The 72,089-nt window shown below is 42.3% G+C and overlaps 1 protein-coding gene across 1 annotated transcript; it reads right to left on the minus strand.

The window, feature by feature from the left end:
* Positions 1–21,741: 21,741 nt before the first annotated feature.
* CD4 (CD4 molecule) lies at positions 21,742–58,206 on the minus strand. Its single transcript, XM_077257027.1, has 10 exons — positions 57,837–58,206; positions 43,897–44,020; positions 40,380–40,538; positions 37,330–37,467; positions 36,323–36,550; positions 35,330–35,674; positions 29,562–29,828; positions 25,224–25,348; positions 24,457–24,524; positions 21,742–22,463 (listed from the first exon to the last, which is right to left on the minus strand). The coding sequence occupies exons 1-10, from the start codon at positions 57,882–57,884 to the stop codon at positions 22,421–22,423; spliced, it is 1,545 nt and encodes a 514-aa protein (XP_077113142.1). The 5' UTR covers positions 57,885–58,206; the 3' UTR covers positions 21,742–22,420.
* Between the last annotated feature and the right edge of the window lie 13,883 nt (positions 58,207–72,089).

A 72,089-nucleotide genomic window follows, 5' to 3' on the forward strand; every position in this document is an offset into this window, starting at 1 on the left:
ATCTGGTGGCCAGGTCCTTTTGGTGGCCTTCCTTGTCTAGAGATGTGCGGTCATTTGTGCAGTCTTGTGGTACTTGTGCTCGAGCTAAGCCTTGCTGTTCTCGTGCCAGCGGGTTGCTCTTGCCCTTGCCTGTCCCGAAGAGACCTTGGACACACATCTCTATGGATTTCATTTCGGATCTTCCGGTGTCTCAGGGCATGTCTGTCATCTGGGTGATATGTGATCGTTTCTCCAAGATGGTCCATCTGGTTCCTTTGCCCAAACTGCCTTCCTCTTCTGATCTGGTTCCTGTGTTCTTCCAGAACGTGGTTCGTTTGCACGGCATTCCTGAGAATATTGTGTCGGACAGAGGATCCCAGTTTGTTTCCAGGTTCTGGCGATCCTTTTGTGGTAGGATGGGCATAGATTTGTCGTTTTCGTCCGCTTTTCATCCACAGACTAACGGACAAACGGAACGAACTAATCAGACTCTGGAGGCGTATTTGAGGTGTTTTGTCTCTTCTGATCAGGATGATTGGGTGACCTTCTTGCCGTTGGCTGAATTTGCCCTTAATAATCGGGCTAGTTCTGCCACCTTGGTTTCGCCATTTTTCTGCAACTCTGGTTTCCACCCTCGTTTTTCCTCGGGACATGTGGAGCCTTCTGACTGTCCTGGGGTGGATTCTGTGGTGGATAGGTTGCAGCGGATCTGGAATCATGTGGTGGACAACTTGAAGTTGTCACAGGAGAAGGCTCAGCGTTTTGCCAACCGCCGCCGCGGTGTGGGTCCCCGACTTTGTGTTGGGGATTTGGTATGGCTGTCTTCTCGATTTGTTCCTATGAAGGTCTCCTCTCCCAAATTTAAGCCTCGCTTCATTGGTCCTTACAAGATATTGGAGATCCTTAATCCTGTATCCTTTCGCCTGGATCTTCCGGTGTCGTTTGCCATTCACAACGTATTTCATAGGTCCTTGTTGCGGCGGTACGTTGTGCCTGTGGTTCCTTCTGCTGAGCCTCCTGCTCCGGTGTTGGTTGAGGGAGAGTTGGAGTACGTGGTGGAGAAGATCTTAGATTCTCGTCTCTCCAGGCGGAGGCTTCAGTACCTGGTCAAGTGGAAGGGCTATGGTCAGGAGGATAATTCCTGGGTGGTTGCCTCTGATGTGCATGCGGCCGATTTAGTTCGTGCCTTTCACGCCGCTCATCCTGATCGCCCTGGTGGTCTTGGTGAGGGTTCGGTGACCCCTCACTAAGGGGGGGGTACTGTTGTGAATTTACTTTTTGGCTCCCTCTAGTGGCTACTAGTGATTTGACTCTGGGGTTGTCAGTCATTCCTTTTATGCTCACCTGGGTCGTTAGGTCAGGGGTGTTGCTATATAAGCTCCCTGGACCTTCAGTTCAATGCCTGGCAACGTTGATATCAGAGCTAATCTGTAGTGCTCTTGTCTACTCATCCTGGTTCCTGCTTGATTAAGCTAAGTCTGCTTTTTTGCTTTTTGCAATTCGTTTTTGTTTGCATTTTTTGTCCAGCTTGTATATTATCTGTATCCTTACCTTGCTGGAAGCTCTAGGGCGGCTGGTGTTCTCCCCCCGGGCCGTTAGACGGTTCAGGGGTTCTTGAATCTCCAGCGTGGATTTTTGATAGGGTTTTTGTTGACCATATAAGTTATCTTACTATATTCTGCTATTAGTAAGTGGGCCTCTCTGTGCTAAACCTAGTTCATCTCTGTGTTTGTCATTTCCTCTTACCTCACCGTTATTATTTGTGGGGGGCTTGTATCCTACTTTTGGGGTCCTTTCTCTGGAGGCAAGAGAGGTCTTTGTTTTCCTGTTCTAGGGGTAGTTAGCTCTCCGGCTGGCGCGAGACATCTAGCGACCAACGTAGGCATGTTCCCCGGCTACTTCTAGGGTTGGCGTTAGGAGTAGATATATGGTCAACCCAGTTACCACTGCCCTATGAGCTGGATTTTTGTACTTTGCAGACTTGCTGATATCTCTGAGACCCTCGCCATTGGGGTCATAACACTGTTTGTCCCGGATAGATGGACCAGTAGAGTTATTTCCGAGGTTCATTCTTCGGTGTTGGCGGGTCATCCTGGGATTTTTGGTACCAGGGATCTGGTGGCCAGATCCTTTTGGTGGCCTTCCTTGTCGCGTGATGTGCGTTCCTTTGTGCAGTCCTGTGGGATTTGTGCTCGGGCCAAGCCTTGCTGTTCTCGTGCCAGTGGATTGCTTTTGCCTTTGCCTGTCCCGAAGAGGCCTTGGACGCATATTTCCAAGGATTTTATTTCGTATCTTCCAGTCTCTCAGAGGATGTCTGTCATCTGGGTGGTTTGTGATCGTTTTTCTAAAATGGTCCATTTGGTGCCTTTGCCTAAGTTGCCCTCCTCCTCTGATTTGGTTCCGCTGTTTTTTCAGAATGTGGTTCGTTTGCATGGTATTCCGGAACATTGTGTCTGACAGAGGATCCCAGTTTGTGTCCAGATTTTGGCGGTCCTTTTGTGCTAAGATGGGCATTGATTTGTCTTTTTCTTCGGCCTTCCATCCTCAGACAAATGGCCAAACTGAACGAACTAATCAGACCTTGGAAGCTTATCTGAGATGTTTTGTTTCGGCTGATCAGGATGATTGGGTGACTTTTTTGCCATTGGCTGAGTTCGCCCTCAATAATCGGGCTAGTTCTGCTACTTTGGTTTCGCCTTTTTTTTGTAATTCTGGTTTTCATCCTCGTTTTTCCTCAGGTCAGGTTGAGCCTTCTGACTGTCCTGGGGTGGATTCTGTGGTGGATAGGTTGCAGCAGATTTGGAACCACGTAGTGGACAATTTGACGTTGTCACAGGAGAAGGCTCAGCGCTTTGCTAATCGCCGTCGCTGTGTGGGTCCCCGACTTCGTGTGGGGGATTTGGTATGGTTGTCATCTCGTTACATTCCTATGAAGGTTTCCTCTCCTAAGTTTAAACCTCGTTTCATCGGTCCTTATAAGATTTCAGAAATCCTCAATCCTGTGTCATTTCGTTTGGACCTCCCAGCATCTTTTGCCATTCATAATGTGTTCCATAGGTCATTGTTGCGGAGGTATGTGGTGCCTGTGGTTCCTTCTGTTGATCCTCCTGCTCCGGTGTTGGTCGAGGGAGAATTGGAGTATGTGGTGGAGAAGATCTTGGATTCTCGTATTTCGAGACGGAAGCTTCAGTACTTGGTTAAATGGAAGGGTTATGGTCAGGAGGATAATTCCTGGGTTGTTGCCTCTGATGTCCATGCTGCCGATTTGGTTCGTGCCTTTCATTTGGCTCGTCCTGATCGGCCTGGGGGCTCTGGTGAGGGTTCGGTGACCCCTCCTCAAGGGGGGGGGTACTGTTGTGAATTCTGTTCTCGGGCTCCCTCCTGTGGTCATGAGTGGTACTTTGTGAGTTCTGTTGTTGGGCTCCCTCTGGTGGCTTTGAGTGTTACGGCTGGCTTTAGCTGGACCCCAGCTGCCTCGTTTCCTGCTAGGCTTGCTGCCTATTTAACTCCACCTGGACCTTTACTTGTTGCCTGCTGTCGTTGTATTCAGTACTGGTTCAGATCTCTCTGGGACTTCCCTTGTGACCTGTCTCCTCGTGGAGAAGCTAAGTTTCATGCTAGTCTATTTTTGTTCATTGCTATTTGAAAATGTTTCTCATTATATGATGAGTTCAGTCCAGCTTGCTTATATGCTATTTGATTGGTAGCTGGAAGCTCTGGGGTGCGGAGTTGCGCCCCTCACATCGTGAGTCGGTGTGGGGGTCTTTTTGTATCCTCTGCGTGGATAATTTTTGTAGTATTTTATACTGACCGCACAGATTCCTTGCTATCCTCTTACTATTTAGTTATTAGCGGGCCTCATTTGCTAAAACCTATTTTCATTTCTATGTCTGTGTTTTCCTCTTAACTCACCGTCATTATTTGTGGGGGCTGCTCTCACTTTGGGGAAAATTTCTCTGAGGCAAGTGAGGCTTTGTTTCTCTCTAGGGGTAGCTAGTTTCTCAGGCTGTGCAGAGGCGTCTAGGCCGAGTTAGGAACGCTCCACGGCTGCCTATAGTGTGTGTTGATAGGATCAGGATTGCGGTCAGTAAAGTTCCCACATCCCCAGAGCTTGTCCTATGTTTTGGTTTACCTATCAGGTCAGTTCATGTGTTCTTACCACCAGAACCATAACACATCTCCGTGTGCGGTTCAATCATTACTCCAAAGCAAGATGCCCGCTGCCTTGGGGTCATCCTTGATTCTGAGCTTTCATTCACCCCCCACATCCGATCACTGGCTCGCTCTTCTTATCTGCATCTCAAAAACATTTCTAGAATTCGCCCTTTTCTTACTTTCGACTCTGCAAAAACTCTTACTGTTTCTCTTATTCATTCCCGTCTGGACTATTGTAACTCTCTACTAATCGGCCTCCCTCTTACCTCCCTCTTACCAAACTCTCCCCGCTCCAATCTGTCCTGAATGCTGCTGCCAGGATCATATTCCTCACCAACCGTTACACCGATGCCTCTACCTTGTGCCAGTCATTACACTGGCTACCCATCCACTCCAGAATCCAGTACAAAACTACTACCCTCATCCACAAAGCACTCCATGGCTCAGCACCACCCTACATCTCCTCTCTGGTCTCAGTCTACCACCCTACCCGTGCCCTCCGCTCCGCTAATGACCTCATGTTAGCATCCTCAATAATCAGAACCTCCCACTCCCGTCTCCAAGACTTTACACGTGCTGCGCCGATTCTTTGGAATGCACTACCTAGGTTAATCCCCACAGTTTTAAGCGTGCCCTAAAAACGCATTTGTTCAGACTGGCCTACCGCCTCAATGCATTAACCTAACTATCCCTGTGTGGCCTATTAAAAATAGAAAAAAAAAAACAGGAGGAGGAAACTCGAGCATCTTGTCTCAACTGGAGGTAGCCGCGATGAGATCTCCAGAGTGAAATCTTTGCTTATGAGGTGTCAGTACGATAGACACGCATCTTTGGTTTTTGAGAGGGATTACGGGAAGTACCGCTCGCCCGACCCTTACAGAAACTGCAAGATGTCAGTGAATAGTAAAGTAGTTACAGGACTGGTCGACACTATGGGCTCCCTGAGACGATCCAGATCAGGGATCCTGGAGGTTGTCAGATCCTTCTACTCGCACCTCTTGGGGAAGAGGGATCTTGATTGGGATGAGATGCCGGCTTTCCTGGCTGAAGCAGTCCCCGAACCAGGGGTAGACCCCTCTCTTGACGTTTTGACAGAAATGATCAGGGAAGAGGAAGTTCAGTTGGCGATTGAAGGGCTTGCCCCAAAAAAATCGCCTGGTCCAGATGGCTTAACATCTGAATTCTATAAGACCTTTAAGGACGTTTTGGTTCCCCTCTTGACTGAGGTATTCAATGAGTGTCTTTCCGCGGGCACTCTGCCGAAGTCAATGAGGAGGTCTGCTCTGATCATCCTGTCAAAGGGTAAGGACCCATTTTGCACTGAGAATTGGCATCCCATAGCGCTTCTCAATGCAGACAGGAAGGTTCTGGCAAAGGTGCTGTTTAATCGGCTGGTGAAATTTGCACCCCGACTCCTTTCGGAGGCCCAGCATTGCTCTGTTCCAGGCCGCAGCACATTTAGTGCTGTGCTCTGTGTCCGAGACGCAGTGGAGCAGGGTAGGGCTGGTCACTGGAAGGGGTATATGCTGTCACTGGACCAGGCAAAAGCGTTTGATCGGGTTAATCACGAGTACCTCTGGTCCGTCCTTCTGAGATATGGCCTGCCGGGGGGGTTTGTTGATTGGCTTAAGACCTTGTACAGTGGGGCAGAGAGTTTCCCGCTTGTGAATGGTTGGATTGGCAGCTCTTTTGAGGCTGGGTCCGGTGTTCGCCAGGGTTGTCCCTTGAGCCCGCTGCTGTACGTGTTTGCGATTGACCCTCTTCTTAGGAGGGTGGAGCGTGGACCGTTGGCCGGGATCGGGATGGACCAGGCAGCACCGGAATCCACTCTGAGGGTGGTGGCGTATGCCGATGATGTCACTGTGTTTGTTTCCTCTCACGAGGAGGCAGGGTGGCTGATGTCAGAGGTAGATCGCTACTCAGAGGCATCCGGGTCCAAGATCAACCGGGATAAGTGTGAGAGTCTCTGGCTGGGAGGAGGAGATCCTAGTTTTGATCTCCCGGACACCCTTCCAGGACCCAAAGTCTCTGCAAAAGTCCTTGGCATCGAATTTGTCCAGGGGGATTACCCCAAACAAAATTGGGACAGCAGGCTAGAGATCGCCACTCAGAAGGTGAACCAATGGAAGGGTTGGTCTTTGACCCTAAGGGAAAGGGTAAACCTGATCAAAACTTACCTGCTCCCTTTACTGATTTATCTGGGCAGTGTGTGCATCTTGCCGGAATCTCTCTGGACTCGGGTCTACAGTTTGTTCTTCCAACTGTTATGGGGGAATAGACTGAACCTGGTCAAGAGGGAGGTTACTTACCGTACGAGGAGAAAAGGGGGGAGGTGGGTTTATCTTGTGGGACTATGGGACACTGGGTTGTTTGGGGGAAAAACTGGCACTGCCTGATCTGGCCTATGGACGTTGGACATGAACTGAGGCATGAGACGCAGGACAAGCTCTCAGGTCAGTGCGGGGGGTTGGGAATGGTGCGCTTGAGTGTGGGGTGGTGGTTAGCTTAGTATTGTATGTATTTGCATAGTTTTTGGTTATTTTATTTTTAAAAAATAAATAAAATAATAAAAAATAAATAACAATAAAAAAAAATAAAATAAAAAAATAAATAATAATAATAATAAAAAAAATATGTATGTGTATATAGTCTTTGTTTCCTATTGTTTATATTGTTTGCTATTATTTAGTTTGGTGACCGAACCAGAAGGTGTAAGTACTTAATGTTAGTTATTATTAGTTATTATTCTGTATATATAATATGTGTGAGAGGAGTGGATGAGCGGCTGGACCAGTGTTCATTATACTGATTATTTTCTGGCTGATATTTCTGTTTTGTTTCTGTTATTATTATTGTTATGTTTTTCATTTTTATAATAAAAGATCTACAGGATGTAACTCAGGATCAGTAATGTAATGTATGTACACAGTGACTGCACCAGCAGAATAGTGAGTGCAGCTCTGGGGTATAATACAGGATGTAACTCAGGATCAGTAATGTACAGTATATATATAAAGTATCTGATGAGCTTGTGAAGGTGATGCCTTGAGGGTTTTACTTTCAGATAACATACATTACTATAAAATACATTTAACCACTTGGGGTGTCAGAGAGTAGATCACCTCCACCATTCCTACAATTCCATGAACTGAACAAAATAATCTGGAGTAATGTGCATCACTGTTTTAACCATATCAATGAAATTAAGTTTTCACCCCTCTCAGTTTTTTCTCTCACTCTGCAGTTTTGGTCTCTTCACTCCTTGTTGTCGGGCATTAGATTGTGAACAAAAAGATAATCTCATTCTTTCTTTTCTCATGTCCTCCTCCCCTAACCTGCAGGCAGAGAAAATCTATCTATCTATCTATCTATCTATCTATCTATCTATCTATCTATCTATCTATCTATCTATTATCTATCTATCCATCTATTATCTATCTAGCTATCTAATATCTATCTATTATCTATCTATTTATCTATTATCTATCTATTATCTATCTAATATCTAGCTATTATATATCTAGCTATCTAATATCTATCTATTATCTATCTATCTATCTATCTATCTATCTATCTATTATCTATCTAGCTATCTAATATCTATCTATTATCTATCCATCTATTATCTATCTATCTATTATCTATCTATTATCTATCTACTATCTATTATCTATTTATTACCTATCTATCTATAGGAGGGACGTAAACATTGATATACTATCATCAGTAATGCAACAGTATGTATCAAACCTCCCACCTTCGCATTTACGGAAACCACCAAAAACACATCATGTCTCACCTCATAGTGTTCAGTGATGAGCAAAAACAGAATTTCACTTTTACGTAAGGGAGGAAAACACGCTGCAGGGGTTCCTCCACATGACTACAGCCAATGTGTAAAGCTCAAGGAGATTCCTCTGGGGCTGCAGTTTAGCGTAGACAGGGTTAATTGTAACGACCGGCCCAGATTAGGGAGGGGGAACTGAGTGAGTGCCTAGTTTAGGAAGTGTCAAGTTCAGTTGGAGAAAGTGTGGTGAAGTGACAGCAGTGGTCATAGACAATAGGCTGCTAGGGACAATGTCAGCCTGTTACTCGGGGCAGTGGATTGCCATAGAACCCTTCTGTGCAAATCTGTCTCACCTGGGAACCTCCAGGTGGACTTTGGGGCCCTTAGGCGCAATTAGCGCTCAGAGTTGTAGGGAAATATGGATTCAAACTCTCAGAGTCAGGAGGTGATGGAATCCGGGTGCACTGCTTGTGGCGGAGAAGAATTTCTAGTGCTAGAGAAGTTAGTAAGAGGGAAGCTCTACCCATACCGAGAACTAGAGCTGAAGTTATCTCTGGTACCCGTGGAAAAGGCTGTAACCCATTGTGCCCTATCCTATATGCCTGATTGTAATAACCGTAAGCTGCCAAGTCAACATTTGACTGTTTTAACGAATTTAGTGTCCCCTGGATTGTTTGCTGCTAAGGTTCTGGAAGGTGAAAGCCTGGAGCCAGTGGAGGCCTATGGGCCACAAGTCCGTGTGATGCACCCCACACACAGTAGCACGCCGGGACAGGGACACATTTTGTCTGTAGAGTGTCAGAGAGCGAAGAAGCAGCAGCTGCCCATGACTTCCTCTCCCAGGTACCTTACAGATTATCACCTGAATGTTGGAAGTGCTTTGTGAACAGTGGGCACGTGGGTTGTCTGAGGTGATGTGTGGACTATACAGTGTGTTGCCTCTTCCCCAGGTGGAGACAGAATATAAGGAGGAAGCTTTCATAGTAATTAGTGAGTGGATATGCTGCAGAGTGTGACACAACCATTGCATACCGGCGCTTGTGCAGTTAGAGGTTCTATGGTTGGCCATGGCCATGTCAAGAGGAGTAGTGACTCTGTAAGCCGATGGAATGATGGCGGTCCTCTATGTACAGCTTTGGACTGCAATGTATATTGGACCTGCTAGCGTCAATGCTCTGGAGCAGAAGCTGCCCAGGATACTGTGAGTGGTAGACGACCACATTCTGTGATGGGCATCTTTGCCTGGTACAAGGCAGAACTCAATGGAGAAGTAATTACAGGTTATGAGCTCGCCAACCACCTGCAATAACTAGTGAGTATGTAATACTGTAATCTGTACTAAACATGCTGAGTTATACACAGAAACTGTTGTGGGTAGCTACCACCTTCTGTGCATTATTCTAGAAAGCTATTTTTGTTGTTAATGCCATGCTACCTGCCTTTACTCAGATGTATAATCGATGTGTAACCATTAAGGTCTGTACCTCTACTTTGATGTGTAACTGCCAAGCTGTGTGCCCTAAAGTCTTTTATATATATCAGCGCGACAAGGAGACAATGATGGGAGCTGTATTCAGCATCAGCTGTGTAACTCCTGTGTAATAAAAAAATTAAATTAAATAAAACTGTGTGGCTTCCGATCAATTTTCATAATCAGCAGGGGAAAACCCAGGGCTGGGGGCTGATGTTAATAATCTGGGAAAAGATGGAATAATACCCCATAAGGTTCACAGGCTATTAATAAAAGCTCACAGGTGTTTGCTTAACCTTTACTGGTGAATTTACGGGGGACCACAGAAAAAAAATCACGTAGTATCCCCCTATAAATTCAAACCAGCAAAGGATAAATACACAGCAGTGGGTTGATATTTAAAGACTGGGAAGTGGTCAGAGATATTGCTCCCCCTCTCCCAGGATACTAACATGGGCCATCAGCTGCCCCAGAAATGTCACATCCATAAGATGCCCCACTTGCCCTGTGGTGGTGGCAAGTGGGGTAATATTTGTGGGGTTGATGTCAACTTTGTATTGTCAGGTGACACCAAGCCCAAGGGTTAGTAATGGAGAGGCGTCTATAAGATGCACACATTACTAACCCTGTAGTAAGTATTGAAATAAACACAGAGCAAGAATAAAATTCTTTATTGGAAATAAAACAAAACACCCTGCCTTACACATTTATTTAAAAAACAAAGACAAAGTTCTACTCACATTATGCCTATTCCATTGAAGCCCTTGTCCCCTGTAAAAAAAACAAAACAGAAAATAATAAACATCCATTATTCTCACCTTACACCTAATCTACCAATACTCATTCCCCAAGTAAGAAAAACATAAATAATAAACAACAAACCAGGATAGCGAACATATATACCAGGATGAGGGACAAATATACCAGGTTGTGCCCCAGGATGGGGAACATATATATCAGGATTGAGGTCAAGTATACCAGGATGGTGGACATATATAGCAGGATGGGGCCCAGGATAAGGGGCATATATTCCAGGATGGGGAACATATATACCAGCATGTGTCGAAGATGTGGGACACCAGGACGGGGAACATATATGCCATGATAGAAGGTATATACCAAGATTGTGAACATATATACCAGGATGGGGAACATATATAGCATGATGGGACCAAGATGAGGTTCATAAAGTGAGGAAAATAAGTATTTGATACACTGCTGACTTTGCAAGTTTTCACCCCTACAAAGAATGGAGCGGTCTGTAATTTTTATCGTAGGTACAATTCAACTGTGAAAGACAGAATCTAAAAAAATTCCAGGAAATCACACTGTATAATTTTTACATGCCGTAATTAATTTGAATTTTATTGCATGAAATAATTAATAAGTATTTGATACAATAGAAAAACAGAAGGTACAGAAACGTTTGTTTGTAATTGCAGAGGTCAGACGTTTCCTGTAGTTCTTGACCAGGTTTGCACACACTGCAGCAGAGATTTTGCCCCACACCTGCAGATCATCTCCAGATCTTTCAGGTTTCGGGGTTGTCGCTGGGCAACATTGAGTTTCAGCTCCCTCCAAAGATTTCCTATTGGGTTCAGGTCTGGAGACTGGCTAGGACACTCCAGGACCTTGAGTTGCTTCTTACGGAGCCACTCCTGAGTTGCGCTGACTGTGTTTTGGCTCATTGTCAGGCTGAAAGACCCAGTTACGACCCATCATCAATGCTCTTACTGAGGGAAGGAGGTTTTAGTTCAAAATCTCGTGATACATGACCCCATCCATGCTTCCTTAAATACGGTGCAGACGTCCTGTCCCCTTTGGAGAAAAGCACTCCCCCAAAGTATGATGTTTCCCCCACCATGCTTCATGGTTGGGACGTTGTTCTTAGGGTTGTACTCATCCTTATTCCTTCAAACACGTCGAGTGGACTTGATACCAATAAGTTCTATTTTGGTCTCATCTGACAACATGACCTTTTCGCATGCCTCCTCTGGATCAACCAGATGGTCATTGGCGAACTTCAAAAAGGCCTGATCATGTGCTGGTGTGAGCAGGGGGATCTTGTGTGCCCTGCAGGATTTTAATCCATGACAGCATAGTGTGTTACTAACAGTAATGTTTGGCTGTGATCCCAGCTCTCTTCAAGTCATTGACAAGGTCCTACTGTGTAGTTCTGGGCTGATTGTCCCTGGTGTCATTAGACAGCTCTTTGGTCTTGGCCATGGTGGAGAGGTTGGAGTGTGATTGATTGTGTGGACAGGTGTATTTTATACAGGTAACGAGGTCAAACAGGAGCAATTAATACAGGTAATTAGTGCAGAGTAGGAGGCTTCTTAAAGAAAAACTAACAGGTCTGTGAGAGACAATTCTTGCTGGTTGGTCAGTGATCAAATATTTATTTCATGCAATAAAATGCAAATTAATTATGTAAAAATCATAGAATGTGATTTTCAGGATTTTATTTTTAGATTCTGTCTCATAGGTGAAGTGTACGATACGATAAAAATTACAGACCTCTGTATTCTTTGTAGGTGGGAAAACTTGCAAAATCAGATCAAATATATTTTCCCCACTATATTTACCAGGATGGATGATATATATATAAATATATATATATACATATATATATATATATATATATATATATATATATATATATATATATATATATATATATACAGGTCCTTCTCGAAAAATTAGCATATAGTGTTACATTTCATTATTTACCATAATGTAATGATTACAATTAAACTTTCATATATTATAGATTCATTATCCACCAACTGAAATTTGTCAGGTCTTTTATTGTTTTAATACTGATGATTTTGGCATACAACTCCTGATAACCCAAAAAACCTGTCTCAATAAATTAGCATATCAAGAAAAGGTTCTCTGTTGTGAATTTATCTGTTTGGCTCCCTCTGGTGGTTACTAGTGATTTGACTCTGGGAATGTCTGCCATCCCTTGTATGCTCACCTGGGTCGTTAGGTCAGGGGTGTTGCTATATAAGCTCCCTGGACCTTCAGTTCAATGCCTGGCAACGTTGTAATCAGAGCTAATCTGTTGTGCTCTTGTCTACTGATCCTGGTTCCTGCTAAATTAAGCTAAGTCTGCTTTCTTGCTTTTTGCTATTTGTTTTTGTTTGCATTTTTGTCCAGCTTGTACACAATCTGTATCCTAACCTTGCTGGAAGCTCTAGGGAGGCTGGAGTTCTCCCCCCGGGCCGTTAGACGGTTCGGGGGTTCTTGAATCTCCAGTGTGGATTTTTGTTAGGGTTTTCGTTGACCATATAAGTTATCTTACTACATTCTACTATTAGTCAGTGGGCCTCTCTTTGCTAAACCTAGTTCATCTCTGTGTTTGTCATTTCCTCTTACCTCACCGTTATTATTTGTGGGGGGCTTGTATCCTACTTTTGGGGTCTATTCTCTGGAGGCAAGAGAGGTCTTTGTTTTTCTCTTCTAGGGGTAGTTAGTCCTCCGGCTGGCGCGAGACATCTAGCGACCAACGTAGGCATGTTCCCCGGCTACTTCTAGTGTTGGCGTTAGGAGTAGATATATGGTCAACCCAGTTACCACTGCCCTATGAGCTGGATTTTTGTACGTCGCAGACTTACTTGTTTCTCTGAGACCCTCGCCATTGGGGTCATAACAGTTCTCTAAACGACCTATTACCCTAATCTTCTGAATCAACTAATTAACTCTAAACACATGCAAAAGATACCCGAGGCTTTTAAAAACTCCCTGCCTGGTTCATTACTCAAAACCCCCATCATGGGTAAGACTAGCGACCTGACAGATGTCAAGAAGGCCATCATTGACACCCTCAAGCAAGAGGGTAAGACCCAGAAAGAAATTTCTCAACAAATAGGCTGTTCCCAGAGTGCTGTATCAAGGCACCTCAATGGTAAGTCTGTTGGAAGGAAACAATGTGGCAGAAAACGCTGTACAACGAGAAGAGGTGACCGGACCCTGAGGAAGATTGTGGACTGAGTCTGGTGTGGAAACATCCAGAGCCACCGTGCACAGGCGTGTGCAGGAAATGGGCTACAGGTGCCGCATTCCCCAGGTAAAGCCACTTTTGAACCATAAACAGCGGCAGAAGCGCCTGACCTGGGCTACAGAGAAGCAGCACTGGACTGTTGCTAAGTGGTCCCAAGTACTTTTTTCTGATGAAAGCAAATTTTGCATGTCATTCGGAAATCAAGGTGCCAGAGTCTGGAGGAAGACTGGGGAGAAGGAAATGCCAAAATGCCTGAAGTCCAGTGTCAAGTACCCACAGTCAGTGATGGTGTGGGGTGCCATGTCAGCTGCTGGTGTTGGTCCACTGTGTTTCATCAAGGGCAGGGTCAATGCAGCTAGCTATCAGGAGATTTTGGAGCACTTAATGCTTCCATCGGCTGAAATGCTTTATGGAGATGAAGATTTCATTTTCCAGCACGACCTGGCACCTGCTCACAGTGCCAAAACCACTGGTAAATGGTTTACTGACCATGGTATTACTGTGCTCAATTGGCCTGCCAACTCTCCTGACCTGAACCCCATAGAGAATCTGTGGGATATTGTGAAGAGAAAGTTGAGAGACGCAAGACCCAACACTCTGGATGAGCTTAAGGCCGCTATTGAAGCATCCTGGGCCTCCATAACATCTCAGCAGTGTCACAGGCTGATTGCCTCCATGCCACGCCGCATTGAAGCAGTCATTTCTGCCAAAGGATTCCCGACCAAGTATTGAGTGCATAACTGAACATTATTATTTGATGGTTTTTTTGTTTGTTATTAAAAAACACTTTTATTTGATTGGACGGGTGAAATATGCTAATTTATTGAGACAGGTTTTTTGGGTTATCAGGAGTTGTATGCCAAAATCATCAGTATTAAAACAATAAAAGACCTGACAAATTTCAGTTGGTGGATAATGAATCTATAATATATGAAAGTTTAATTGTAATCATTACATTATGGTAAATAATGAAATTTAACACTATATGCTAATTTTTTGAGAAGGACCTGTATATATACTGTATATAGAGAGTCCAAAAAGTCAGAGGCAGCACACCATTGCAAATTAGTTCAAAAAGTGCTCAAGTTTAATAGCCCATCATGGCGACGTTTCAGCTCATGGAGAGCCTTTCTATATATACTAGAATAAAGGTCATATATACCAGAATTGGGAACATATATACCAGGATGTATGACAACTTTCATATTACTTATGTTGTGTCCTGGATCACAGAAATGTTGGGCCACTGGTAAATGCTTTTTTTAATCTGTCATTATGTGACGATGAGACCTGATTCTTGCTCTCAATTTCTGCCGTTTCTCCCACATAGAGACCCCCAATAGGACATATAGTGCACAGAATTAAGTACACCACAAGTCTTGAAAGCTTATAACTACAAAAACACGGAGCATATCACCACAAGAAAGGTAATAAAAAGGTAAATTTTAATATCACAATGGGTTATGACAAACAATCAATAACATACCATAAAACAATTATATCAAAATAGAGCAACTTGAGTATGGTTAGGGGTGCACCACGAAATGGGTGTTATCCCTGTCATGATCCAGACCCAGTTTTGAGTTCTGTCTTCCCTTTTCCCAGTCTGATCATGTCAGGGGTTAACTTTTCTCAGCCTCAGTCTGGTCTCAGGTTTGCTATTTATCTCAGCTGTGTCCTGCAGATCATGTCAGTTATAGTTTCTGCCTAGTGCTGCTGTAGCTGACTCTGATTGCTCCCATTTGTCCTGCTGCATTTGCTGTCTGAACCCGTGTCTCTGTTTTCCCCTCTTCCCGTCTTGACTCAGTGTTTCCCTTTAGTGTGCAGACTCCCTGGTTTGACTTGGCGTGTATATTGACCTGTTTCTGTCCTTTGTCTTTTGGATTATCCGCTCCTGACCGTCACTGACTCCCTGGCTTGTCTCTGGCCGTGAGTTTGCTTATTCCTTTGGTACTGTGCTACAGTCTTGGATTTGACCCGGCTTGTTTGACTTTTCTGCTGCCACCTGTGGTAGTCTCGCTGTTGCAGTGCAGCTCAGCTCTGTTTAGGTGCAGACCTGCTTCCTCTCTACTGCCATCTTGTGAAGCCTGCACCTACTTGAATTACAGCAGCAGGACAATCCCAAAGACACACAAAATGAAGAGAAGAAATCTCACAGAACCAAAGCCCCTACTGTCATGTTCCCAATGGCAGGGAATTTAACACATAACACGGGCAAAAACAGGACGAGCTCTAGGGTGATGGAACCTGAGCTGACCGCGATCCTGAACCTCAACACTCAACTAACAGTAGCCGGGGAGCGTTCCTGGGGGGACTCTAGATGCCTCGCGCCAGAGATCTAGCTTCCCCTATCAGAAGAATCACAGACCTATCTTGCCTCCAGAGAAATATTCCCACAGAAATAGCAGCCCCCCACATATAATGACGGTGAAATGAGAGGAAGGCACAAACGTAGTTATGAAAATAGATTCAGCAAAATGAGGCCCGCTTTAAGCTAGATAGCAGAGGATACAAAAGGTGCACTGCGCGGTCAGCTTAAAAACCCTTCAAAATACCATCCTGAAATTACTTGAACTCATGTGCCAACTCATGGTACATGAGTGGTAATTTCAGCCCACTAGAGAAACCAGTAGCAGAGAATTACATATCTGCAAGCTGGACTAAAAACATGGAAGCAAACATGAAACAGGGAAATCAGAACTTAGCTTGTCTTGAAGGCTTTAGGAGCAGGTAACAGAGACACACTGATACATTGATAGCCGGCAAGGGAATGACAGGAAAGCCAGGTTAAATAGGAAACACCCAGCCTCTGATGGACAGGTGGAAACCAGAGACCGCAACCCACCAAAGTCACCCAGTACCAGTTGTAACCACCAGAGGGAGCCCAAAAACAGAATCCACAACAGTACCCCCCCCTTGAGGAGGGGTCACCGAACCCTCACGAGAACCCCCAGGGCGATCAGGATGAGCTCTATGGAAGGCGCGGACCAAATCAGTCGCATGAACATCAGAGGCGACCACCCAGGAATTATCCTCCTGACCATAACCCTTCCACTTAACCAAATACTGGGGTTTACGTCTGGAAACACGAGAATCCAAGATCTTCTCAACAACATACTCCAATTCTCCCTCCACCAGCACCGGAGCAGGAGGCTCAACCGAAGGAACAACGGGCACCTCATACCTCCGCAATAACGACCGATGGAACACATTATGAATAGCAAACGATGCTGGGAGATCCAAACGAAAAGATACAGGGTTAAGAATCTCCAAGATCTTATAAGGACCGATGAACCGAGGCTTGAACTTAGGAGAAGAGACCTTCATAGGGACAAAACGAGAAGACAACCACACCAAGTCCCCAACACGAAGTCGGGGACCCACGCGGCGACGGCGATTAGCAAACTGCTGAGCCTTCTCCTGAGACAACTTCAAATTGTCCACCACCTGATTCCAAATCTGATGTAGCCTGTCCACCACCACGTCCACTCCAGGACAATCTGAAGGCTCCACCTGACCAGAGGAAAAACGAGGATGAAACCCCGAATTACAAAAGAAAGGAGAAACCAAAGTAGCAGAACTAGCCCGATTATTAAGGGCAAATTCGGCCAGTGGCAAAAAGGCAACCCAGTCATCTTGATCAGCAGAAACAAAACACCTTAAATAAGTTTCCAAGGTCTGATTAGTTCGCTCCGTCTGGCCATTCGTCTGAGGATGGAATGCAGACGAGAAAGACAAATTAATGCCCATCTTAGCACAAAACGTCCGCCAAAATCTAGACACAAACTGGGATCCCCTGTCAGAAACGATATTCTCCGGAATCCCATGCAAACGAACCACATTCTGAAAAAACAAAGGAACCAACTCAGAGGAGGAAGGCAACTTAGGCAAGGGTACCAAATGAACCATCTTTGAAAAGCGGTCACACACAACCCAAATAACGGACATTTTCTGTGAGACAGGGAGATCTGAAATAAAATCCATGGAAATGTGCGTCCAAGGCCTCTTCGGGATAGGCAAGGACAACAACAACCCACTGGCCCGGGAACAGCAAGGCTTAGCCCGAGCACACACTTCACAAGACTGCACAAAGGTGCGCACATCCCTTGACAAGGAAGGCCACCAAAAAGACCTGGCCACCAAATCTCTAGTACCAAATATTCCAGGATGACCAGCCAACACAGAAGAATGGACCTCGGAGATGACTCTACTGGTCCAATCATCCGGAACAAACAGTCTTTCTGGTGGACAACGATCAGGTTTATCCGCCTGAAACTCCTGCAATGCACGTCACAAGTCTGGGGAGACGGCGGACAATATTACCCCATCCCTAAGGATACCAGTAGGCCCAGAGTCTCCAGGAGAGTCAGGCACAAAACTCCTGGAAAGAGCATCCGCCTTCAAATTCTTTGAACCTGGCAGGTATGAAACCACAAAATTGAAACGAGAAAAGAATAACGACCAACGAGCCTGTCTAGGATTCAGACGCCTGGCAGACTCAAGGTAAATCAGATTTTTGTGATCAGTCAAGACCACCACACGATGTCTAGCACCCTCAAGCCAATGACGCCACTCCTCAAATGCCCACTTCATGGCCAAAAGCTCCCGATTACCCACATCATAATTGCGCTCGGCGGGCGAGAATTTTCTAGAAAAGAACGCACATGGCTTCATCACCGAGCCATCGGAACTTCTCTGTGACAAAACCGCCCCCGCTCCAATCTCGGAAGCATCAACCTCAACCTGAAAGGGAAGTGAAACATCTGGTTGACATAACACAGGAGCAGAAGAAAACCGGCGCTTAAGTTCCCGAAAGGCCTCCACAGCCGTAGGAGACCAATTAGCAACATCAGCACCCTTTTTAGTCAAATCAGTCAAAGGTTTAACAACACTGGAAAAATTAGTAATGAACCGACGATAAAAATTAGCAAAACCCAAGAACTTCTGAAGACTCTTAACAGATGTAGGCTGTGTCCAGTCACAAATAGCCTGAACCTTGACGGGATCCATCGCAATAGTAGAAGGAGAAAAAATGTACCCCAAAAAAGAAATCTTCTGGACTCCGAAGAGACATTTTGAGCCCTTCACAAACAGAGAATTGGCCCGCAGGACTTGAAACACCTTCCTGACCTGTAGAACATGAGACTCCCAGTCACCAGAAAACACCAAAATATCATCCAAATACACAATCATAAACTTATCCAGATATTCACGGAAAATATTGTGCATAAAGGACTGAAAGACTGAAGGAGCATTAGAAAGTCCAAAAGGCATTACCAAATACTCAAAATGGCCCTCAGGCGTATTAAATGCGGTTTTCCACTCATCACCCTGCTTTATCCGCACAAGATTATACGCACCGCGAAGATCTATCTTAGTGAACCACCTAGCCCCCTTAATGCGAGCAAACAAATCAGTCAATAATGGCAATGGATACTGATATTTGACTGTAATCTTATTCAGAAGGCGATAATCTATACAAGGCCTCAGGGAACCATCTTTTTTAGCCACAAAAAAAAAACCTGCTCCCAGAGGGGACGAAGATGGACGAATATGTCCCTTTTCCAAGGACTCCTTAATATAATTCCGCATAGCAGTATGCTCTGGCACTGACAGATTAAATAAACGACCCTTAGGGAACTTACTGCCAGGAATTAATTCTATAGCACAGTCACAATCCCTATGAGGAGGGAGCGAATTGAGCTTAGGCTCCTCAAAAACATCCCGATAGTCAGACAAAAACGCAGGGACCTCAGAAGGAGTAGATGAAGCGATTGAAATCAGAGGTGCATCATCATGAACCCCCTGACATCCCCAGCTTAACACAGACATTGTTTTCCAATCCAGGACTGGATTATGAGTTTGTAACCATGGCAGACCAAGCACTAGTACATCATGTAAATTATACAGTACAAGGAAGCGAATCACCTCCTGATGAACGGGAGTCATGCGCATGGTCACTTGTGTCCAGTACTGCGGTTTATTCATAGCCAATGGTGTAGAGTCAATTCCCTTTAAAGGAATAGGAACTTCCAGAGGCTCCAGACTAAAACCGCAGCGTTTGGCAAATGACCAATCCATAAGACTCAGGGCAGCGCCCGAATCCACATAGGCATCGACGGAAATGGATGACAGTGAACAAATCAGAGTTACAGACAAAATGAACTTAGACTGCAGAGTACTAATGGCAAAAGATTTATCAACCTTTTTTGCGCGTTTAGAGCATGCTGATATAACATGAGCTGAATCACCACAATAAAAACACAATCCATTTTTCCGCCGATAATTTTGCCGTTCACTTCTGGACTGAATTCTATCACATTGCATAGTCTCAGGTGCCCGTTCAGAAGACACCGCCAACTGGTGCACAGGTTTGCGCTCCCGTAAACGCCGATCAATCTGAATGGCCATAGTCATAGCCTCATTCAGACCTGTAGGCGCAGGGAACCCCACCATAATATCCTTAATGGCCTCAGAAAGACCATCTCTGAAGTTTGCAGCCAGGGCGCACTCATTCCACTGAGTAAGCACCGACCATTTCCGAAATTTTTGACAATATACCTCCGCTTCATCATGCCCCTGAGAGAGGGCTAATAAAGCCTTTTCAGCCTGAATCTCCAGGTTAGGTTCCTCATAGAGCAATCCCAGTGCCAGAAAAAACGCATCCACACTGAGCAATGCAGGATCCCCTGGTGCCAATGCAAATGCCCAATTCTGAGGGTCGCCCCGCAGGAAAGATATTACAATCTTGACCTGCTGAGCAGGGTCTCCAGAGGAGCGAGATTTCAAAGAAAGAAACAATTTGCAATTGTTCCTGAAATTCAGGAAGGTAGATCTATCTCCAGAAAAAAACTCTGGAATAGGAATTCTAGGTTCAGACATAGGAGTGTGAACAACAAAATCCTGTATGTTTTGAACTTTTGCAGCAAGATTATTCAGGCTGGAAGCCAAACTCTGGACATCCATGTTAAACAGCTAAGGTCAGAGCCATTCAAGGGTTAAGAGGAGGTAAGAAGCAGCTAGACAGCAATTAAGGGCTAGGCAGCAAAACTCTGAGGGAAAAAAAAAAAAATTACCCTTCAACACTTCTTTTCCTCCTGCTTCAGCCCAAACAATTAACACTTTGTAGGCCGGCTATTCTGTCATGTTCCCAATGGCAGGGAATTTAACACATAACACGGGCAAAAACAGGACGAGCTCTAGGGTGATGGAACCTGAGCTGACCGCGATCCTGAACCTCAACACTCAACTAACAGTAGCCGGGGAGCGTTCCTGGGGGGACTCTAGATGCCTCGCGCCAGCCGGAGATCTAGCTTCCCCTATCAGAAGAATCACAGACCTATCTTGCCTCCAGAGAAATATTCCCACAGAAATAGCAGCCCCCCACATATAATGACGGTGAAATGAGAGGAAGGCACAAACGTAGTTATGAAAATAGATTCAGCAAAATGAGGCCCGCTTTAAGCTAGATAGCAGAGGATACAAAAGGTGCACTGCGCGGTCAGCTTAAAAACCCTTCAAAATACCATCCTGAAATTACTTGAACTCATGTGCCAACTCATGGTACATGAGTGGTAATTTCAGCCCACTAGAGCAACCAGTAGCAGAGAATTACATATCTGCAAGCTGGACTAAAAACATGGAAGCAAACATGAAACAGGGAAATCAGAACTTAGCTTGTCTTGAAGGCTTTAGGAGCAGGTAACAGAGACACACTGATACATTGATAGCCGGCAAGGGAATGACAGGAAAGCCAGGTTAAATAGGAAACACCCAGCCTCTGATGGACAGGTGGAAACCAGAGACCGCAACCCACCAAAGTCACCCAGTACCAGTTGTAACCACCAGAGGGAGCCCAAAAACAGAATCCACAACACCCTACTCAGATACAAATGTAAAGTGACAGTGCAGCAGATTCTATCCAAGCCATATAATTTTAGGGGGCCCCCCAGATGAAGCTTATGCGAAACGTGCGTAGGGGCACATGTTTATGCTCATGGACATCATAATTGTTTTATGCTATGTTATTGATTGTTTATCATAACCTATTGTGATATTAACATTTATCTTTTTATTACCTTTCTTGTGTTCATATGCTCCGTGTTTTTTGTAATTATATGTATATATATTAATTTTTTGTTATTATTTGTTTGGGAGCTCCATGGGGTAGAGCCCATATGAGTCATGGCTGACAACCTTAGGACTATTTTTCATATAATATGGTATCTGTAACTGAGATTTTGTATCTAAATCTTGAAAGCTTGCCTTGTAACATCATTTATTTTATAAAGAATGCTGCAAAGACCCATACATCAGACCAACCTGCGGGGGCGGGGTGGCAGGGCGGCAGGGCACAGGGCCAAATTTTGCAGTGCTGCCCATCGGACTCTACGTGTGCCACCGCTCCTGGCCGATCTTCGCCCTCTTTTAAAAAAGTTAGCGCATAAATATCAAAATTTGCTACATTTTTTGCAATTTTATTTTTGCTAGATATCAAGAGGTTTAGTTGTACCAATATTTTACTATATTAATAGAGATCATAAAAAAAACAACAGACCAGACGATAAATGTATTTAATCGCTAAAAATCCATGTCATATGTTATAATCAAGAAGGAAAAAATGTGAAATATTTTACATAAGGTTTACATAGTGCAAGAAGCTTCATGTGACAATAAGAAGCCACAAGGGTCTGTACACACAATGGATTTGATTCAATCTTCGATGTCGATTCCGCACCAAAATCAAGATGAAATCCGATGATGATCTGCATGATTGGAACGTTAGTACCGCAGGAGAAAAAACGTCAATATCGCCAGTTTGTATCTGTATTCTTTTTCATTGCACCGAGCAGTTTGACGTCACATTGCGGCCACGTGGCTCCCACCTAGTGCCCCTAATTAGTGGGATGAGCGGGCAGCACCTCCTGGAAACATTGCTCTAAGCGAATCCTCCGCTGAGGAAGGGCACAATGCTCTGCAAGTGACTGACACTCGAGATCTGTACAACTTGGTCTGAATGACCTTAGATGTAATCAGATGTTGTCTTGAGCCGCTGGGGTGCAAATCTGCAGGAAGAAAAATTGGAAATCAGAATCTGAGAGATAGGAAAAGAAATGGAATCTACATATTATTATTACGCTTACTTATATAGCGTATCCATATTCTGCAGCACTTTACAGTCTCCTGATTCCACCCCGTCCCCCAGCGTCATACAAATACAGGGATTGTCTGTCCCCCACTCCTGTAATTGGGTCCCCCACTCCTGTAATTGGGACCCCCACTCCTGTAATTGGGACTCCCACTCCCGTAATTGGGACCCTCACTCCTGTAATTGGGACCTTCACTCCTGTAATTGGGACCCTCACTCCTGTAATTGGGACCCCCACTCCTGTAATTGGGACCCCCACTCCTGTAATTGGGACTCCCACTCCTGTAATTGGGACTCCCACACTTGTAATTGGGACCCCCACTCCTGTAATTGGGACCCCCACTCCTGTAATTGGGACCCCCACTCCTGTAATTGGGACCCCACTCCTGTAATTGGGACCCCCACTCCTGTAATTGGGACCCCCACTCCTGTAATTGGGACCCGCACTCCTGTAATTGGGACTCCCACTCCTGTAATTGGAACTCCCACTCCCGTAATTGGGACCCTCACTCCTGTAATTGGGACCCCACTCCTGTAATTGGGACCCTCACTCCTGTAATTGGGACCCCCACTCCTGTAATTGGGACCCCCACTCCTGTAATTGGGACCCCCACTCCTGTAATTGGGACTCCCACACTTGTAATTGGGACCCCCACTCCTGTAATTGGGACCCCCACTCCTGTAATTGGGACCCCTACTCCTGTAATTGGGACCCCCACTCCTGTAATTGGGACCCCACTCCTGTAATTGGGACCCCCACTCCTGTAATTGGGACCCCCACTCCTGTAATTGGGACCCGCACTCCTGTAATTGGGACTCCCACTCCTGTAATTGGAATGCCCACTCCTGTAATTGGGACCCTCACTCCTGTAATTGGGACCCCCACTCCTGTAATTGGGACTCCCACTCCCGTAATTGGGACCCTCACTCCTGTAATTGGGACCCCAACTCCTGTAATTGGGACCCCCACTCCTGTAATTGGGACTCCCACTCCTGTAATTGGGACCCCCACTCCTGTAATTGGGACCCCCACTCCTGTAATTGGGACTCCCACTCCTGTAATTGGGACCCCCACTCCTGTAATTGGGACTCCCACTCCTGTAATTGGGACCCCCACTCCTGTAATTGGGACCCCCACTCCTGTAATTGGGACCCCCACTCCTGTAATTTGGACTCCCACACTTGTAATTGGGACCCCCACTCCTGTAATTGGGACCCCCACTCCTGTAATTGGGACCCCTACTCCTGTAATTGGGACCCCCACTCCTGTAATTGGGACCCCACTCCTGTAATTGGGACCCCCACTCCTGTAATTGGGACCCCACTCCTGTAATTGGGACCCGCACTCCTGTAATTGGGACTCCCACTCCTGTAATTGGAATGCCCACTCCTGTAATTGGGACCCTCACTCCTGTAATTGGGACCCCCACTCCTGTAATTGGGACCCCCACTCCCGTAATTGGGACCCTCACTCCCGTAATTGGGACCCCACTCCTGTAATTGGGACTCCCACTCCTGTAATTGGGACCCCCACTCCTGTAATTGGGACCCCCACTCCTGTAATTGGGACCCAAGCTCCTGTAATTGGGACCTTCACTCCTGTAATTGGGACCCCCACTCCTGTAATTGGGACCCCCACTCCTGTAACTGGTGAACTATGTGATATTTATTGAGATCTTTATGTCAACACTTGATTGTAAAGTGCTGCGGAATATTTGGCGCTATAGAAATGGAGTTGTTATTATTATTGGCACCGCTGTCCCCATCGGGGGTCACAATCTCAATTTCCTATTAGTCTTTGGAGTGTGGGAGGAAACCGGAGCAAATGCAAGTAAACCCTTTGAAGATGTTGTTTTCGGTGGGATTTGATCCCAGGACCCCGGCGCTGCCCAGTCTCGTACACCACTTACCCTTTACACTCACATCTTCTTTTCTGGTGTAAGTTCTCCAGCAGCCATGCCCGCTTCCGTGCCCGCCTCTGTAAAGACAAGCAGCAAGTGTCAGGCCCAATTTAGGCAGGACTGTTATGTAAAACGCTGGGACCAGGCATTCCTCATCCTAGCTGCCAACAGTCCTGAATTTGCACGGACTGTCCCAAATTTTTCCCATATAGATCCCAGTAAAGTCAGTGATACCCCTGAGAACAATAGGTGGACTTTGTGTAAGCCCTGCCCAAAAGCGGGTGTTCACTCCCACTTCGGGGTTATCCCAAGCAGGTGTGATGGGTGAGACGGGGGATGGGACAACAATGATAACCGTGCACCATTACGAAGTATAAGAAGAGGTTAAAGAAAGCAATCCTTATACTTTATAGGGGTTTTCCAGTGATTTTTAGAAAAATCTGATTACTGTAATAAGACCAAATGAGAGGGGAGATCGGCGGCACTTCGAGATTAGTAGGGTCTTCTTCCACAAGGTCAATGACTCCATACAATCACCGCGAAAATATAATAAAAACAATTTATTTTCTTTAGTGATTCCCCCAAATGGAGTCCTGACAATTTTATTTTGGAGCATTTAAAGGGGACAATTTGGACCCGGGCAACGTGTTTTGCAAAGTGACAGCGCTGCTCATGTGTCAGAGCCCAGAGCCGAGAAGGGTGCAAAAAGAGGTAATATAAGTGTGATGCCACTGTCAGCATGGTGCAAAGATCGTAGACGTGTAAATGTTTCTTACCATCCTGCGATTCCGAGCAATTACAAGAGTTATGATGACCACAATTAATATAAGTATGAAGATTCCCACTCCAACCGTCACCCAAAACATAGAGTTAGACAGATCCAAGAAAGCTGACTGCACCGCTACAAGAAGAAATAAATAAATACATTTATTATTTCAGGTGAAAAATAATTGTAACAGCTATTAAATAAATATAATATTAATGTCCTCTATGTATAAAAATATAACTATTATAATACTGCTCCTATGTACAAGAATATAACTACTATAATACTGCCCCTATGTACAAGAATATAACTACTATAATACTGCCCCTATGGACAAGAATATAACTACTATAATACTGCCCCTATGTACAAGAATATAACTACTATAATACTGCTCCTATGTACAAGAATATAACTACTATAATACTGCCCCTATGTACAAGAATATAACTACTATAATACTGCCCCTATGTACAAGAATATAACTAATATAATACTGCTCCTATGTACAAGAATATAACTACTATAATACTGCCCCTATGTACAAGAGTATGACTACTATAATACTGCTCCCTATGTACAAGAATATAACTACTATAATACTGCTCCCTGTATATAAGGATATAACTACTATAATACTGCTCCCTATGTACAAGAATATAACTACTATAATACTGCCCCTATGTACAAGAATTTAACTACTATAATGCTGCTCGTATGCACAAGAATATAACTACTATAATACTGCCCCTATATACAAGAATATAACTACTATAATACTGCCCCTATTTACAAGAATATAACTACTATAATACTGCTCCCTGTATATAAGGATATAACTACTATAATACTGCCCCCTATGTACAAGAATATAGGTACTATAATACTGCCCCCATGTACAAGAATATAACTACTATAATACTACCCCTATATACAAGAATATAACTACTATAATACTGCTCATATGTACAAAAATATAACTACTATAATGCTGCTCGTATGTACAAGAATATAACTACTATAATACTGCCCCTATGTACAAGAATATAACTACTATAATACTGCCCCTATGTACAAGAATATAACTACTATAATACTGCTCCTATGTACAAGAATATAACTACTATAATACTGCTCCCTATGTACGGGAATATAACTACTATAATACTGCTCCCTATATACAGTGGGGCAAACAAGTATTTAGTCAGTCAGCAATAGTGCAAGTTCCACCACTTAAAAAGATGAGAGGCGTCTGTAATTTACATCATAGGTAGACCTCAACTATGGGAGACAAACTGAGAAAAAAAAATCCAGAAAATCACATTGTCTGTTTTTTTATCATTTTATTTGCATATTATGGTGGAAAATAAGTATTTGGTCAGAAACAAAATTTCATCTCAATACTTTGTAATATATCCTTTGTTGGCAATGACAGAGGTCAAACGTTTTCTGTAAGTCTTCACAAGGTTGCCACACACTGTTGTTGGTATGTTGGCCCATTCCTCCATGCAGATCTCCTCTAGAGCAGTGATGTTTTTGGCTTTTCGCTTGGCAACACGGACTTTCAACTCCCTCCAAAGGTTTTCTATAGGGTTGAGATCTGGAGACTGGCTAGGCCACTCCAGGACCTTGAAATGCTTCTTACGAAGCCACTCCTTCGTTGCCCTGGCGGTGTGCTTTGGATCATTGTCATGTTGAAAGACCCAGCCACGTTTCAACTTCAATGCCCTTGCTGATGGAAGGAGGTTTGCACTTAAAATCTCACAATACATGGCCCCATTCATTCTTTCATGTACCCGGATCAGTCGTCCTGGCAGAGAAACAGCCCCAAAGCATGATGTTTCCACCACCATGCTTTACAGTAGGTATGGTGTTTGATGGATGCAACTCAGTATTCTTTTTCCTCCAAACACGACAAGTTGTGTTTCTACCAAACAGTTCCAGTTTGGTTTCATCAGACCATAGGACATTCTCCCAAAACTCCTCTGGATCATCCAAATGCTCTCTAGCAAACTTCAGACGGGCCCGGACATGTACTGGCTTAAGCAGTGGGACACGTCTGGCACTGCAGGATCTGAGTCCATGGTGGCGTAGTGTGTTACTTATGGTAGGCCTTGTTACATTGGTCCCAGCTCTCTGCAGTTCATTCACTAGGTCCCCCCGCGTGGTTCTGGGATTTTTGCTCACCGTTCTTGTGATCATTCTGACCCCACGGGGTGGGATTTTGCGTGGAGCCCCAGATCGAGGGAGATTATCAGTGGTCTTGAATGTCTTCCATTTTCTAATTATTGCTCCCACTGTTGATTTCTTCACTCCAAGCTGGTTGGCTATTGCAGATTCAGTCTTCCCAGCCTGGTGCAGGGCTACAATTTTGTTTCTGGTGTCCTTTGACAGCTCTTTGGTCTTCACCATAGTGGAGTTTGGAGTGTGACTGTTTGAGGGTGTGCACAGGTGTCTTTTTATACTGATAACAAGTTTAAACAGGTGCCATTACTACAGGTAATGAGTGGAGGAAGGAGGAGACTCTTAAAGAAGAAGTTACAGGTCTGTGAGAGCCAGAAATCTGGATTGTTTGTTTCTGACCAAATACTTATTTTCCACCATAAAATGCAAATAAAATGATAAAAAAACAGACAATGTGATTTTCTAGATTTTTTTTTCTCAGTTTGTCTCCCATAGTTGAGGTCTACCTATGATGTAAATTACAGACGCCTCTCATCTTTTTAAGTGGTGGAACTTGCACTATTGCTGACTGACTAAATACTTTTTTGCCCCACTGTATAAGGATATAACTACTATAATACTGCCCCCATGTACAAGAATATAACTACTATAATACTGCCACTATGTACAAGAATATAACTACTATAATACTGCTCCCTATATATAAGGATGTAACTACTATAATACTGCTCCTATGTACAAGAATATAACTACTATAATACTGCCCCTATGTACAAGAATATAACTACTATAATACTGCTCCTATGTACAAGAATATAACTACTATAATACTGCTCCTATGTACAAGAATATAACTACTATAATACTGCTCCCTATATATAAGGATGTAACTACTATAATACTGCTCCTATGTACAAGAATATAACTACTATAATACTGCCCCTATGTACAAAAATATAACTACTATAATACTGCCCCTATGTACAAGAATATAGCTTCTATAATACTGCTCTTATGTACAAGAATATAACTACTATAATACTGCCCCTATGTACAAGAATATAACTACTATAATACTGCTCCTATGTGCAAGAATATAACTACTATAATACTGCCCCTATGTACAAGAATATAACTACTATAATACTGCCCCCTATGTACAAGAATATAACTACTATAATACTGCTCCTATGTACAAGAATATAACTACTATAATACTGCTCCTATGTACAAGAATATAACTGCTATAATACTGCCCCTATGTACAACAATATAACTACTATAATACTGCCCCCTATGTACAAGAATATAACTACTATAATACTGCCCCCATGTACAAGAATATAACTACTATAATACTGCTCCTATGTACAAGAATATAACTACTATAATACTGCCCCCTATGTACAAGAATATAACTACTATAATACTGCTCCTATGTACAACAATATAACTACTATAATACTGCTCCTATGTACAAGAATATAACTACTATAATATTGCTCCTATGTACAAGAATATAACTACTATAATACTGCTCCTATGTACAACAATATAACTACTATAATACTGCCCCTATGTACAAGAATATAACTACTATAATACTGCTCCTAAGTACAAGAATATAACTACTATAATACTGCTCCTATGTACAAGAATATAACTACTATAATACTGCCCCTATGTACAAGAATATAACTACTATAATACTGCCCCTATGTACAAGAATATAACTACTATAATACTGTTCCTGTATACAAGAATATAACTACTATAATACTGCTCCTATGTACAAGAATATAACTACTATAATACTGCTCCTATGTACAAGAATATAACTGCTATAATACTGCTCCTATGTACAAGAATATAACTACTATAATACTGCCCCTATGTACAAGAATATAACTACTATAATACTGCCCCTATGTACAAGAATATAACTACTATAATACTGTTCCTGTATACAAGAATATAACTACTATAATACTGCTCCTATGTACAAGAATATAACTACTATAATACTGCTCCTATGTACAAGAATATAACTACTATAATACTGCTCCTATGTACAAGAATATAACTGCTATAATACTGCCCCCTGTATGTAAAAATATGAAAACAAGACTGGTCCTGCTCAGGTAAAGCGTGGGGTGAGACATACTTAAGTCCGAGTCGCCTTCCCGACTTAGTGTCACGTTGGCGCTGATTATCCTGTTTTTCCCGTCAGTGACGCTGCAGGTCCAGGTGATCTTAGTCTCATTTCCAGCTGTATCTTCTACAATCAGAGAACTCTGCCCGTCTCGTCCACACGTCTCACGATTTGTCTTCATTTGATGCCAGCACAGCTTCTTGTTGCTGTCTATGCAGTTTATAGTACAGTGGAGCGGGACCTTGGTGTCCATGCTGACGGCACTTTCTGAATTGGACACTGTGAAAAAGAATGGTGACGTAGACATAAGGTCGTACACAAGGGCCAAGAAGAAGAGCAAAAGATGGAAAGAAGAAAGCAAAAATTCCTGACTGTATGTGACTTAATGGGATCTTCTACCCTTCTACATCTTTTTCTTTTCTTATCTAAAATACATAGAAAATTCCATTCTAATTAATTTATTAATGTATCTTCATAGCAGTTTCCGCTCCTTCTTTTCTGACACTGAGCTCTATCACCTTTACAAAGACATGGAGTTAAAAGATTGGAGTCTGATTACCTGCAGCCACTACTAGAGGGAGCTCACAGCATACAAACTCTTTAGCACCACCTAGTGGAGGCATCAAGAATATTTCACGCAGAAAATTTCCCAAAAAATCCTTTTTAAAATGCCCATGGTGTGAACATACCCCAAGTGTTTGATGTTCTCGTTTTCAATAACGAAAACATTGTTCTTACCATCGTGTTCTCCGTTTTCCTCTCTGTTCACCAATTATTGCACATGTAAGAAAATTGATTCTAGAAATAGAATTTCTGTCGGACAGTGACGGCCGCAGCCTAACCTCATCTTGCCATGTGAGGGATCGGATCTGCTGTTATTAATTATCTCTTTTCTCGTAACGGCCGTAACCATGGAAACGATAGAAGAGCAGCCATCATTTAATGGAAAATTCTTCTGTACTTCTTACATTTATTTTTGCTATGCAGGTAAGAATTGTGTTGTGTGTTTTTTTATTGTTCACATGATTTCCAATTAAAGTTATTATGACATTTTGAATTATAGTTTTAATTTTTGATATAGTCATGAAAAAAAAAAAAAAAAAAAATCAGCCGTGCCATTTAAAAAAAACAAATGAATAAAAAAATGCCCTAAAAATGGCTTTTTTTCTAGACTATTAAAAATAATCACAATAAAAAAGGTCTTTTTTGAGATACCAGATGGAAAGCTCTGAGATAATTTTTTATTTAATTTTTTTTTTATTATGAGAGACTTTATTATAGTAAGTCGGGATTTCTAAATTAAAGGGGTAGTTCCTATCTTATAATGATGAATGTTGTTATTCCAGTGGGACCACCTCTCAAGATCAACGCCCCCATCAATCATAAAGTGATGGCATTTCCTGGTAATATTACTATTATAAGATGGGAATATCCCTTTAAGGCCGGGGACACACTTAACGTATAAAAAAACGGTCCGTTTTTCACGGCCGAGAATCGCACAAATGTTTCAAAAACAGTGATCCGTGTGCAATGCGAGGATGCGTTTTCCTCGCATCAAATGATCCGTATGGCATCCGTATGCCGAGATTTTCTCGCAAGCTTGCAAAACCGACATCTAATGGATTTATGTGCTCAAATGTTCGGGAAAACATATATACAGTATATATATATATATATATATATATATATATATATATATGTCATTGTGACACATATATATATATTCTGTATTTAGATTTCAATCAGCGCGATATCTGTGAACAGCCGGTAATTCAATTGCCGGCTTTTCATTTCTCCTGCACAAACCCGACAGGATATGACACATGGTTTTCATACAGTAAACCATCTCATATCCCCCTTTTTTTTGCATATTCCACACTACTAATGTTAGTAGTGTGTATGTGCAAAATTTCAGCGCTGTAGCTGCTAAAATAAAGGGTTAAATGGCGGAAAAAATTGGCGTGGGCTCCCGCGCAATTTTCTCCGCCAGAATGGTAAAGCCAGTGACTGAGGGCAGATATTAATAGCCAGGAGAGGGTCCATGGTTATTGGCCCCCCCCGTGGCTAAAAACATCTGCCCCCAGCCACCCCAGAAAAGGCACATCTGGAAGATGTGCCTATTCTGGCACTTGGCCACTCTCTTCCCACTCCCTGTAGCGGTGGGATATGGGGTAATGAAGGGTTAATGCCACCTTGCTATTGGAAGGTGACATTAAGCCAGATTAATAATGGAGAGGCGTCAATTATGACACCTATCCATTATTAATCCAATTGTTGGAAAGGGTTAAAAAACACACACACACATGATTTAAAAATAGTTTAATGAAATAAACACAGCGGTTGTTGTAATAATTTATTGTTCTCTCAATCCATCAGCAACACCCTCGCTTGGAAAAATAATAAACGCACAAGATACATACCTTCTGGTGAACCGTCTCGTCCCACGAAGTAATCCATCTGAAGGGGTTAACTAATATTACAGGCAGGAGCCCTGCTAAATGCAGCTGTGCTCCGTGCCTGTAATCCCCGGCGAATGAATGAAATGTAGGTCATTGACCTACATTTCCTTCAGTCGCGGTGAGGCGCCCTCTGGTGGATGTTCTCATGAACTACAGCCTGGGAACTTTTTCCCACGCTCCAGGTCATATGAGGACATCCACCAGGGGGCGCCTCACCGCGACTGAAGGAAATGTAGGTCAATGACCTACATTTCATTCATTCGCCGGGGGATTACAGGCACGGAGCACAGCTGCATTTAGCAGGGCTCCTGCCTGTAATATTAGTTAACCCCTTCAGATGGATTACTTCGTGGGACGAGACGGTTCACCAGAAGGTATGTATCTTGTGCGTTTATTATTTTTCCAAGCGAGGGTGGTCCTGATGGATTGAGAGAACAATAAATTATTACAACAACCGCTGTGTTTATTTCATTAAACTATTTTTAAATCATGTGTGTGTGTGTTTTTTAACCCTTTCCAACAATTGGATTAATAATGGATAGGTGTCATAATTGACGCCTCTCCATTATTAATCTGGCTTAATGTCACCTTCCAATAGCAAGGTGGCATTAACCCTTCATTACCCCATATCCCACTGCTACACGGGAGTGGGAAGAGAGTGGCCAAGTGCCAGAATAGGCGCATCTTCCAGATGTGCCTTTTCTGGGGTGGCTGGGGGCAGATGTTTTTAGCCACGGGGGGGGCCAATAACCATGGACCCTCTCCTGGCTATTAATATCTGCCCTCAGTCACTGGCTTTACCATTCTGGCGGAGAAAATTGCGCGGGAGCCCACGCCAATTTTTTCCGCCATTTAACCCTTTATTTTAGCAGCTACAGCGCTGAAATTTTGCATACACACACTACTAACATTAGTAGTGTGGAATATGCAAAAAAACAGGGGATATGAGATGGTTTACTGTATGTAAACCATGTCTCATATCCTGTCGGGTATTGTGAAGGAGAAATGCAAAGCCGGCAATTGAATTACCGGCTTTTCTATAGAACACCGCTGCGTATTTCTCGCAATGCACACTGCTGGTCCGTGTGGAATCCGATTTTTTCTCGCACCCATAGACTTGCATTGGCGAGTCTCGGCCGAGATACGCTGACAATCGCAGCATGCTGCGAGTTCCCTCGGATCCGAAATACGGTGGAGAAAATATCGGATGATGGGAGCTGAACCATAGATTAACATTGGGCCGAGTGCTATGCGATTTTTTATCGCATAGCACTCGTCCGTATTACGGTCTAGTGTGACCCCGGCCTAAGGGGGTTATCTGCTACTTTTACGTTTCCTGAATGGATCCAAGGTGGTTAGAAAGTTAAAAAAAAAAAAAAAAAAAAAAAGACCGCTGCTGCCAATCACACTGTTTCTTCTAGCACAGACGATATGTCAAGGTTGCTGCCCACAAGCAGCTACTGATTGTCTGCAGCTGTCAAGTGACATCCCTTGCAGGAAGAAGTCAGATGTCCGAGAGTGGTCACAACAGGAGATCGGCACAGGGTCTTTTTCATAAATGATAGGTCAAGTTCAGATGATAGCATTTATATATATATATATATATATATATATATATATATATATATATATATATATATATATATATATATATAACTTGTCTCTCAAGATAATAGGTATGGCTGTGAGATGATAAGTCAGGTTGTCTGACATAATACGCTGGTATTAAACCAGGTATGAAACCAGAAACTAGATATGTAAGTTGGTCTCTGAGATAATAAGTGAAGATTCTGAGATAAAGAGTCAGGGCTATGAGATAACTTGGAGCTCTGACAGTATAAATCAGGACTATGAGATAATAAGACAGAGCTTTGAAATAATAAGTGACAACTGAAGTAATAAGTCAGGACTCTGAGATATTAAGTGAAGACTGAGATAATACGTCTGACTCTAAAATAATAAATCAGGCCTATGAGACAATAAGAGCTTTGAAATAATAAGTGAAGACTGAGATAATATGTCAGATTCTAAGATAATAAGTCAGGGCTATGAGATAACAAAACGGAGCTTTGAAATATTAAGTGAAGACTGAGATGTTAAGCAACGACTCTGAGATAATAAGTCAGACTCTGACATAATAAGTGAAGGCTGTGAGAAAATAAGTGAGGGCTCTGTGATAATAAATGGCGTTTCTGAGATAATAACTCAGAGCTCTGAGAGAATAAGTTAGGGCTCTGAAATAATAAGTCAGGACTCTGAGATAATAAATGAAGGCTGAGTCAAGAAGTCAAGCTCTGAGAGAGTAATTGGGGGCTCTGTGATAATAAGTGAAGCTCTACCATAGTAAGTCAGGAAACAAGAAATATAGCAGATGTTTTGTGATAAAAGTTAGCCAGATCTAAGTGTAGTCAGCTCCCAGCTCAGATCTCTGAGATAATAAGTAAGATTGTGGGATGATAAGTCAGGCTCAAATGTAATGAGTCAGGTCTGTCTTAGCTTGTCTTTCCCTGAGATAATAAGCCAGCTCTGACATATTAGACCACTCTTGAAAATGCCATTTCAAAGGGAATGTCTGTAGTGCGAGTATTATGAAAATTCAGGGCTTGATCTAAGAAATTAGGCATTGAAATGACATGTGAGGCTCTGTAGTGATCCTGTAAGTCACCTAGTACTTATAGCTGACCTTTCTTCTAGATAACAACTTGCAGTAGATCTAACATGGTAGGCTGCTCGCTATTAAACCAGGTCCAGGGACATATCTGAAGTCTGATATAATAAATCAGAGCTCTGAGATACTAAACAAAGACTCTGAGATAATAAATCTAAGTTCTTAAGTAATATATCAGAGCTAATAAGTCAGTGTCCTGAGATAAGTCAGGGGACTGAGATAATAAGCGAGGGGACTGAGATAATGAGTCAGGGATCTGAGATAGTAACCCAGCTCTTCAATATAATAAGTCAAGACTTTGAGAGAGTAAATCAGACCTTTGAGATAGTGTCAGTTCTATGTGATGCTATCAGGGCTCCGAAATTATAAGTCAGGGCTTCATGGTACTAAATCAGGGCTCTGAGATAATAAGCAAGAGCACTGAGATAGTAAGTCAGTGTCTTGTGATAATAAGTCAGGGCTCTTAGATGCTAAACCAGCCCTACGAGATAATAAATCAGGGCTCTGATAGAATAAATCAGGGACTGGAGAATATAAATTAGGGCTCCGAGATAATAAGTCAGAGCTTTAAGGCGCTAAATCAGGGATCTGAGATAATAAAACAGAGCTCGACCAGAATTTCACTCCTGGAGAAATATCTGTAAGTTTCTTACCCGTGAGGCCGGCCACACACACCTCCCTCCTTAGCTCCTTCCTCCTATTGCCGATCTTTAGAAGGATCTCCATCTGATATTTGCCACTTTTAGGCTTTGTAAGATGAACACTCAGGTCGTTGGCTTTCTCGGACGCCTCCTTCTCATCGCTCTTTCTGGGCCAGCTAGCAGCACCATCCGTGACACTGAGCTGATTGAGGATCTGGGACGAGTAACTGACGGATCCTTCTTCTACGTGGGCATCGGAGGACATGGGATTTTTCCGAATGTTAAAGTTGAAGATCCACGGAATGGTGACCGGGCTTTTATCTGAGGCGTAGACTATGGAAGGAAAGTCATGGAATCCTGCAAAAATCATCAAAAGGAGATCGAAGAAGGGTGTTATGACTTAGACTCTGAACTCAATCTCCAAATTATGGGTAAAATTGGGGAAAGGGGGTTTCTAGTACCCCAAAACACTCACTGGGCAGCTGAGGTTATTGGAGTTTATTGCATACTGATTTAATATTGAGTTTAATGAGAGCTGCTTAGAGCTCCCTCTAGTGGTGGTTACAACCGTAGGCAATTTTATCTTTTACCTGGATAGCCTTGAGTTTTTCCAACACTGGGGGTAGGAGGGCATGTGGACTTTGGGGGTTGGTTGGGAATATGGATCCTGAAATCCAATTTTTGCCCGGAGTAGACATGCTTATTCAACCAATCCAACATCAGTAATAGATCGGTGAGGGTCCTACACCCAGTACTCCCACCAGTCAGCTGTTAGCAGGTCGGATGTACACAGTCTACAGAGCTGTAATAGTACAGCTCCATATATTGTGTGTAGTGGCCGTTCTGGGTACTGCACCTCAGCTCCCATTCTATTCAATAGGAGCTGAGCTGCAGTACCACCACCGGCCACTATGCAGTGTATGGCGCTGTGCTGTTCTGGCTCTGCACATTGTGGTCACCCGGCCGCAGCCTATGGATAGAGATGGGAGAGTGTGGTTCCAATACCAAAAACTGTGATAGGTGTGGTGATGCTGAGCTCGTTTCCACCATCCATCGTAATGCGGCACACGTAAACGACGTTCGATTGCACATTGTTCTCCTCCAGTTTAGGATCATTCGACATCGCTATTCCATTCTTCTTCCACGACACTTTGAGTCCTGGAACTGATGACGGTGTCAGATTCAACTCAAGGTCTTCTGATGGGAGAAGATTGGCAGAAGGGAATATGGAGACTGCCGAAAACAAGAAATAAGATTGGATGAGAAGGAACACGGAGCAAGCAAACTCAGCACTGAAAAAGGCACTTTTGTGAAGGTCTAACTCCCAAATGACCTGACAGATGATCTGGGCCGGGAACGGTGCCACACATAGTATCTGCCATGTAGGTAAAGGGGCATCGGTCCCCCGACAAAATAAAGCCAGACCATAGATCCGACCTCAAAAAGAATTCTGACCCCAGCCCCAATAATGAATTCAAACCGGAGGCTAGACCTCAAAATTAATTCCCACCTAAAATATCCGACATAAAATCAACCCTCCGATCAGACCTCCAAATTAATTCAGATTAGAGACCAGACCCCCAAAAATTGATTCAGACCCCAGATCAGACCCCAAAATTAATTCACAACCACAGTAAATTCAGACCCCAAACCAGGTCCAAAAATTAATTCAGATGCTAGACCAAACACAAAATGAACCCAACCCAGACCCTAAAAATAAACCTAGACCTAAAGCCCTAAGCTTAGGTGAGTAGTCCCCTATCTGTAAATATTTGTCCCGAGCTGCAGGTTATTATAAAGAAACGAACTGTGCCGTGCTCGCGATCCCTGGGGCCATCGGCGAATGCTGCTGCTCCCAATAATGGAGGCGACGATGACATCACTTCGGCAGCCAATCAGTGAGCTCCTTTGGCTCTATCCCATGTTAATTTAGGCTTGGAAATTAAATCAGACCCTAGACCTAAAAGTAATAAATTTCAGACCCTAAACCAAACCCTTTACTCATGACGCACCTTGAAAGATGAAGAGTTCCACGGTTATGATCACGTTACTTAGATATTTACAAGTGTAAGTGCCTGAATCCGTGGTCCTAAGATCTGACACCACTAGCTCATTGGCTTCCTGGCATGGGTCGTTGTAACGTTGTCTATCTGAAATGGACAAGATAACTTCACTGTGAATATTGTCCCTGTCCTGTTGGGCAAGTTTGGAAAAAGTTTGAAAAAAGTTCTATTTAACAGCTTTTAAATGATGTCTAGCAACATCTAGAACATCTAGGAACATATTGCTTGACATCGTTCACCTTAAAATATTAACTTTTTTTTTTCATTACCCACATAGAATAAAATATTTAAGGATTCTCATTTTCACAAAGAATAGGTCGGTGCTTCCTGTTTTGAGCAGCTCACTATTGAGCTTTGCTGTGTAGACTGGGATAGCATATGTAGAGTCGCTTCATAGTCATTATCATTGGGTAAGATGATGACAACTCTACTGTACAGCTAGAGGACCTGAGGCAGCAGGATAGTAACACTATATAAACAGAGTTACTCCATAATTTCCTAGAGACTACAGTACAGACCAAAAGTTTGCACACACCTTCTCATTTAAAGATTTTTCTGTATTTTCATGACTATGAAAATTGTACATTCACACTGAAGGCAACAAAACTATGAATTAACACATGTGGAATTATATACTTAACAAAAAAGGGGGAAACAACTGAAATTATGTCTTATATTCTAGGTTCTTCAAAGTAGCCACCTTTTGCTTTGATGACTGCTTTGCACACTCTTGGCATTCTCTTGATGAGCTTCAAGAGGTGGTCACCGGGAATGGTTTTCACTTCACAGGTGTGCCCTGTCAGGTTTAATAAGTGGGATTTCTTGCCTTATAAATGGTGTTGGGACCATCAGTTGTGTTGTGCAGAAGTCTGGTGGATACACAGCTGATAGTCCTACTGAATAGACTGTTAGAATTTGTATTATGGCAAGAAAAAAGCAGCTAAGTAAAGAAAAACGAGTGGCCATCATTACTTTAAGAAATGAAGGTCAGTCAGTGCGAAAAATTGGGAAAACTTTGAAAGTGTCCCCAAGTGCAGTTACAAAAACCATCAAGCGCTACAAAGAAACTGGCTCACATGAGGACCGCCCCAGGAAAGGAAGACCAAGAGTCACCTCTGCTTCTGAGGATAAGTTTATCCGAGTCACCAGCCTCAGAAATTGCAGGTCAACAGCAGCTCAGATTAGAGACCAGGTCAATGCCACACAGAGTTCTAGCAGCAGACACATCTCTACAACAACTGTTAAGAGGAGACTTTGTGCAGCAGGCCTTCATGGTAAAATAGCTGCTAGGAAACCACTGCTAAGGACAGGCAACAAGAAGAAGAGACTTGTTTGGGCTAAAGAACACAAGGAATGGACATTAGACCAGTGGAAATCTGTGCTTTGGTCTGATGAGTCCAAATTTGAGATCTTTGGTTCCAACCACCGTGTCTTTGTGCGATGCAGAAAAGGTGAACGGATGGACTCTACATGCCTGGTTCCCACCGTGAAGCATGGAGGAGGAGGTGTGATGGTGTGGGGGTGCTTTGCAGGTGACACTGTTGGGGATTTATTCAAAATTGAAGGCATACTGAACAAGCATGGCTACCACAGCATCTTGCAGCGGCATGCTATTCCATCCGGTTTGTGTTTTGTTGGACTAACATTTATTATTCAACAGGACAATGACCCCAAACACACCTCCAGGCTGTGTAAGGGCTATTTGACCAAGAAGGAGAGTGATGGGGAGCTACGCCAGATGACCTGGCCTTCACAGTCACCAGACCTGAACCCAATCGAGATGGTTTGGGGTGAGCTGGACCGCAGAGCGAAGGCAAAAGGGCCAACAAGTGCTAAGCATCTCTGGGAACTCCTTCAAGATTGTTGGAAGACCATTCCCGGTGATTACCTCTTGAAGCTCATCAAGAGAATGCCAAGAGTGTGCAAAGCAGTCATCAAAGCAAAAGGTGGCTACTTTGAAGAACCTATAATATAAGACATAATTTCAGTTGTTTGACCCTTTGTTGTTAAGTATATAATTCCACATGTGTTAATTCATAGTTTTGATGCCTTCAGTGTGAATGCTCAATTTTCCTAGACATTAAAAATACAGAAAAATTTTTAAATGAGGTGTGTCCAAACTTTTGGACTGTACTGTATATTAGACTGTGACGTTTTCTGTTCCTTCACTCCCATTAATTGGAGTTAATACAGGACTGAAGTGTCTGTAATGTGACCACCCATGGGAAGTTTTGAAAAATAAAAATTGTACAGATAAAAGAGTTTTAAAACAAAGCAAACCTCTCATATCTCATCTATAAATATATAAATATCGTATTAACCCTTCCCTGACATGTGACGTTTCAGACAGTTTAACTCATACCACAGTCAATAGCGACTGCAGCATGTAAGTGGTCAGAGAGAAGGATGATCTCTCTATCTCCCCATCAGCCCCTCCATGAAGAAATCATTGGGTTGTTTATGGGCTGATGGGGAGATTACTAAAATGTCAATACAATAGTATTGCAGTGTATTGTACGTGCATTCTAGTGGTCACAGGTTCAAGTTCCTAGTGGTGAAAAAATTCTTAAATGTTAAACATCTTAATAAAAAAAAATTGTGATTCTTCCTTTTTTAATTCTATAAATAAAATTAAATAAATAAAACATATTTGAGATCAACGCATCCATTAATGTCTGAACTTTTAAAATAAATTATTTAATCTTTGTGATAAACGCTTTAAAAAAAACATAAAAAACACTAAATAAATGTAATATAATAATAACTGTAATTATCCTTGGAACAGAATAAACATTTAATTTTTTACTGTAAAAATGAAATCCCACAACAAATATTCTTTTTTTTTACGGCTATTTCACCCCCAGAAAATGGCTCTTGGAACATAGGATAAAAAAAAAACAAAAGAGGAAAAAAGCAACAGAAAGAAGAAGCAAATATTGTTTGTAACCTGGAGATGTATTACTATTTCTGAACTGTGGTTACCACCATACTAGTTTTACCTTTTGCTCCTGGACCGAAAAATCTTCTGTTGTTTCTACATCCAAGAAGTTTCTGCTCCTTGAACCATTCGATATCCCCACTGGGCGGTTTATTACAAGGGAAAGAAACGTGCTTTCCAACTTCAGCTAGGATTTTTACACGGAGCGCTGACGAGAGACCTGAAACAAAATAGCAATGAGTTAATATTTAATTTTTCTAATATTTTTGGTAACTTCAAGCCGACACCCTGAGCCCTCTGTGCTTGAGGGGTCCCTGAAAAGCTTAGAATGGGGTATACAGGAGGCCCACGTAACTATAGAATGGCAGGGAGTTACAGCTGACACTTGTAGTTTCCATCCACTATTTAAAAAGACACATCTGCAGGTTTTTCTCAATATCTGACATGAAATCAGAATAAACCTTTCCCATTTTAGAACATTTAGGATAATCATAATTATTAATACTTGTCAAATGCCAGAATAATGAGAGAGCGAGAATGATTTAAGGCCCAAGATGGGAAATATAAGTAACAGGATAGGGTCATTTTTATTACTTAATGAAAAGGCAAAACTTTACATACACTAAGATTACTATACCGTTAAACAATTATGGACTGGACATGATGATGTCATGTGTTTGGAAGCTTCTGATTTTGCTCTGTTTTTTTGGCAACATCTGAGTCAATTAGAGACACACCTGTGGATGTATTTTAATGCACACCTGAAACCAGGGCCAGTTTTAGAGAAAGTGGTGCCCTGGGCAAACTTTTAAAGTGGGGCCCCAAATGCTCACATATTCCACATCACACAAACATTTCAGCTGTATTTACAGGTGCAGAGTTCAAGCCGTTAAACACACGTGATCGACGACATTAAAGTTGTTCGACACTTGTTCCCAAGTTTCTTTACACCGACTGAGGAAGAATGATGGGGACAGATAGTCTTCAATACAGTATAATGCAGCTCCCCATGGTCCTTGATAGAGTATAATGCAGCCCCCTCAGGGTATAGTGCATCCCCCCTCATAGAGTATACTGCAGCCCCTTCAGAGTATATTGCAGCCCCCCCCTCAGAGTATACTGCAGCTATCCACACACACAGTATAATGCAGCTCCACTCCACACACAGTATAGTGCATCTCCCCCCAACACACAGTATAGAGCAGCTCCCTCCCAAACACACAGTATAGTGCAGCTCCCCCAACACACAGTATAGAGCAGCTCCCTCCCAAACACACAGTATAGTGCAGCTCCCCAAAACATAGTATAGTGAAGCTCCCCCAATATACAGTATAGTGCAGCTCCTCAACACACAGTATAGTGCAGATCCCCAACACACAGTATAGAGCAGCTCCCTCCCAAACACACAGTATAGTGCAGCTCCCCAACACACAGTATAGAGCAGCTCCCTCTAAAACACACAGTATAGTGCAGCTCCCCAACACATAGTATAGTGCAGATCCCCAATACACAGTATAGTGCAGCTCCTCAACACACAGTATAGTGCAGATCCCCAACACACAGTATAGTGCAGCTCCACCCAACACACAATATAGTGCAGCTCGCCCAACACACAGTATAGCGCATCTCCCCCAACACACAGTATGGTGCAGCTCCCCAATACACAGTATAGTGCAGCTCCCCAACACACAGTATAGTGCAGATCCCCAACACACATTATAGTGCATCTCCCCAACACACAATATAGTGCAGCTCCCCCAACACACAGTATAGTGCATCTCCCCCAACACACAGTATGGTGCAGCTCCCCAACACACAGTATAGTGCAGCACCCACCAACAAACAGTATAGTGCGGCTCCCCCAACACACAGTACAGTGCAGACACACACACAATAAGGCATACACACACTCGCACAATACTCGCCCCTCCTCCTTGTTCCACGTTCTGCTCCAGGCTCTGCTGCTCTGGTCTCATTGACTCCACTGCTGGTATAGCGTAGTGCACGATGAAGTGATGTGATTGCATGTCTGCTGAGTCACAGGCAGGGGGAGTGATGGGAGAGGGAGTGTCAGCTGACACTCTCTCCTCCACCCACGCTTTCAACTGTATCAGCATCTATGATGCCGATAAGTTGAATCAGTGATGGGGAGGTGGCGCCAGGCACCTCAACGGCCATGTGGTGTGCTGCTATTAGTGGAACGCCACTGGCTTAGCTGGGGGCCCCTGGAGGAGTGGAGGCCCTAGGCAGCTGCCTGGTCTGCCTGCCCCTAACGCCGGCCATGCCTGAAACACACTGCTTCTTTGTGTAGCATCATAGGAAAGTCTCAAGAAATCAGCCAAGATATCAGGAAAAAATTGTGGCCTTGCACAAGTCTAGCTCATCCTTGGGTACAATTTTAAGATACCTGAAGGTGCCTCGTTTATCTGTACAAGCAATTATACTCAAGTACAAACAAAATGGGAATGTCCAGCCATCATACTGCTCAGGAAGGAGACGAGTTCTGTGTCCCAGAGATGAAAGTGCTTTGGTCTGACATGTGCATATCAACCCAAGGACAAAAGCAAAAGACCTTATGAAGATGATGACGGAAGCTGGTAAGAGTGTGTCAATATCCACAGTGAAACGAATACTATATCACCATGGGCTGAAAGGCCGCTCTGCCAGGAAGAAGCCATTAGTCCAAAAAAAAAACATTAAAAAGCCAGATTAATGTTTGCAAATGTGCACAGGAACAAAGACCTTAATTTTTTGAGACATGTCCTATGGTCTGATTAAACTAAAATTGAACTTTTTGGGCATAATGACCATGATTACGTTTGGAGGAATAAGCGAGAAGCTTGGAAACCTAAGAACACCATCCCAACTGTGAAACACGGTGGTGGCAGCATAATGTTGTGAGGTTGTTTTGCTGCAGGAGGGACTGGTGCACTTCACAAAATAGATGGCATCATGAGAAAAGAAGATTATGTGGCAACACTGAAGAAGCATCTCAAGGCATCAGTCAGGAAGTTAAAGCTTGGGCGTAAATGGGTCTTCCAAATGGACAATGACCTGAAGCATACTGCCAAAATGGTAACAAAGTGGCTTCAGGATAACAAAGTCAATGATCTGGAGCGGCCATCACAAAGCCCTGATCTCAATCCTATTGAAAATGTATAGGCAAAGACTGGTGTGAGCAAGGCGACCAACAATCCTTGATCAGTTACAACAGTTTTGTCAGGAAGAATGGGCCCGAATTCCAACCAACTATTGTGAGAAGCTTGTGGAAGAATATCCCAAACATCTGACCCAAGTCATTCAGTTTAAGGGCAATGGGACCAAATACTAATGAAATAGATGGAAACTTTTGAGTTTGCAGTTAGTAATAAAAATGCCGTAAAACATTCTCTCTCTCTCTCATTATTCTGGCATTTGGAAAATATTAATAATTATGGTAATCCTAATTGACTTAAAACGGGAAAGGTTTATTCTGATTTCATGTCAGATATTGAGAAAAACCTGCAGATGTGTCTTTATATAGTGGATGGAAACTTCTGGTTTCAACTGTATGTACGACGTGACGACTTCATACTTACATGTTTTGAGATATAGGACGATAAAGCAGAATCCATATAATTTTTTCTTCATGGCACAAAGATGAAATGACTTTGTAAACTTTTTCTGTTGATCTGCAATGTGGCTGCAATTCGTTCCAATGTTCTGTAGATAGAAGAAGATTAATGCATAAGATACTTGATATTATCTCTTCCTACTATCATAAGGGCTGGACCGAGGTCTGTAAATGTCTTTGTGTGAAACATACAGTACAGACCAAAAGTTTGGACACACCTTCTCATTTAAAGATTTTTCTGTATTTTCATGACTATGAAAATTGTACATTCACACTGAAGGCATCAAAACTATGAACTAACACATGTGGAATTATACACTTAACAAAAAAGTGTGGTCAGGTTTAATAAGTGGGATTTCCTGCCTTATAAATGGGGTTGGGACCATCAGTTGTGTTGTGCAGAAGTCTGGTGGATACACAGCTGATAGTCCTACTCGATAGATAGAATTTGTATTATGGCAAGAAAAAAGCAGCTAAGTAAAGAAAAAAGAGTTGCCATCATTACTTTAAGAAATGAAGGTCAGTCAGTCCGAAAAATTGGGAAAACTTTGAAAGTGTCCCCAAGTGCAGTGGCAAAAACCATCAAGTGCTACAAAGAAACTGGCTCACATGAGGACCGCCCCAGGAAAGGAAGACCAAGAGTCACCTCTGCTTCTGAGGATAAGTTTATCCGAGTCACCAGCCTCAGAAATCGCAGGTTAACAGCAGCTCAGATTAGAGACCAGGTCAATGCCACACAGAGTTCTAGCAGCAGACACATCTCTACAACAACTGTTAAGAGGAGACTTTGGGCAGCAGGCCTTCATGGTAAAATAGCTGCGAGGAAACCACTGCTAAGGACAGGCAACAAGAAGAAGAGACTTGTTTGGGCTAAAGAACACAAGGAATGGACATTAGACCAGTGGAAATCTGTGCTTTGGTCTGATGAGTCCAAATTTGAGATCTTTGGTTCCAACCACCGTGTCTTTGTGTGACGCAGAAAATTTGAACGGATGGACTCTACATGCCTGGTTCCCACTGTGAAGCATGGAGGAGGAGGAGGTGTGATGGTGTGGGGGGCTTTGCAGGTGACACTGTTGGGGATTTATTCATAATTGAAGGCATACTGAACCAGCATGGCTACCACAGCATCTTGCAGCGGCATGCTATTCCATCCGGTTTGCATTTATTTGGACCATCATTTATTTTTCAACAGGACAATGACCCCAAACACACCTCCAGGCTGTGTAAGGGCTATTTGACCAAGAATGAGAGTGATGGGGTGCTACGCCAGATGACCTGGCCTCCACAGTCACCAGACCTGAACCCAATCGAGATGGTTTGGGGTGAGCTGGACCGCAGAGTGAAGGCAAAAGGGCCAACAAGTGCTAAGCATCTCTGGGAACTCCTTCAAGATTGTTGGAAGACCATTCCGGTGACTACCTCTTGAAGCTCATCAAGAGAATGCCAAGAGTGTGCAAAGCAGTCATCAAAGCAAAAGGTGGCTACTTTGAAGAACCTAGAATATAAGACATAATTTCAGTTGTTTCACACTTTTTTGTTAAGTATATAATTCCACATGTGTTAATTCATAGTTTTGATGCCTTCACTGTGAATTTACAATTTTCATAGTCACGAAAATACAGAAAAATCTTTAAATGAGAAGGTGTGTCCAAACTTTTGGTCTGTACTGTACATGAGTGGGGAGCAGACAGCGCTCACATTTTTGGGATAGACACAATTAGACTGTAAATACTGCTATATACTAACCAGATTATCTTCTGTACTTAATTAATGCTACATTTGAGTGCTGATTTACACCATACAGTGCCCACATAATACTGTCATATGATGCCTGTGTAATAGTGCAATACAGTGCCCACATAATACTGTCATATGAAGCCTATGTAATAGTGCTAAACAGTGCCCACATAATACTGGCCAATGATTTCTATATAATAGTGCTATACAGTAACCACGTAATACTGTCATATGATGTCTACATTCTTTTACTGTACAGTGCCCCCATAATACTGTCCAATGATTTATATATAATAGTGTTATACTGTGCCCAAATAATACTGTCCAGGGATTTCTATATAAAATACTGCTATACAATACCCACATCATACTGTCATATGATGCCTACATAATAGCACTATAATATGCCCACATAATACTGGCATATGATTACTTTTTCCCAGAAAAAGATTGCAATTGCGCATATTTTGTTATACACGTGCTCAGTTCATTTGTGTGTAGAACAACACAAAAAAACAGGAAAAAGGAAAATTGGCATCATTTCCGACAAAACCCTCAAAATGGGCCGGACAAAATTGTTGTCATCTTTCCAAAATTGTGGGCAAACAACTTTGTTTCAAGCATGTGATGCTACTTCAAACTCACCTGTGGCAAGTAACAGGTGTGGGCAATATGAAATTCACACCACAAACTGGATAAAATGGGGAGAAGTTGACTAAATCTTTGCATTGTGTTTCTGTGTGTGCCACACTAAGCATGGAGAACACAAAGAGGAGAAGAGAACTGTCTGAGGACCTGAGAGAAGAAGTTGAAAAATATCAACAATCTCAAGGTTACAAGTCCATCGCCAGAGATCTTGATGTTCCTCCAATACTCAAGAAGTTTACAAGCCATGACACTGTAGCTAATCTCCGTGGACGTGGACGGCAGAAAACAATTGATGAAAGGTTATAACGCAGGATAGTCCGGATGGTGGATAAACAGCCCTAATCAAGTTCCAAAGAAATTCAAGTTGTCCTGCAGGCTCAGGAGGAGTCAGTGTTAGCGCGAGCTATCCGTCCACATGTGAATGAAATTAAACGCTATAGCAGGAAACCAAGGAGGACGCCACTGCTGACACAGAGACATAAAAGCGCTGAAAAAAGAGCATGCACTGCACCTCCAAAAAATCATACATTGATCTAAAGGCGCTAAGCAAAAATATATATAAATGAATATGAGGTTCTTAGTTTAACATTCTGATCAGACTGCATGAAGCCCACTGTCACTTCACGGAAAACTTCTTAGTGGGTCCTAACTTATATTGCTGTAAAGGGCGGCGTCGTGCGCCAACCACAGCAGCATCGACAATGCACCAGTAGGGCGGACTGCCTGGTGCCTCACGCGCCCATGTTGCAAGACTGAGTCCCCATGACTCCAGACCACACTGTCCCACCAGCACAAAACCACAGCAACAGTAGCCGCTACACAGCACCTTTCATTTGGTCTTGGTGCTGTGTGGCAGCCACTGTTGCTGTGGTTTTGTAAACAATTTGTATAGCCAGTCGAGTCCTTCAGTTCTTGTTTGAGCGATTTTCCTCCATTCTTCCTTGGAGAATTCCTCCAGTTCTGTGAGATTCCTGGGGCATCTTGCTTCCTCTGCTATTTTGCGGTCTAGCTACAGATTTTCAATGATGTTCAGATCAGGGGACTGTGAGGGCCATTGTAAAACCTTCAGCTTGTGCCTTTTGAGGTCATCTGTTGTGGATTTTGACATGTTTAGGATCATTATCCATTTGTAGAAGCCATCCTCTTCCTCTCTTCAACTTCACCTTTTTTTACACATGGTGTTATGTTTGCATCAAGAATGTGTTAACATTTCATTGAATCCATTCTTCCCTCTACCCGTGAAATGTTGGCTGCACCACAACCCCAAAGCATGATTGATCCACCTCCATGCTTAATGGTTGACGAGATGTTCTTTTCCTGAAATTCTGTACCCTTTTTTCTCCACACACATCTTTGATCATTATGGCCATAGACTTCTATTTTAACTTTATCGGTCCACAGGACTTGTTTCCAACCTGCATCAGGCTTGATTAGATGTTCTTTTACATACATCTGATTCTGATTTTTATGGTGAGGGTGCAGGAGAGTTTTTCCTCTGATGACTCTTCCATGAAGGCCATATTTGTGCAGGTGTCTCTGAACAGTAGAACAATGTACCACAACTCTAGAGTCTGCTAAATCTTTCTGAAGGTCTTATACAGTCAAGCAAGGTTCTGATTTGTCTTTCTAGCAATCCTATGAGCAGCTCTCACTGAAATTTTGCTTGGTCTTCCAGACCTTATCTTGACCTTCTCTGTTCCTGATAATTGCCATTTCTTAATTACATTTCGAACTGAGGAAAGGGCAACTTGAAAACACTTTGCTCTCTTCTTATAGCCTTCTCCTGACTTGTGGGCCTCCACCATTCTCATATTAAGAATGCTAGGCAGCTGCTTAGAAGAACCCATGGCTGCTGTTTTAGGCACAAGGTTAGAGGAGACTGGGTTTTTCCAAACAGGGAATTTGCATCACCTGGCCATTCTTAACAATGATAGTGAAGAAGCCATAACCCGAACAGGCTAATTAAGGTCTGAAACCTTGGTCAAAGCTATCTGATCACACAAATCTCCAAGTGTGCACAAACTTTTGCATCAGCCCATATTCCTTTTTGGAATTTTTAACTGTTTACAATAGCAGTAATTTTGATATGGGGTGGCCAAACTTTTACATGCCACTGTATTCTGATCTACAATGCCCACAAAAAAGCTGTCATATAATGTCCAAATAATAGTGCTATACAGTGCCCACATAATACTGTCATATAATGTCTACGTAATAGTGCTATACAGTATCCACATACTGTAATACTATCATAAGATTTCCACATATTAGTGCTATTTGGTGCCCACATAATACTGTCATATAATGTCCACATAATAGCCCCATACAGTGCCCACATAATACTGTAATACTGTCATATGATGTCCACATAATAGTGCAATACGGTGCCCATATAATACTGTCATATGATGTCCACATAATTGTGGTGCCCACAATACTGTCATATGATGTCCACATAACAGTGCTATACAGTACCCACATACTGTAATACTGTCATATGTCCACATAATAGTGCTATACAGTACCCACATACTGTAATACTGTCATATGATGTCTACATAATAGTGCTATACAATAAATACAGAATAGCAACAGATATACAGTGTCTAGATTCTATCACATTTAGTCCCATGACATAAAACACACAGACCTATAAAGACTAAGTTCAGTGGACCTCTTATAGTGGGGAAAATTGGGTATTGGAGGTCACTAATTGAGAAGGACCCCAGTAATGTCCCCCAGGGGGATCAGAATGTTTTATAGAACTATTAAACTAAAGAAGTGAAATATTTGTTTACATGAGAACATGCGTCCTTCATCCTAGACGTACACGTATGAATGTACACGTGAAGCAAGACTCAGATACACCCGAGATACACTATGAATTCCCTTCATAGAAGATAAGAGAAGGAGATAAATGGTCTGATGTGGTTTGTGGGCTTCATCTGCCCCCAGCTTCCGCACTCGGTGTCCTATGTCTCCGTACACGGGGGATTCACATCAAATCTAAATTTCCTGCAGAAGCGGGGCGACCACAAGTAAAAGTGAAGGAGCAGAGAAGGTGTGCAAGGCATAACCATAAAAAAGTGAATCAATATGTGAAAAGAAATTATAGTATTATATTGTTATTACACATTAATAATATACAATATATGAATCCTGAAAATCATCTCCATGGCTACTTTGGTTCTGTCTCGAAAAGCCAGAATGCAGAGACGTCTATGTACGAGGGGCTTCTTCTCTGGTGGACCAATCTGGTTCATGGATAGGCACAAATGTGACTGGCAGCCATGTAATAAATACAGCTTTCCTGAGGTATATTTGGAGTCAGCTCAGCCCAAAGAACAACGTTATAAGTCAACGAGGTCCATCAGATGCTGCTGGTCCTCTTTGTACGAAGAGTCCAGATAAGGCTTAGACAGCCATCACTTCGTGGGTCACTGCTCCTATTGTAGATTGTCATTCGCAAGCATTTCACAGTAAGAAGATCTAGATGTTTCTCAGAATCTGGAGAAGACACATGAAAGCTAGAAGTTGATGGAATGTGGACCAGAAATATTCTAGTCCTCTATCTTCTGTCGCCTCATTGAGAAGAAAGCATCGATGTGGGTACCTGACCTGTTACCACCACTGAAGAGCACCCGGTCATACACATATTCATGTGTCACCTCATAGAGATATGGAAATCTAAGAACTAGAAGCTTAAAGAGTAAATAACTTTCCTTTTTAGTTTATTTAACAATCAACCAGTCTTTGCAAAGTTCTGAATCTTTGTAATATACTTAATCACCTCATTTATCTTTCTTTTCCCCCAAACTATAAGCTGTTTTATCTGCCTGGTTCATGCACTTACAGTAGCTGATTTGAACCTCAGATTTAACAAATATCCCTACTCGATTCTGAGCTTCTCTTCTCCCCTCCTGCTCAGACAGGGTGATATGGCGTCTGAGCAGGGAGGAGAGGAGCAGAGAACCTCACACTGGAGTACGGATTTTTGGAACAACTGCAGTTCAAATCATCGGCCCCAAGTGCATGAATCAGGCCATAAAAACAGCACTTTCAGCATGGAGATTGAGGGGGAAAAGGAAGCAAAATAAGGTAATGGAGTGTATTACAAAGATTCAGAACTTTGCAAATGCTGATCAATAATTAAATATAAAAGTTTAGTTACTCTTCAAAAAATGACCGTCCTTTTTTAGGAAACTTTCTCCAGTCTCAGATGAGAACAGCGTTTGCTGAGCGTTTCTTCTGCTTTGTTTTAGTCGAGTGGGAGTCTTGGCACCAACCAAGGCTTCTGACATAAGTTTTTTAAACAAGCTCTTAACTGGTGAAGGTGAGGAAGAATTATAGTTCGAACACTTTCAGAGTTGGCTTCTAGGGACCACTGAGCCAACAAAAGACTTAAGGAAGAATGAGATCTTGGCTAAAGAACCCTTTGTCTCCATATCCTCCTGCTTCTGTTCTAGAGCTCAACACTATGCAGAACTACAGCTTTAGCAGAGAGGTTTAGTAGGTGGCCGAGGTCTTATAAGAAGAACTTGGATGAGGACTCCAATTTGCTTTATCTAGGGGTCCCTTTCTTAGTGTATGCCACGCTTTCCCCTTTCCTTGTCTGTTTCATGTTATGGTGGGAGTGGAGAAATCATATGTAAATGGATCATTCATCACCAACGATGGAGGACGATAACATGTTTTCCTGTTCCTTATATCTTATTTTACACCCGAAGCTTCGTCGAGAATTTATTTTTGCCTCGAGGGGTCTTGGTTGCAATGAAAGCTGTGACTTTTGGAAGCGATGGGTAAATCAGAGCGTAGCTTTGGCAAACCTCAAACCTGCTAGAAGCCCACCACATCCCTCCAGAAGAAATCTTCTCATCCACCCCCAGAGGCATTAAAAATAGATGAATGTCAGCTGATTCATCTACGTATGAACATGATGTACACTGGCGCCCATCTATTTTCATACTTAAGCCTATTTTTCAGAAATAAAACACATTCACTAATAAAAGCCTCACACCTATAACTTGAAGGGGTTGTCCACTACTAGGAAAACCCCTTCTTGATGAAAATGTTTGGCCCTGATAAAATAATAAAGCCTATACTCGCCTCCCATGCTGGCACCGTTCCCACGTTGTCGGCACTCGGTCTCTCAGGGCTCACATGCTGTTGTTGTGACATGTGACGCCGGCACCCAATCAGCGCTGGCGTCACTGTCTCCGCCTTTGGACAAATAGAACATGAACAGGAAGTCCGGGCTGGAGCTGATCTTGGACTTCCTCTTCCTGCTCACTTCGTCAGAAGGCGGAGACAGTGACGCCTGTGCTGATTGGATGCCATCGTCACGTGTCACAACAACAGCACGGGAGCACCGGGAGAGCAAGTGACGACACCGTGGGAACGGTGCCAGCACGGGAGGCGAGTATAGGCTTTATTATTTTATCGGTGCTAAGCGAGGGGTATGAGAGGAAGTTGTCCAAGTAGTGGACAACTTCTTTAAAGGGAACCTGTCATCTCGTTTTCCAGCAGTGCCACCTCATTGATAGGGCTTGTAATAACGTTTTGAGCAATCCTTTTATTACAGCCCTTCAGCCTTGGAAAATACACTTTGAAGTTGTCTGATGGATGATCTTGCCGGAACCCCCATTGTGCATTCACATCTCCTACATCATCCACACAGCATTAGCAGGCACAGAGGAAGCCGCGATACTTGTCCGAAGAACCATTGGGTCACTCGGCACAGGGTCAGACAATTTCAAAGTGTTTCTTAAAACTTATATGAGACTGCATTAAAAGGGTTGTTAGACATTTATTACAAGATGGCCTCAGTTTTCATAGGGAAAAGCTGATGACATTCACTTTAATCATATGCTGCAAAAGAGCGCTTCTCCAGAAGGAAGAAAACGGTCTAATGCCACCTATAGGGCATGTGCACAAAACGTCTTAAATACGCGCGGCAGTGGTTTTCCTTTTTATTGAAGTGTCTTGATTCCAATCTATTGCGCAGTTTTTTTGCCACAGTCTTTGTCTCCTTTTACATTATGTATAACATATCAGAAGCAGAAGGCGCCTGAAGAATGGACCGATCAATTCTTTTAAGCTCTTCTTGGCCTTTGAAGCCTGATATGGTTAAAAAGAAGCTTGAGGACTCTGAAAACATGACAGAAAGACATTTCTGCATTGCAGTGTATGAGTTCATTATTTTTAGAAGCACTTTTTCTGGTGGGTTTCGGAGCAGACACATCTGAAAAACAGGTTGTGTTATATCTACTCTTAGTAGATAGAACCAGCACCTTCTACCCTTAGTAGATAGAACCAGCACCTTCTATCCTTAGTAAATATAACCAGAACCTTCTACTCTTACTATATAGAACCAGCACCTTCTATCCTTAATAGATAGAACCATCACCTTCTATCCTTAGTAAATATAACCAGCACCTTCTATCCTTAGTAGATAGTACCAGCACCTTCTATCCTTAGTAAATATAACCAGCACCTTCTATTCTTAGTAGATAGAACCGGCACCTTCTACCCTTAGTAAATATAATCAGAACCTTCTACCCTTAGTAGATTAGTAGATAGAATCAGCATTTTCTACCCTTAGTAAATATAATCAGAACCTTCTACTCTTAGTAGATAGAACCATCACCTTCTACCCTCAGTAGACAGAACCAGCACCTTCTACCCTTAGTAGATAGAACCAGTACCTTCTACCCTTAGTAGATAAAACCAGCACCTTCTATCCTTAGTAAATATAACCAGCACCTTCTACCCTTAGTAGATAGAATCAGCACCTTCTACCCTTAGTAGATATAACCATCACCTTCTACCCTCAGTAGACAGAACCAGCATCTTATACCCTTAGTAAATAGAACCAGCATCTTATACCCTTAGTAGATAGAACCAGCACCTTCTACCCTTAGTAAATATAACCAGCACCTTCTACCCTTAGTAGATAGAACCAGAACCTTCTACTCTTAGTAGATAGAACCAGCACCTTCTACCCTTAGTATATAGAACCAGCACAGTCTACACTTAGTAGATAAAACCAGCACCGTCTAGCCTCAGTGGATAGAACCAGCGCCTTCTACCCTTAGTAGATAGAACCAGCACCTATCAACAGTAACTTTGTGCAGTTTTAGTCACGTTCTACTAGGTAAAAAAACGCAAGAGAGCTGGAGAAAAGGCAGAATCAGGAGGCAAACACACACTAGGACTCCACTGTCATCAAGCACAATGTTGCTTGAGCAATGTCAGCCACGTGGCCTGTAACCCCTTTCGGTTTCAGTTATCTGTATGAATCTCTGTATCAGCCATTGCCTAGAAGGGGGCTGGCTCAGTTATACAAATGAGCCAGTCATCCAGACCCCTGCATACAAGTCACTGACAATGGGGAAGGGGGGAGCTTTCTCCTGCACTGAACAAGTGCAGACATTAATATACTGGGAGCCAGCACTGGCACCAATAGCAGGACATGATAATGAATGTAGATTCATAACTTTTATTCATTGCCAGCTTAAAAAATTATGGGGAACTGAAACACAAAATTTAGATGGAAGTTGCAAAGCATTTTTTATAAACATTCTTGATCTAAAACTGTGACAGTATTTAAAAAAAACATTAATTCTACAGCGGTATTGAAATCCAGAAATAATATATGATATTCTGACAACACAGCATGGCCTCAGAAACATGGATGACCAGAAAACTCAAGACTAAAGAAAAATAATAGATAAAATCACTGACTGTATATGAATATATGAATGTATGAATTCTCACGCTGTGATGTGTATGTATGGTGCAAGGATGTGTTCTCTGCGAGTGGTGGTGAGCTCCTGGCATTTTATATGTTTAGATCTATTGCGATTTTGAATTATTTCCAAATAAAAAGGTTAACCCAAATCAGACGTGTGTGCCATCGTAATACAGACGTAATCCAGCACAGTGGCTCAGTGGTTAGCACTGCGGCCTTCCAGCACTGGGGTTCTGGGTTCAAATCTCCAAGGACAACATCTGCAAGGAGTTTGTATGTTCTCCCCATGTTTGCGTCGGTTTCCTCCGTGTTCTTCTGTATCCTCCCCCTTCCAAAGACATCCTGATAGGGAATTTAGATTGTGAGCCCCAATGGGGTCAGCAATGATAATGTTAGTAAAGCACTGTGGAATTAATGGTACTATATAAATGAGTAAAATAAATAAAAATAGTATAATACTACTCCTATGCTTCCTAAGGCAGGGGTCACACTGGCGAGTGCGATGCGAGTAACTTGCGCGAGTCTCTTGCATAAAATACCCGGCATTGCCGCCGGCACTCAGGATCGGAGTGTACAGCTGCATATATTTCTATATGCAGGAATATAACTATTATATTACTGTCCCCTATATACAACAATATAACTACTATAATACTGCTCCTATGTAAAGAATATAACTACAATAATACTGCCTGTATGTACAAGAATATAACTACTATAATACTGCCCCTATATACAAGAATATAACTACTATAATACTGCCCCTATGTACAAGAATATAACTACTATAATACTGCCCTCTATGTACAAGAATATAACTACTATAATACTGCCCCTATGTACAAGAATATAACTACTATAATACTGCTCCTATATACAAGAATATAACTACTATAATACTGCCCCTATGTACAAGAATATAACTACTATAATACTGCCCTCTATGTACAAGAATATAACTACTATAATACTGCCCCTATGTACAAGAATATAACTACTATAATACTGCCCCTATGTACAGGAATATAACTACTATAATACTGCTCCTATGTACAAGAATATAACTACTATAATACTGCCCCTATGTACAAGTATATAACTACTATAATACTGCCTCTATGTACAAGAATACAACTACTATAATACTGCCCCTATGTACTGTACAAGAATATAACTACTATAATACTGCTCCTATATACAAGAATATAACTACTATAATACTGCCCCTATGTACAAGAATATAACTACTATAATACTGCCCTCTATGTACAAGAATATAACTACTATAATACTGCTCCTATGTACAAGAATATAACTACTATAATACTGCCCCTATGTACAGGAATATAACTACTATAATACTGCTCCTATGTACAAGAATATAACTACTATAATACTGCCCCTATGTACAGGAATATAGCTACTATAATACTGCCCCTATGTACAAGAATATAACTACTATAATACTGCTCCTATGTACAAGAATATAACTACTATCATACTGCACCTATGTACAAGAATATAACTACTATAATACTGCCCCTATGTACAGGAATATAAATACTATAATACTGCTCCTATGTACAAGAATATAACTACTATAATACTGCCCTCTATGTACAAGAATATAACTACTATAATACTGCTCCTATGTACAAGAATATAACTACTATAATACTGCCCCTATGTACAAGAATATAACTACTATAATACTGCCCCTATTTACAAGACTATAACTGATATAATACTTCGGATATAGGCAGGAGGGCTCTACAAGAGACAATCCAGGTATGATTTCCTGAGCTCAATGTTTTAGATGCCGAAGCGTTTGTGAGTTACATCCATGCAAGATAAAACATCATCATAAAGGATTCTTCTTTTAATCCTGAAGACATAGAAGGTTTCTTATATATGAGATAAAAGCAGCTTTCTCAGCAGGAAGGAGTGGGAGAGAAGAGTATGAGACAGATTTTTCAAACCTCCCCCTGATCCAGAAGACCCTTCAGAAAATAACAAGTTTTTATGTATATAGTATTTATTGTTGAGCAGCGTTAGTTTTTATGTCACATTCTGCTACCAGTGAGAACGTAATCTTTGGATCATTAAAACTCACAAGGAATCTGCAGTGACAGCGACCATAATATTATCATATTGTTGTATATCCCTGCACAACATATTGATCTAACCTTCCATTTATAATTTTAGCCTTCAACCGATTTTACATTTAATGAGCGATTTCAGTTTGTATAAATATTCAAATAGATGGTCTTGTTATTTGTATAAGGAAACAGGTCTGCTACAATATTCTAATGTATTCTTAATGTCACAGCCATCATGCCTCAGTACCAGAAGCTGTCCTTCTAAGCATTGCCAAGCCTGTTTAGCTCCAGCCCCGACAGAACATATTATACCAGCACTAACTAATAAATTCAGCAGTCAAGTTTTAGCCTGCCAAACTAAAAAAATACTGCCCCTATGTGCAAGAATTAACTACTATAATGCTGCTCCTATTTACAATAATATAACTACTATAATACTGCCTCTATGTACAAGAATATAACTACTATAATACTGCTCCTATGTACAAGAATATAACTACTATAATACTGCTCCTATGTACATGAATATAACTACTATAATACTGCCCCTATGTACAAGAATATAACTACTATAATACTGCCCCTATGTACAAGAATATAACTACTATAATACTGCCCCTATGTACAAGAATATAACTACTATAATACTGCCCCTATGTACAAGAATATAACTACTATAATACTGCCCCTATGTACAAGAATATAACTACTATAATACTGCCTCTATGTACAAGAATATAACTACTATAATACTGCTCCTATATACAAGAATATAACTACTATAATACTGCTCCTATATACAAGAATATAACTACTATAATACTGCTCTTATATACAAGAATATAACTACTATAATACTGCCCCTATGTACAAGAATATAACTACTATAATACTGCCCCTATGTACAAGAATATAACTACTATAATACTGCTCCTATGTACAAGAATATAACTACTATAATACTGCTCCTATATACAAGAATATAACTACTATAATACTGCTCCTATATACAAGAATATAACTACTATAATACTGCTCCTATGTGCAAGAATATAACTACTATAATACTGCCCCTATGTACAGGAATATAACTACTATAATACTGCTCCCTATGTACAAGAATATAACTACTACAATACTGCTCATATGTACAAGAATATAACTACTATAATACTGCTCCTATGTACAAGAATATAACTACTATAATACTGCTCCTATGTACAGGAATATAACTACTATAATACTGCTCCTATGTACAAGAATATAACTACTATAATACTGCCCCTATGTACAAGAATATAACTACTATAATACTGCCCCTATGTACAAGAATATAACTACTATAATACTGCTCCTATGTACAGGAATATAACTACTATTATTATCAGGCCCAGCAGTTTGACAGCTCGCTCTGCACAGATGTGCTTTAGAGACCGGTGCTCACTGTTGCTGCTTCTTTCACGTCCTCTTGAATGAAAGTCTGTGGCTGCTGTGAGGAATAAGTACCTTTTCTCCCAGTAGACACGCTTTTGTTATGGCGGCTTGGCAGCATTGTTACGCTATTACCTACAGAATAACACTGTATCTGCGGATAAACAGCTTTTTCCGAGGTGACAGGTTCCCGCTGAGTGTGAATTCTTTGAATGATTAATTGTGTGGAGGATTTACCTCGGTGTCGTCATCACACTGATGAGCTGAGCTCCAGCGTTTCTCCATATATGATGTGTAGATCTTCGGGTTCAGCCATCAGTGGCAGCGAGGGATTCTCTACAGTCATCATTTTACTCTGTGAGTCACAGACACCTACAGACAGTCGTCACCGGCGAGGTCTAATAATAGTGGAATCACTCAAGGTAAGAACTTTTCACCAAGTTTTTCTTCTTCTTGTTTTGCATTAGATCACCAGATAGGATTTCTTCTGGGACAAGTCCTAGTAGACAGGACTTCTCCACTCTTGGAGCACCACCACTTTTCCTGATATTAGACGCAGTCTTCAAGGGGTGTTCCCATCTTTTTATGGCACTTCCACCCCTGGGACCTCCCATCTAGCTCAAAAATGAGGCCCTATCACAGGCTAAACATGATTGCTAATTTGCAGATTTCCTACAGAAGAGAATGGAGAGAGCAGTTCAGTTTGGTGTCAATGCCCAAAAATAAGGTGCGGTCACTCTGTAAGGGTAAAACAACTCTTCTAGAAAACCGTACATAATAACATTTATTGGAACAGGCTTTTTATATTTTTGGGGGGACTGAGTGCGCTAGAACCCTGCAGCTCTCCTATACTTGGGCAGAGAACCTGCAATCATGTGATCGCCTGATCCTAATGAAGCAATGGCAAAGGAGAAGACAGAATCGGTAATTATTTTTATTATTAATAGTATTTATTTATATAGCACCATTAATTCCACGGTGCTGTACACGTGAAAAGGGGTTACATACAGGTTTATAGATAACAGTAAACAAATTTACAATGACAGACTGGTACTGAGGGGAGAGGACCCTGTCCTTGCGGACTTACATTCTTCGGGATAATGGGGAAGAGACAGGAGGTCGGCGTGCTGCAGCACTGGTGGTGGTGAGGCGGCAGCTCTGGTGGTGGTGAGGCGGCAGCTCTGGTGGTGGTGAGGCGGCAGCTCAGGTGGTTGGTGAGACGGCAGCTCTGGTGGTGGTGAGGCAGCAGGTTGGGTGGTTGGTGAGGTGGCAGCTCTGGTGGTGGTGAGGTGGCAGCTCTGGTGGTGAGGCGGCAGCTCGGGTGGTTGGTGAGGTGGCAGCTCTGGTGGTGGTGAGGCGGCAGCTCGGGTGGTTGGTGAGGTGGCAGCTCTGGTGGTGGTGAGGCGGCAGCTCGGGTGGTTGGTGAGGCGGCTGCTCTGGCGGTGGCGACGCAGCGGCTCGAGTGGTTGGTGACATGGCAGCAGCTCGGTTGGTTGGTGAGGCGGCAGCTCGGGTGGTTCCCTGGTTGTGTTTGGCAAACTGTTCCTGTAGAAGATTAAGCCTGTGGTGTAAATTTACAATGGCGCTGGGTTAAAGCCCATGACGAAGCTCCGTACATCTGTCGGGTTTGTACCAAGATTAGGAGTAATCCATAGTCAGGGATTACTGAGGTGACAATCAGTGACTAGGCACATGATGGCGGCAGCGATGGGGGATAACTTTTTAATCACTGAACTCCACTATTCTCGAGAATGGGGTATTGGAGCAGAGGTTGAGCTTGTGCACCTTCGCCTGATTCATTCGCGATCGAGGTGGTGGATACAGCTCTGCGTTCAGACAGGATAACGATGGTTATAGGATAACTTCCAGTCATAGTACAAACCATTTATGTGTTCCTCTAAAGTGATCTAGGGAAGGGGCTTTCCTAAAAGGGTAGGATATATCTGTGCTTAGCATCCACTGCAACCAGATCGGTTGGGTAGGTAGACCTTAGCAGAATCAGCCCATCCTATCCCCTCAAACTAAAGTTTAAGGAACTGGGGCAAGAATTGAGAAGATAAAATGGAAGTCTCCATGAAAAAAATAGAAGACTAAAATATTATGTTTTGGTTCTCTTCACATTTTTGATGAGGAGAAGACCACCACCACAGTAAAAGCCCCCAAACCTTTATGTTGTTTTTTGTGATGTGATGAGAAACTTGAAAGGTTGGACACTCAAAAATATGGAGTCCTGTATAAGTTTACTTTTCTCAGTGGAGGAATGAGACCATCAGTCTTTTTATGAGCCCAATAGGAGATGTACAATCAACTTCAATGGTGGCCCACCTCGCGACTAAGAAGGTCAAAACAGTGGAAATCAAACTGTTCTGAAGTGATGTCATCAGTACAAACTTATCTGATTGTGATCTGGAGACCCTGAGAGCATAAATGTCAAATATACGGGACATGATACAAATCACCAAAATGTCAGACAAGACCATACAAAATAAAATAAAAGAGAAAGAACATGTAACGGTAGAAAAAGAGGAAGAGCTTTAATGTCACAGACGATGTTGGTTTTTCTCATGCTTTTGTCAACACAATAGAAATAAGTTTTACTTTCAAATCGACGTCGTCCAAACAGAAAATAAAGTGCACCCATCGCTCTATGTGATGAAGAGCAAAGAAAAGAAAATTCATGGGGAAAAAGGTTGTTATCGAAGCCTCTCGTTTTTGGTTTTTAAGACCCTATAACGAAGAGTGGATAAAATACTATGGTCATTGTGTCTGCCTTGAATCCTGCCTCTCTCCGAGTTCTCGAAGAATTATTACGTGATGTTCGCTTATTGCAGATCTTGAGTTATGAGTTGGAAGCAGGTAAGAAATGTTTGTTTCCATAGGTCCCATATATGTGGACACAGGTGTCGATAGATTTTCCTTAATTGGGGCAAATATTCAATTCACTGTCCTCGCCTTGTTTCAGAACGCCCTAGGTAGAGAGGCTTGTTGGCAGCCCCCTGGCACTTAGCACCCAGGTACATGCTCCACCAGTCCCTCCAGACGGACAAGACTCGCATATATGACCATATCATGAATTTACACCCCCAGAAACAACTCTATGGACCTCTATGCTCATCTTATAATAAATGAGGGCATACAGGCATTTATAAAATGTCTTAATATGGAGATATTCTCTTCTGGAGGCAATGCTTCTGCAGTAGAATACCTATATAATAGGCAGAGTGCGGGACCGAGGGTCTTGGGTCCACCAGAGTAGATGACATGACATCCAGCCTTCAGCTATACAGAACATGTAGTGTCCGGGCTCATGACTATAGACTGAGCTGGAGTTACGGTTGCACCAGACTTTGATGCCTATAGGGGACCCAAAAGGCCCTTTTGGTCTGTATTATGAAACCCCCGTGGAAGTGTTGGAGATTATTCGTTGGATCCACTGTTGATGTCCACTTAATTCATCCTAATCTTGTTCACCGAATATTAATAAGGTCGTTAGTTTATATGTGATCATCCCATTGGACACAGACCCAGATTAATCCAAAATCCAACCGGGCTTGTGTTCTGCTGGATCGCAGAGGCCCGTTATTGTACCAGAGGGTCGGAGACTGCAGGATCCTCCGTTGGGACAGTCTGTCCATGGGCGTGCTTATATGGAAACTCAGGACTACGGTCAGGTTCCCCCAAATACCAGCCCTGAAAGGCCAAATATTACAATTTGCAAACTTCGCGCACATCGAGATCCCTGCACAATCGAAACGCAGATAAAAATTATTAATGGTGACTGAGTTTTTATATATCTGGATTTACTGTACTGCACTAATGTTTGTGTTCAGTGATTTTATTTAATATTATTTATTATTCATTTTTATTTTTATTCTTATATTTATAACAAGCAACAATAATGTATTATATTAAAAAATTGTTTGTTTGTTTTTTAAGTTATCCTATATGCTGAAATAAATATGACTACTGTCATATAATACATGTATTATATGTATATGTCGTTAAGTGCATAGGTGTCCCCTCGACACCCACGCACTTAACAACATATACATACAATACATGTATTATATAACTCTTAAAAATCAGGTAATTAAACAGATTTGCGGATTTTAGGAGCCCCCTGCTCATAAAATCCGCAAATCTGTTTAATTACCTGATTTTTAAGAGTTAATGGTCCCATTTATAAAACTAAGTAGTCAGGACCCCAATCAAATTACCAGAATGGAAATGAGTTTGTTGGTGTCGATGAAGTTAGTCAGTTATGTGGCGCAATAAATCACGCTGTGTTATCAATTTTACATAGGACTGCAAGTCGACTTATTGGCTTTTCGTATACATGGACAAAAAATAAAAGGAAGTAACAGTTTTAGCTCTGCTTCATCCTTACTTTATATTAGGAACCTCATGAACACATAACATTTGAGGTCCCACAAAAACAGAAAGGATTAATTGACCAGTGGACTTTTGAGACCAAGTTCAGGTCACATTGCCAATTTTGATGCTTTTTAATTAGCGAATAATTTTAAATGCTACTTCTACAAAATTAATTTGTACATGTGTTACTCTAAATTGCAGTGAAAATGTGTATATATATATATATATATATATATATATATATATATATATATATAGGGGTTTTTTTCCAAAATTGTGGGCTCCGACACCCAAATTCTCCCCCACCAAAATCGAAGAAGATTATAGTGATAGGGGATGTATTATAACAAATTGGCTATTTGTGAAGAGTCCATGCAGATCCAAACCCCCCAGAGGTGTATCTCAAATCCACTGGTATCCGATACAAAATCAATAACAGGACCCCTTACCCACCACCATGTGTAACGCATGGTCTTTTTTATGGTCCCCCTTTGACACTAGTGACAGGTTGTATCTACTACCCCTATATTCCATAAAGCTCTACCCCTAAAAACCCCTCCAAAAATACCGTCTGGCCTACTTCTGTACGCTACAGAAACTTTTCAAAAACTCATGCTCAAAATAAAAAGAATTTTTTTTTTTAAATACTAAACTTTATTTAACAAGTGATCCCAGCTTATCACAGCAGTATTAATTTCCAAGAAACTAAAAAGATGATTTTTTTTTTACAATTTCAAAGTGAATTTTTTTTTTTTCACTTTTCAGGGGTAAACGCTCATTACAACTTTCCGAGCGACTTCATAATTAAGCTGCGCTCACGTTTCATTCAAATGTTTCCTAAAAATAGAGAAACGAGCTGAGCTACAAAAGCACAAAACAGCTTCATAAAGGTAAATGTATCATCAAATCATAGAAATAGAAAGCAATAAAAAAAAAAGATAGAAAGCAATAAAAATAAAAACTAATAGTAATCAAATGAGAAAATATTCTTATCACAGCACTACAATTACTGTTACCTACCGCAAGCAAAATGTGTCTAAAGTGAGACGATAACAGTCTATCATTAAGTTCACAAATCTAAAATATTGATGGGAGATAATGACCAGGAAATGTGTGTGTGTGTATATATATATTGTGTGTGTATATATAGATTGGCCTACCGCCTCAACGCATTAACCTAATTATCCCTGTGTGGCCTATTAATAAAAAAACAACAACATAATCACGTTCCTCCATCATGTTCTCATACACTTTATGCAGTTAATAGCCCTCTGTGTCTGTACTGTTACATACTTAGGTAGTTAACTGGTTCATGCAGCTTTACATGAACACCCGAGCCTTACACTATGGCTGGTCCAAATAACTAAAGCAATTGTTTCCATCCACCTCTCGTGTCTCCCCTTTTCCTCATAGATTGTAAGCTTGCGAGCAGGGCCCTCATTCCTACTGGTATCTGTTTTGAACTGTGATTTCTGTTATGCTGTAATGTCTATTGTCTGTATAAGTCCCCTCTATAAGTTGTAAAGCGCTGCGGAATATGTTGGCGCTATATAAATAAAATTATTATTATTATTATTATTATATATATATATATATATATATATATATATATATATATATACATTTTATTTAAACATATATTTAATATATTTAATGTTAACATATTTAGACATTTTTTTATTTTCTACGGTATATTAGCTTTTTTATTAATTTGTTCCTCTCTATTTTTATAAAATATTAGGCTTTTTATACAGTTTTATTTTCTAATTATTTATTTTAGACGTATTTTTGCCTTAATTTAATCTATTCTACTACGGGTGCTTTTTTTTCGCTTATCTTCTCTACTGTTCTGTTAATAAAATAATACGTTCTATATCTGATCTCTGTCCTCGGTGGTTTTTGGCGATGCCAATTGTCCCTGGTCTTTTTTTGGGACTTTTTTTTGGCAGGTACAACTGAATCCAGTAAACCGGGTAAAATTAAATCCAGTAATTAGTAACAAATTACCAAATTTGCAAAGCGGATGGGATTAGATCTATTCACAGACATGCCCGTCTATAAACTGTAAAGTAAATTTTTTTTATTTGGTTTCTCTTCCGTTTTTAGCCTTTTTTTAAATTTGTTTTTTTGAAATTGTAAATAATGACAGCAAAAAAGTTTTGAAGACAACAAAGAAAAGTTTGTAAAAGTAAAGTTTGTGCTTCTTACCTGCAGGATGTGGGGCACAGATGTGTCTGCTCCTGGTGGTATCTTGTCCTTGGGGTTACGATCTCGTTCCTCCTCCCAGTGTGAACAGGAAGCTGCTGATCTGGGGCCATCAAATCACATATGAAATCAACAAGTGCATGAAGTCGGCGCCGAGTGATGAAGGGAAACGTACACACACAGTGACATTACTGCTGCCTGACTCTAACCCAGAGAGAAATGGGGTCAGGGCCAAAAATGCCTCCAAAAATCAGGTCTGTGTGATGGAGACCACAGTAGCCATTGACCAGAGTCCACAAGTCACGATCCATACCGGTGACACCGTGGCCAGCGCCGTCATCTGCAGAGAAGCAATTACTTTACTAGCAAGTTGTAAGCATTTAGTTGTTTTTTTTTTTTTTTTTTGCTTTTTATACAGTTATGGTTTGCTTTTGTTTTGTTTTGTTTTTTCTCCAAAAAACGCATCTGGCACCAATATATATCGAAATTTGGAATTACTAATAATCGATGTGCCAAATTAAAAAAAAAAACAAAAAAAAAAACAGCGACAGATTTACTTTTATTTTTGGCAGATATTCTGGTATTACTCCTAGCAATTTACCAATAGTTCATGATTTAATAAACTTAGAGTTATTATATGACCAAGTACTTTTTCCAAAATAAGGTTTTCAGCCCATAAAAATCACAACTTTTGTCTAACAAACTGTCCTCAGCCAGGAAGATGGAGATGGGGGTCTTTCTACAGGAAGGGTCCGTCTCTCTGTTCTTTGTGTCAGACTGCAAAGAAGCTTCACAAGGTTTTGGTTCAGGACAGGCAAGTCATTGGACAATATTCAGTGCAATGCATTAATGGATGTAAGTTCAGGAAGCTCCAGTACTTGTAGTGCTGGAAGAATGCTGATAAAGATTACCCACTTAATACAGATTGTATGGTAAGTTAGTACTCATCAGTGTGGTACAAAAGCACCAAAGAGAAACTTATGTGGGAACAGAACTTATCATTTTCTATGGGATCATTTGGACTCATACTCAGGTGTTGTGCTGGGTTATTTTAGAGCCAGATCACAAGACTCTACTCGCAGTTTTTTCTGATTCAGTTATGGGTGCCAGACCGATGCATAAAGTGCACAATGTTGCATCAGTTGTGTCACGCCCAGGCTCAAATAAAAGTAATGGGACACAATTGATAAATAAACACAGCCGAACAGAGTCTGAAACCGGGACACTTCCTGGATCTATTAGACTGGTATGTGAACCAGTTGCAGGAATATACCATTCCAAATATCCATATACCAGGATGGGGACATATACCAGATGAGGACCTATACCAGGGTGACTACCTATATCAGGATGAGGACCTATTCCAGGATGGGGATATATACCAGGATGGGGATATATACCAGGATGGAGATATATACCAGGATGGGGACATATACCAGGATGAGGACCTATACCAGGATGGGGACATATACCAGATGAGGACCTATACCAGGATGACTAGCTATATCAGGATGAGGACCCATACCAGGATGGGGATATATATACCAGGCTGGGACATATACCAGTATGTAGACATATACCAGGATGAGGGCCAAATACCAGGATTAGGGCCACATACAAGGAAGGGGACATATACCAGGATGAGGACATATACCAGGATGGGGATTTATACCAGGATGAGGACATATACCAGGATGAGGGCCAAATACCAGGATGAGGACCTATACCAGGATGGGGACATATATCAGATGAGGACCTATACCAGGATGACTATCTATATCAGGATGAGGACCTATGCCAGGATGGGGATATATACCAGGATGGAACATATACCAGTATGTAGACATATACCAGGATGAGGGCCAAATACCAGGATTAGGGCCACATACAAGGAAGGGGACATATACCAGGATGAGGACATATACCAGGATGGGGATATATACCAGGATGGAGACATATACCAGGATGTAGACATATACCAGGATGAGGGTCAAATACCAGGATTAGGGCCTATACCAGGATGGGGATATATACCAGGATGAGGACCTATACCAGGAAGTACATTTGAAAAAACTGACCGTCACATCCATACATAGACTAAGTGTGAACAGGTGCTAAACCTAGAGTCGCCAACTCCTATACATTCAAGCAAATAAGGTAGCACACTGTAGCGCTGAAACATGCAAACATGAAACATGAAAATTTAACTGCATTACTGCACTAGAAATATGAAAAATGAGAGCGTTTAGGGCATAAAAAAGGCCAATTTTATGTGTACCTGGTAGCCACTTTACGGCATCTCTCTTATACCAGGTCCTACGCTTTCCTTCCTCACTGAGAATAAATGTCTCCATCTGAATGGGTGCCTATGAAAACCTCTTGTGAGACTACCATTCTCTCTCTCTGTGGAGGGATAATAGACCTGCTGTAATTAAATCACCTGTGACGAGGAGGCGGAGTGCTCGGTCAGAAGGCAAAATAATACATTTGAAAAACATTTTAAATTTTCATGTTTCATGTTTGCATGTTTCAGCGCTACAGTGTGCTACCTTATTTGCTTGAATGTATAGGAGTTGGCGACTCTAGGTTTAGCACCTGTTCACACTTAGTCTATGTATGGATGTGACGGTCAGTTTTTTCAAATGTATTATTTTGCCTTCTGACCGAGCACTCCGCCTCCTCGTCACAGGTGATTTAATTACAGCAGGTCTATTACCCCTCCACAGAGAGAGAGAATGGTAGTCTCACAAGAGGTTTTCATAGGCACCCATTCAGATGGAGACATTTATTCTCAGTGAGGAAGGAAATCGTAGGACCTGGTATAAGAGAGATGCCGTAAAGTGGCTACCAGGTACACATAAAATTGGCCTTTTTTATGCGCTAAACGCTCTTATTTTTCATATTTCTAGTGCAGTAATGCAGTTAAATTTTCATGTTTCATGTTTGCATGTTTCAGCGCTACAGTGTGCTACCTTATTTGCTTGACTATACCAGGAAGTAGACATATATCAGGATGAGGGCCAAATACCATAGTTAGAGCCATATACCAGGATTAGGGCCATATACCAGGATGGAGACATATACCAAGATGAGTGCCATATACCAGGATGGAAACATATACCAGGATGAGGGTCATATATACCAGGATGGAGACATATACCATCATGGGGGCCGCATACCAAGATATAGAAATTTACCAGGATGGGTGCATATACCAGGATGGGGTCCAGGATGAGGACCATATGCTAGGGTGAGGTACATATACCAGGATAGAGAACATTTAACAGGGTGGGCTGTGCATTATACTACATGGTTGACTATGGGCTGTGCATTATACAGTAAGGAGGACTATGGGGGGCATATTATACTGTATGGTGTATTATGTAGGGTGCATTATATTATAAGGAGGACTATCGGGTGCATTATACTATAGGGAGAACTATGGGCTCTGTATTATACTATAAGGAGGACTATGGGCTGTGCGTTATACTTTTCCTATAGGGCCCCATGACTTCTATGTTCACCCCTATAATATAATAGTTTACTTTTTCTATACATTAAAGAACAGCAGCAGAACGGGGGATATATATACCAGGATGGGGCCCAAGATAAGGGACATATGCCAGGATGGAGGGCATATATATGTACCATAATGAGGGACATATATACCGGTGTAACAGGCCAGATTATACCCCCAGGCCAGACTATACCCGGGGTTAAAGTGGCCTAGGCTAGATTATACCCCGGGTATACTTTGGCCTAGGCCAAACTATACCCCGGGGTATAAAATAGCCTAGGCCAAAGTATACCCCTCCAGGCCAGATTATACCCCCCAGGGTAAGCTGAGGGAAAGCTGCTCATTCTTCTAGGTCACAGCTCCCCCTCCCATCGGGCACTGCTCCTTTTCAAGCTCCTCCACCTCTGGTGACGCCAGGGATCTCCCTTTCTAAGCCCCACCCCCTCCCTATAGTCACATGTGACATGAAATCTTCAGCCCTGCTCGTGCCAGCTCGTTGTCTTGGCGCCTTGGATATGCTTGGAAAAGGGCTTTGTATACCTAGGGGGCACTGACGAGCACTGAGGGGTGGGTGGGGAACCCCTTTACTGGTTGCTATGGGATATAGCATGATCACTCTATCCTAGCAACACCTTGGATACGCTTGGAAAAGGGGTTTATCTATCTTGGGGGCACCATTGCAGCACTGCGGGTGGGTGGGGAAACCTTTTACTGGTTGCTATGGGATTTTACATGATCACTCTATCCTAGCAACGCCTTGAATACGCTTGAAAAAGGGGTTTATCTACCTTGGGGGCACTCTCGCAGCACTTAAGGATAGGTGGTTAACCCCTTAGGTGGTTGCTATGGGATTTTACATGACCACTTTATCCTAGCAACGGCTTGTATACGCTTGGAAAAGGGGTTTATCTACCTTGGGGGCACCCTTGCAGCACTGTGGGGAAGCCGGGGAACCCTTTTACTGGTTGCTATGGGATTTTACATGACCAATTTATCCTAGCAACGCCTTGTATACGCTTGGAAAAGGGGTTAATCTACCTTGGGGGCACCCTCACAGCACTGCGGGGTGGGTGGGGAACCCTTTTACTGGTTGCTATGGGATTTTACATGGCCATTCTATCCTAGCAACGCCTTGGATACGCTTAAAAAATGGGTTTATCTACCATGGGGGCACCCTCGCAGCACTGCGGGGAAGCCGGGGAACCCTTTTACTGAGGAAGGAAACAGCACAAAAATTCAAAAGCTGACTTAGGCCATAGTATACCCCCGGGGGATAAACTTTATACCAGGGGGTATAAAATAGTTTTTATAGTATTTCTCTAGGCCATAATGTTATCACTTCACTGTTTTTCTCACCCTATTGCTTATTTGTTGAAAAGTGTGCAGATCTGAACTGACAGTAGATGGCGCTGTCCTGTCAGTGCATAGTTAATGATAACTTGTTTTGTATGTTCTCTATGACACCTCTCTGCTCTCTATGACACCAAATCTTTTCCAATTTTGACAACCATGGAAGATCAATTGTATGACCAGCTTTTGAGATTCTACACTGCAACAGAACAAAGGTACCCTCAGTATACCTACGATCTACCTCCTGAGAAACGTGCAAATGCCAAGTCCCAGTTTAGACAAACAGCAAAGCCATATCGAGCCCAAGGAGGAATTGTTTATCATAGGGAAAAGGAGGTTCTTACTAAAAGTCGACTGCCAAATATCCTGAAGGCCTGTCATGACAACCCAATATCTGGGGGCCATTTTGGCAGAGATAAAACTTTAGCCAAAATCTCTGACCGGTTTTACTGGAAGGGAATGAAAAATGACGTTCACCAGTATGTGAAAGCCTGTCAAAAATGTTTTGTTATAAATCCCAAAATCACAAAGGAAGCTCCACCACTCAACAGTATATCAGTGCCTGGAAAAGTATGGAGCTTAGTTGGGATTGATATGATTGGCCCTCTTCAGGAAACATCAAATGGCAACAAATATATAGTTGCTGCCACTGATCATTTCTCCAAATGGACTGAAGCAACAGCTGTCCCAGATAAGAGTGCCAAGTCAGTGGCAAATTTTTTGTACTCCGTTATCTGTCGCCTTGGCTGTATGGAGACTCTGATTAGCGACCAGGGACGAGAGTTTGTAAACTCGATCATTGACAACCTGATGGAACATTTTCAAACAGATCACCGTATTTCATCTGCATACCACCCACAAACAAATGGCCAGCGGGAACGTGATAATCGGACACTTAAAGAAGCTCTTAGTAAGCTTGTCAATGACCAAGGAAACAACTGGGATCAATTCATCCCTGGTGTTCTGTTTGCCTATCACACATCTGTGCATGCTTCAACCAAGGTTACTCCATTTGAGGTCATGTATGGACGGAAGGCCAAGCTTCCCATGGACCTTAATCCCTCAAAAGATGATACGGTGGATCCCATGCCCATTTCAGATCATGCCACCCCTGATGTGCTAAATACACTGTCAAGCATTCTTAAAAAGCTGCACTCAGACGTCAGTACCAACATCCACTCTGCTCAAGAACACCAGAAGTGTGCCTTTGATCGCCGACACAAAAGCAACAAAGAAATCACTGCTGGTACCATAGTTTATATCAAGAATCAGCGCCGTATTCAACGCATAGGTTCAAAGATGGAACCACGCTGGATTGGACCTTATTTAGTTGTGGAATCCTTGACCAAGGGACGAGTAAAACTTAAGAACAACAAAACTGGCAAGATATTAAGCAACACATACCACACCAGCAACCTAAAGATTTACCAGGATAAAGAGGCTTCTCCACCATCCGATGATGATTATTCCAGTGACTCTGCCACACAGAAAAATAAGCAAACTAAGGCTTTCAACCTACTACCAAGTTCAAGAAGGAAGTATCTTAGCACCACTCTTGGCCTTACGTTTAGTAAGGTTGTATACTGTGGATGCAGACGAGACCTTGAACAACCACGGCGTACATATAAAACCAAAGGTGATGGAAACTGCTTCTTCCGGGCCATCAGCTACATCTTGACAGGAACAGAGGACAACCATTCCCTTCTCAGAGATAAAGTCATCCACCATATGAAAACTGACTTGACAAAAAAACTACAGGACTACTTGAACCAAAATGTGAATGAATATGTGAACATCTCTGGAATCTCTCGTGATGGAGTCTGGGCAACTGATGCAGAGATCATGACCACGGCGAATCTGTTGAGTTGCGACATAATAATCTACACAAACGTCGGTGACTCCATGGATTGGTTGACATATCCTGCAAGCTTCAATCTGCAGTCAACAACTGAACATGCACTGTATCTTGAAAATAAGCACGATCATTTCAATGTTGTTATCAGTGTTTAGCTTTAAACGTTAATTTGGTAGCAAGGACATGCTAGACTAAATGTCATAATACACAGAATGACTGTTGGGCGATTTGTTGCCCCAGATAATTGCATTGCATGATAAGTGACTTATAGCTAATGAGAAATTATTGCCCCCCCTCCCACCGCTAGGTGGTGCTGGCTCTGCTTCTACAAGCTCCAACGGCACTAGCCAGGTGCCGCTCTCCTCTATGGCGCCTGGCTGTGACGTCGGCGCATGGAGAGGCAGCGCCACCTAGCGGCAGGAGGGGGACCCCGTCTACCAGGAGACGGGCAGCGGCGGTTAGCGAGGGGGGGTAATCGGGCAGCCCCCCTAAGGTAACTATAAAATGGGGGGGTATTTGTAATGCATATGCATTACAAATACCCCCCTTTACAACTACTTTTGCCATGGGCAAAAGTTTTGTATAGTGGGAGGTACTCTTTAAGAATTGTCAGTTTGGTTTCTCAATAAAATGTTGAAGCATTAAGTAATTCTTGTGTATATCACTCAATGCAAATGATTTCATTGGGGTATAATATGAGCTGAGAGGTATAAATTGGGCTAGGCAACTTTAACCCCAGATTAGTTACATAATCTGGCCTGGAGGGGTATAGTTTGGCCTAGGCTATTTTACACCCCGGGGTATAGTTTGGCCTAGGCCAGTTTATGCCCGGGTATACTCTGGCATAGACCAAATTATACCCGGGGTTAATCTGGGACAGGGTTACTTTGGCCTGTTACACCGAGGAACCCTTTTACTGGTTGCTATGGGATTTTACATGACCACTTTATCCTAGCAATGCCTTGTATATGCTTGGAAAAGGGGTTTATCTACCTTGGGGGCACCCTGCTTGCTATAGGGTTTTACATGGTGTAAGTACCTTAGATTGATCATTTGAAATCGCTTAGCAACCAGGAAAAGAGTTCCCCAGCCTCCATGCAATGCTGCGACAGTGCCCCCAAGGTAGATAAGCCCCTTTTCCAAGCGTATCCAAGGCGTTGCTAGGATAAAGTGGCCATGTAAAATCCCA

This window comes from Ranitomeya variabilis, chromosome 4, assembly GCF_051348905.1.
Source record: "Ranitomeya variabilis isolate aRanVar5 chromosome 4, aRanVar5.hap1, whole genome shotgun sequence".
In the NCBI taxonomy this organism is placed as follows: domain Eukaryota; kingdom Metazoa; phylum Chordata; class Amphibia; order Anura; family Dendrobatidae; genus Ranitomeya; species Ranitomeya variabilis.

Bases quoted from the DNA above. Each gene is read 5' to 3' on its own strand.
- CD4 (XM_077257027.1), bottom strand. From the start codon at position 57,884: ATGGAGAAACGCTGGAGCTCAGCTCATCAGTGTGATGACGACACCGAG. The intron at 40,539-43,896 runs GTAAGTATGAAG...ATTTTGTTTCAG, and splicing joins CGTCCTATATCTCAAAACAT to GTCTCTCGTCAGCGCTCCGT. The intron at 22,464-24,456 runs GTAAGTGGTGTA...TTCTTCCTGCAG, and splicing joins AGAAGATGTGAGTGTAAAGG to ATTTGCACCCCAGCGGCTCA.